Source organism: Megascapheus bottae, chromosome X (assembly GCF_031878675.1).
Source record: "Megascapheus bottae isolate mThoBot1 chromosome X, mThoBot2.hap1, whole genome shotgun sequence".
Lineage (NCBI taxonomy): Eukaryota > Metazoa > Chordata > Mammalia > Rodentia > Geomyidae > Megascapheus > Megascapheus bottae.
Window position 1 is genome coordinate 22240667 of NC_143547.1, and position 72089 is coordinate 22312755.

The window sequence follows — 72089 nt, forward strand, 5'->3', positions numbered from 1 at the left end:
TACCAAGTGATGGATTTTCTCCAGTTGAGAGCCTCATGTAGCAGAAGTTTCTAGCTAGTCATACTTGAAGGTGCTCCCAACATCAGGCAGAAGGCCTGTGCAGATAGTGTTTGTTCAAATCCTAAATGGCAATATTCAAAATGTATACAGATTCAATGTTGAAGCTGAACAGGACAACCAGGAAGTTGATGGTGGTCTTATCCATCAGATGCAGATGAGGGTTACAGTGTACTATTGCTGTGCAACCAGTGTTTACCAAGCACCCACTGTGAATCAAGCATTGTCACCCGATCATGGTCCCTGTGCTTGAAATATTTCAGGAAAATGGGCTGGGTACACTGAATGTGCCTGAGGCCTTAGGTTAAGGGTGGTAGGTACTTATGTGAACTGAGATGTGGAGAAGATCCCCGAGAGACCCAACACCTGTGGTTCCAGGTGTCAGAGAGATATTCATCACCACCTTTGTGCCTTTTGTTACGCTAGTGAGTACAGCTGTGTGACCAACATGTGATCATCATTTTGGAAAGAAATGGTAAAATCTAACGGGGAGAGTAGGTTAGCTAGAATGATGAGGTGGCTCATCAATACCAGTTGATGCCCCTCCCCAAAACCTTCTATGAGGAGGCCAAACCAAATTAAATGAAGTAGGTATAACCAAATTAAACGAAGCAAAAGAAAGATTCAAACTATGAGATGTTCAAGAAAAGGAATGCAAACTTACAGAATAGCACCAAAAACATGCCTGCCATGGGCCAAGAGCATAGGCTCACGGTAGAGTAGGTTCAATTCCTTGGTACTACATACACAGAAAAAGTTGGAAGTGGTACTGTGACTCAAGTGGCAGAGCACTAACCTTGAGCAAAACGTGTCCAAGGACAGTGCCCAGACCCTGAGTTTATGCCCCAGGACTGGCAAAAAAAAATGCCTGACATGGGTGCACATGTAAAGCATGCCAAGAACAGAGTTGCTACTCAATATATGTGCATTTCTTAAGTATTCATTTTATGGGGAAGTAGAATGGTGCTAAAATAAAACACCCAACTCCTCATAAATCCTCATTCTTAATTTGCCAGCTCTGCAATATTCTTTTATTAAAACAGCTAATAACTCCCCCATGTGCCAGACCCCCTTCGGGCCCCAGAGATACACCTGTGGAAAAAAGTATCAAAATCCCTGGTCTTGTGGACTTTTTTGTGTCAGTCCTGGGCCTTGAACTCAGGGGTTGGACACTGTCCTTGGGCTCTTGGGATTTCTCAAGGCTAGAGCTCTACCACTTGAGCCACAACCCCATTTCTGGCTTTTTTTCTATGTATGTGGTATTGAGGAATTGAATCTGAGTCTTCATGCATACTAGTCAAGCACTCTACCTCTAGGCTAAACTCCCAGCCCGGGTCTTGTGGACTTTTATAGTCTAGTAAGTTAAAGATATAACATGTTGGAAGCTGGTAAGTGCCATGAAGAAAAGTAAGGCAAAGGAATAGGGGCTGAGGAAGAACTGCAATTGGACATGTGATTTAACCTTTCTGAACTTCAACTTTCCCACCTATGAAATAGGCTGTGATCTCCACCAAGGAATTCCCTAGGAAAGTACACTTGACAAAGGAGCTGAGATGCCAAATAGCACTTGGGCTCTAAATAGGACCCAGGGCAGACGCTCCCCACTCCTCTCATGACCTACTAATGCCAACAAAAAATACATGACCACGATTCTAAAGAAGCATCTTCTTTTCAGAGTATGCCAGGGCTTTGGGGTCTAAAAAAGTACACAATGTTGAAAGAGTGCAAACATTCGCTATAATCAATGAGTAAGCATCCTAGGTTGTAAGAAATGCAGAAAGTTATAAGTAGAACAAATAGAGATTCATATCTTAGTTCTACCTTCACCAGTTACTACACCTTGGGCCTTATTGATGTTAAACTGGAAATGGCAGTACCTACAGTAGTGGACTGGGAAGATGCAGAACCAAATCACATACTAAATGATGCAGAGTATGCTCTGTAAAGAATAGGTACTGAACCAATTACAATTCTTCTCTTTTCCTACGGGCACCACAAGAACCAACGCTTCTCTTGGAAAGGCAAGCTAGTAACAGCCTCAGCCCATGCAGGCATCAGCATGAAGCACCTAGTTATGGTTTACCTGGTATCTGTTAGGGAGTCTCCAGCCCCAGGAGATTTGCAGCCCCAGGAGATTTGGATAAACAGACTTTATAACAGAAGTATGACAGGTGAAACTAGGAATGCCTGGGAACCACTGTCACTAGTAGAAATAAGAGGAAATAATGGTATAGGAAAACCCAGGAACAGGTAGGAGTAGAACTTTGGAGGTATGCTTGAGAATAAGGGCATTACAGGGAGAAATAGAAGAAAAAACAACCCAGTCTCTCTTTTGTCCTATTTTCTTTCCATTTGTTACTTCCATTTGACAAAGGCCAGCTGAAAATTGATCCTCCCATTGGCTGACACCAAATGAAAGTTGACCCTCCCATAAGCTCAAGCGAACAGAACACTGATTCTCCCAGTGGCTAAGCCAAACTGAAAGCTAACTAGCAAAGGGAACTCAGAGAGGCAGTCCACAAAACTTGGTCTCTGGGACTCGGAATATGATGAAAATGGTTAAACAACCTGGGAAGGCCAAGGACAACCAGCACACACTTATACCATGGTGTTTGTTCTGGAAATACTTCTGCATATCAGCTGGCCCTTCCTTTCAGTCCCTGCTGACTCAGTCCCTTCCCCCATGATAGCTGCGACAATAGGCTCCTTACTGCTTCCAGGAAGCTGTTCCTTTGCAACACTAGATTTCACCTTTGAGGTATCTCAGAGTCCCCTGGAGGGCTTGGTAAATACAGATGGCCAAGCACTAACCCCAGGTCTGAGTGGGACCTGAAAGTGGGTATTTCTACCCAGCTCCCAGGTGATGGCCCTGCTACTGTCTGCGGAACACAGTGAGAAGTATCACTTTATATTACTAACCTTTCTGGAGAGCTACTTTCTCTCTTCCTTACTCAGCATCTGATCAAGTCCACTCCACCCTCAGGGCAGCTCACGGCCAGCAGCCTGTGTGCTCTCCAAGCAGCTACCAGCAGTCTCCAAGCCCTGACAGCCACGGGGGCATGAACCTGCCACACATATTGCCCTCACCCGGTCTCTATCCCCTGCCTTCATCACCCTGTCCTTCCTCCCTCCAGGAAAGCTCCTGGCAGCCTGCCTGGCTGCTTGGCTGCTCCAGTGTAGATACCACATGCAAGCATACACACACACACACACACACACACACACACACACACACACACACGCACCATCCAATTAACTGCACCTGGATGCTTGGCCCATTTACTAGGGGAAGATGAGTCAACCACTCCTGGGAGTGTCACTCCAGTGACATCCTGAGCCCAGACCAGGAGGTCACAATTTCTGGTCACGCGACATTGCCTCTCTGCAGGCAGCCCTGCCACTGGCTGGCTTCCCCTGACATCTTTGTTTTAGGGGAAATGAACACAGAATTCTGCTGGGTCCCTGCCAAATTCAGAACACCAGTGACCCCCTCCCCATACTTAGGCCCCTAATGGGCTGGGAGTTATGAAAAAACAGCTTTTTTCTGTCCCTGCTCATCTTTCCCAGCAACTTGTGGGATGCACCCCTTGCCTGGATGTCCTGCCTGAGAACATTTCCACAGTGGCAGTTTCTCTCTTCCATCTTCCCTGAACAACTGCTAGGGCAATCCAGGAGAAGGCCTGAGTGTTACAGTATGGGGACCTCCATACATTTTCAGACAATTCTATTCTGACTCTTGCTCCCATCACTCTGTGCATCTTCCCCAGCCACAAGGTAACAAGAGGTCAAGGGTTGCCCAATCAGCACAGCCCGCCTGTTGCCCTGGATACAGGATTTGCACCAGGACTGAGTCTGAGTGGCAAGAAAGAGCCTTCAGATTGGTTTCCCCCAATGGCAGTGCAAATGCAACAATGGTAGTCTGTTGGAGGGCCATTTCCACTGGTACCCTCTCCTTTTGTTCAAGAGAATCAAATAGGTGCGGCTCGTGGGCACTTAAAAATTCACCATAGTGAAACTATTCATACCTTCACTTCCAAGAAGCTGGCAAAACTCGGGGAGGGGTGAAGGCAGCAACTTCTTCAGTTAGGTAGAAAGAGTTGAGTTGGTATTTCCTTCAGGAATGGCAGGCGAAGAAGGCAGTACAGAGTGAAACAGAATCCAAAACAGTGATGGAAAGATAAAGAGCAATCAATCTGATGCATGTTCATGGACCCAGCCATACTTGAAGTCCAAACCATCCCAGTAGCCACAACAGGGGCCTGAGGGGTTCAATACCAAGTTGGAACATAGCTTGACCTTTGCATGTCTAGTCTAAAACTGAATACACACACACACACACACACACACACACACACACACACACACACTCCATACAAACATATACCATAGATAGTCCATGCAGGAACCACAAACATTACATATATATCACACATACACACCACAGAGCGATTTGGCATGTACACAGACATATGTAGTCACCTACATATGCACACATTCATAGACACATGCATGCATAAATATATATTTGTAAATACACATGTATATGTAAATAAATATATAAGTATAAATTCACTGACAACCACATATGCACTCACTTTCATACCCAACATGCATACACACATAAACACATATACATATTTACATAATACACACACACACAGACATCTGACTAAAGCTCCTTGCAAACTCCTAGTTCCTACCAGCCATCCCTGAAACACTTCCTGGGGTCAACCCCTTCTCTCGATGCCAACTGATCACCTGATAATTTTCACCTCCCCATTGCCCCCATCCCCAGGTGTTGGGCCACTCTCCCTACCCCTCCTCCCACTACAAGCTTGTTTTCTTTTCCTAAGCAATTTTAGGTTCCCATCTGTCATCTTAGGTCATTAATCCTGAGACAGAAGGCTAAAGAAGCCTACCCCACATAGCCAAGCCATTAACTAATTGCAAAAGGTGCTCACATCGTATCGTATTAATCCACTGAAGCGGCCCCATCGCCTGTGCCTCACTTCCTGAGTTTTGCTGATAAAAATGACAAGCCACCTGCTACTACCCTGGATGGCACTGTCTTGATGGATGATCCATGTCCAGAAAGGATGGGGATCAGCCATGGGGACTCATGTGTCAGGCTGAGGAGAGGGTTGAGAGGGGGACAAAAAAGAGTGGCCAGCTGCCAGGATAATTGTTTCTCTTGCTGAACAGGATCTGAGATCTCTGGTGTCCCCAGATACTGCTGGGAAGGCCCAGCCTCCCTAGACAACTGCCTACCCCAGGATGACAGGGCCTCTAAGGACAAGGACAGGTGGGAAGGCCTGAAAGACCTGCAGGTTCCTCCTTCCAGCAACTGTTCTCTGCAACCTTTCAGCTGCTAGCCACTGAGTCAACAAGTTCAAAGAGACCAGCTTTCCATGGACCACCCACGGTCTGCAGGCAAAAACCTTTCTGACAGGGGATCCTTGAATGCAAGTTGCCTGTAGGAGCTTCCCCTCCCTCCACTCGGGGATCAGAGGCTACACCAGCCCCGTGCAGAGAATGTCTGATGGCCTATTTCTTAGCGGGGATTGCTGGCAAGCCTCTGTGGGAGCGTGCACACACATCCTGTTTCTCCACTTCCAGAATCGGCATAAATTGCCTGATTGAAAAGCCTCCTCTGTAGTTCGTGTGCATGGGGCCTGTGGCTCGGCCAGGGCTACACTTGCACTCAGCTGACCTAATCCATTTATCATATTTATACTGTATTCCATTTTCCACATGTGGATTTGGGGCCTCTTGGATCTGCTATGCAAATTAGACATGATGATTTGCAAATAGGCAGAGGTCTGGCACTTTAAAAAAAATATCATTAAAAATATTGTTACCCTGGTACTGGGTAAGAGGAGAGGTGGACATGAAGAAATGCACATATAGGATATGAAAGGATCTCTTTCCCCTACACAACTGGTGACACACCCCTGTTTTTCCAGGCTTCCTGAACCCCCATGGCCTCCAACCTCCTTATATAAGCACTCTCTTGGGGGAGCAGATGGGCATGAGCATCACTGAGGACGAAAGGGCTGGCAAGAGATTCGCAGAATGCAGAATGAAGCCAGATGTTGGAAGTGCCCATTGCAAAGCTGGCTCTGGAAAGCCACATGCCTAGCCCTGGCCCCTAGACTCCCACAACCTACTGCCTGAACTAGAAAAAAAAATAGTCAGAGTTTCAGCTACAGGATTTTTCCTGATTAGGAGGTGGCCCATGGATGGTGACTTACCAAGTACTTTCTGAAAGGCAAGCACTTGTAGCATACCCTTACAGACCTTCGAAGACTAGCTTTGAACTTGAAATGGGAGCAATTGCATGATAACCAATATGCATGCGACTTTATGGAAACTTCTTTGTCCTTCATTCTCTCTTCAAAACCCTCTTAAGGCAGATGAGTTTCCTCAAAATTACAGCAAGTTGAGCCTAGGTTAGTGTTGAACCATGTACCATAATCTGAAGTTAGTGAATGGATGAGGGCAAGTAAGAGCATGAGAACCCAGATCTCCCCAGAAACTCCCAGTGGGGGGGGTGGGGAGTGCCCATTTACCACATGATACCAGGGATAGTCTCACAAGCATCCAGAAGAGTGAGCCACCTCTAGTGGGCCAGATGGATGCCCTTTGGGGCACCCAAACATAAAAACATGGGTAGGCATCACTATCCCAGCATCCTTTGCCTCATAGTCATGCCCCTTCCCATTTCTCCTGTCTCAAATTCCAGCATCCAACTGTATTGTTTTCTGGTGTGATAGTTTAGAAATAAACCTCATCTTAGTTCAAAGTTCTGTGGATTAATCTGAGGCCATTACCACCTTCTTTTTCCTCTTCTTCCTTTTCCTCTTCCTCTTCCTCTTCTCCTTCTCCTTCTCCTTCTCCTTCTCCTTCTCCTTCTGCTTCTCCTTCTTCTACTATACACTGGAGAAAAGAACATGAAACATGGAATCCCAGGCAGTAGCCCTCAATAACAATGATGCATTTCACTTGGCAATCAGGACTAGCTGCCCCTTTTCCAGCATCCTTGTGTGTTGTTCAGTTTCTAAGAATGTGCAAAAGAGGCATCTCCCGGGCAGCCAGCACTCTTTCAGCAGGAATTTCAAAAATGGCATTCAAAACATTTTGCCAATAGTTAGACAAATGTAGGCCAGTCTTCAACGTGCAAATCACACTGCCTGACATCAGGAATAGCATAGTGACTTATTCCTAACAAACAACACCCTATTTGCGGGGGTTTTTAATAAAATTAAGTACAAGATACTGAAAAAGATAACACCCGATTTAACCCCAGAATGCCTGGTTTGCATTAAGAACCCATACAAGACCATCTCTCCAGCCAGCAATGCAAACTCACACCTCCTTCAAATCTTGTCTTAATGTGATTCATTAAGGACAAGCCACCATTGGTGACCAGGCAATGTTTTCAATGATTGCGTTCCATTCACATATGTATGGTCTCATTGTAATCTTTCCAGGAGATAGTTATAAATATGACTTCTTTGAGGGATTCCCTGTGATCTGTACAAGGACTACAATCGCTAATGAGAGCCAGGCAGGCCCCCAGCCAAAGGGGCCGCTGATTATCAAGCCAGGAAACATCCAGACTCATAAACTAATGAGTTGGCAAGGAGACCAAAACAGACGAAGAATGCAGAGTTCAGCACTGAGGAAAGAAGCCACGAAGACAAACTTAGAAAGAAGACTAGGGAAGAGAAACTTTTGTTCCATCAAAATTGCTGTTGCTAATAGAAGTGTCAGTAGGGAAGTGAAGAGAGCTGTTTATTTGGAGATCTTAGAGATCTGGCTATGGCCCATAAGAAAGGACATGAGAAGCATCAGAGAGTAGATAGGGTCCCTAGAGGGTAATCTTTTGGCTGATATATGTGATCAGCTCTCTTTCCCACCCTTCCAGTCCCAGCTTGAAATGACACCACCCACCAACCCATCCTCCACAATCCTGCAACTCTGCCAATCTACTTCAAGGCCAGAGTGCTTAACCAAGAGAAATGGTTTTATTGACCATTGATTTGCTCCCTTGTGTGGTCCGGACACTGTGGTAGGTGCTAGGGAGATAATTCTGGCCAGAATGAAAAGCTGGAGAAGGAAGGCTACCAACAAGTAAAGGACCACAGTGGCTATTTCATTTCCAGATAAAGTTAGTATTCTTCCTATTCGCCTTCTCCTATATGATCACCTTGATCTTGAGTTGGGAACTGTGTCAGAAAAATGCCTAGAGGTGGAGATGAAAGGATGCTCACTAGCATGGATTCTTTTTTCTGGACCCATAGTTCACCTGAATTTTGAAGTCCTCTTTCATCCTCATTATGGATGACCTTCCATTAGACATGTATGAACCAAATGTGGGAGGGACTGAAGAGTGTGAATGCCTTTTCTATCCACACATTCATTTATCTATTAATCCATTATCTCTTTCTCCACTCCTCTTTCTGGTCTTATATTCTCATACTCTTTCTGGTCTAGTATTTTCTTTTTCTCTGTTCTCTTCTGCATATTACCTGGCTGCTGTACAAGACTATATAGCATATCTTAAAGATGGTCAAGCCCCAAGATGATAGACACCTAAAGTATAAGGCCTGCATCCTTAAAACCAGAGATTGAGATGGAAGACCCACACAAGGGATTTAGTTACAAAAAGCTCCCCGAGGAGGGAAGATACAAAGAGTGACAGAGGTGAAATGAGGCCAGAGGAAAATGTCAGCAAATAGGGAATTTGAGAGGAAGCTTAGCCTCTCATTCCCCAGGGAGATTTGCTTGCCTTTTGAGGCCAAGTGACCAACCATTGTACCCCTGTATTGGCAGGCATTAGATGGGGACTTACCTCAGAACTCCATATCATCTCACATACTCTGGGTGATGTGATTGTCTGTTGACTTAGGCAAATACCTGGATAGTGCTACCTTGAAATTGAAGAAAAAATAACCAGATTTGAATAATCACATCACCAAATAATTTTTTTTAAATCATAGCATCAAAAAGCATACACAAGTGACCAATCATCATCTGAAAAATTTCTCAACATCATTTAGTTATCAGGGAATGAAAATCAAATCCACAAGCTAGCCGTTCATATCCTCTAAGATGGTAGAGCTTAAAAGAGAAGCAAGCGCTTCTCTGAGTTGCTCAGAAGGCAGCAGTACCTGGATCATAAGTTCCAGGCTAGCCTGGGGAAAGGTAGCAAAAAACAAATCCATCCCAAGAATTTGGCCTAGTGGTAGAGTGCTTGCCTAGCATGCACAAAGACCCAGGTTCAATTCCTTGGTACCATATACAAAGAAAAAAGCCCAAAGTGGTGCTGTGGCTCAAGTGATAGAGCTCTAGCCTTGAGAAAGCCCAAGGACAGTGCTCAGGCCCTGAGTATAAGCCCCAGGACTGGCAAAAATCCCTGCCCAAACACAAAATAAAAGCAAAGGGGCTGGGAATGGAGCTCAGTGGCAGAACATTTTCCTAGAATGGACAAGGCCCTGGTTTCCATCCCAGCACTTCCAGACAATAAAAATGTGAGATAAGAAGAGCAAAACCCCATCTAAGTTAGTTGGAATTATAAAATATTGCAACCACTTCTGGAAACAATTCCACAGATTCTTAATGGTTCTTAATAGTTCATACCTGTAATCCCGACCACTCAGTAGGCTGAGATCTGAGGATCATGATTCAAAGCCAGGCCAGACAGAAAAGCCCATAAGACTCTTAACTCCAATAAATTTCAAAAAAGCCAAAACTTGAGCTGTGGCTCAAGGAGTAGAGCACTAGACTTGAGAAACAACACTCAGGGATATCACCAGGCCTTGGTTCAAGCCCCAGGACCAGCACAAGGGGAAAAAAAGCTAAAAGTAATTTTTCATATGACCCAGATATTACACCCTTAAGTATATATCCAAGAGAGGTAAAAATATGTCCACTTGAATTATTATACTTGAACAATTCTAGTAGCTCCATTAACAAAAGTACCAAATATCTACCAACAGATGAATAGAGAAACAAAATGTGTTCTATGCCATAAAAGAACTTTACTTAGAAAAAAGCCTAAAATATAGGTGCACATGCTATTGTGAATCAGATTTTTACACACTAGAATTAGTGAAAGAAGCCAGACAAAGACTATGTCAATTCCATTTGCATAAAACACCTAGAAAAGGTAAATCGGTAGCATATAGCTTAAATGTTCTCAGGGACTGAAGGTAGACAAGAGTAATGGTGGCTAATGGATACCAGTGAACCTCTTCAAGTGATGAGAATGTTCTAGAATTGTAGTATAGTGAGTTGAACTGTAGACTTAGAAACCAGTAGATTTTATAGTATGTAGATCATAGTTTTTTTTAATAATACAGATGTTTTGACAAAAAGCCTTCTGCATACAGTACATACTTCCAGTTCAAAACCCATTTCTGGGGACCCCGATTCAAGAGCACATATATACTGCACTTTTAACCTGTTATTACTTTTCCCCTTTAGTCAAATTGGAAAAAATTACAGATTCAAGAAGAAAAGCCCAAATATGCTAAGCCCAAAGAACTTCCGTATACCATTCAAACTCCCTCCCTTTGGGTCACAGCCATTATCACTGTCACCTTTTGAAGTCACCAGTTCAAAAACCCAACATTGCCAGTTTCTTCCCACAGAAAAAATAACTCAGCCATGGCCCACACCCATAAAGCACCAGTTCTTCCCACCCCCAATACTCTACCATGGCTCATCACAGTTAATTACAAATTCTCCTTTTTAATAGATGCTTCTGTTCTGTGCTATCTGTCATGAGTAGTCTGGATAGGTTGAGTGTAGACAAGGGTGGTATCAGTTGCCTGTGTTCGGTAAGAAGTGAGAGGCAGTGGGTTGGCAGGAGTGAGCCCCTGAGACAGACTAGGAAACAGAGAAGGGAAAGGGAAAAGACGAGTTGATAAACAAGGACTCGGAGTTCATCCCCACAAGGCTGGCTGCTCATTGCTCAATGTTGCGAGACACTGGCTTCTTAGAGGTTTGCAGTAACAGCTCGCTCGAGCTGGAAATTGCTGTGAATGCGTGCTACCGAAGGCTGAGCTTGTAAAAAAAAAAAAAAAAAAAAAAAACCAACGAGAGTTCTCTAGCATTCTCATCTTGCTGACAGGTCTGGGACATTGTGTGTTCGACTGGGGCAGCTGAGTCTGAGCTCCAGCAATCCTGATCTCAAACTCCACACTACTGGATTGCTGGACCACTGCCTATCTTCCCATCTCTTCCTCCAGTAGTCTGGGCTCAAGCTATAAGCCCTGACCCTTCTCTGTTCCTGAAAGTTCATGGCCCAAACATTCACTGAGCATCTATCATGTGCTAACAGAGCTATCTCTGAGCTGAGTTGCTACAAACAAGCCAGAAATAACACAAGAAGCTCACAGATGCCATTATCTTTGGTTATCTTTGGGCTGTGATCTTGTTAAGACAGAGGAGTAGCCATGGACAAGCTCACCCAGAAAAGAGATCTTGGGATGTTCCCAAGAACAGAAGGCACTTACACAATCTCTGGTAAGGACAGTACTTGGAAAGAATATGTTAGATTTTATTTAAGGGAGGTACAAGTAGTTGTATGAAAGAGAAACTTAACCAGACAAGGGGGTGGTGCAAAAAGGCAGAAGATAAGAGAGGAGCTTGTTGGCTTACATGCGCTGACAGAAAAAGCCACCCAATTCACCCATACAATTAAGTAACCAGTCGTAACTCTTATCCTTCTATCATCTTCAGGTTTGTGAGCTGCAAACTCACAGGAAGTTGGCAGGTGAAGAGAAGGGCACATGTGCACATACATCATGTGACCATGCTAGCATTTTGTCCAACTGCTCAACCCTTTTATTGTTGCTTCCAAATGCAGGCCCACAATTGCATGATCTTCCATTGCTTTAAGAGGAATCATTACCTCTGTTTTTTTTGTTTTTGTTGGTCATGGGGCTTGAACTAAGAGCCCAGGCACTGTCCCTGAGTGCTTTTTGCTCAAGGCTAGTACTCTACCACTTTGAACCACAGCTCCTCTTCTGGTTTGTTTGTGTGTGTGTTTGTTTGTTTTTGGCCACTCCTGGGGTTTGAACTCAGGGACTTGGCACTGTCCTTGGGCTTTCTCAAGGCTTGAGCTCTACCACTTGAGCCATAGCACCATTTCTGGCTTTTTTCTATGTATGTGGTACCAAGGAATTGAACCCAGGTGTTCATGCATGCTAGGCAAGCACTCTACCACTAGGCCAAACTCCCAGCCTCCTCTTCTGGTTTTTGAGTGGTTAATTGGAAGAGTCTCACAGGAACCTACCAGCTCAGGCTAGCTTCAAACCATAATCCTCAGATCTCAGCCTCCTGAGTAGCTAGGATTACAAGAGTGAGCCACCAGTGCCTGGCTTCATGACTTCTTTTGTGAGAATTTTTTCAGTATTTTAGTGTTGGAAATATCTGTGGTACTAGTGCTCAAACTCAAGGCCTGAGTCCTCTCCCTTAGGTTTTTTTTTTCTCAAGGCTGGCACTCTTCCTCTTGAGTCACAGCTCTGCTTCAAGTTTATTGGTAGTTGGTTGGAGATAAATATCTTATAAACTTTCTTGCTGGGGCTGGTTTTGTATTGTGATCATCAATCAAAGCCTTCTGAATAGCCTGAGTTAGAGGTGTGAGCCCCCAGTTAATTTTTTAAAGTGATTAGCAGGCCAAAGAAAGTTGGTCTTAGGGTTGTACTTTGGTTCTTGAACTATAAATGTGTTGCCCACACCCTTCTTCCTATTTTGTAGCATTTTTATTTTATAGAGCATGAACCTGTGTTTATAATGTCCCTAAGTAAATGGAAAGACTTTGAAAACATCGTATTAAGTGAAATAAGCCAAACCCAAAGGAACATAGGCTCCATGGTTTCCCTCATTTGTAGTAATTAATACACATCTAGGACTCTCCTAATAGATAATTATAATAGCTCAAAACCTAGGTACATAAGGTCATATAAGATGAGACTAAATGAAATAAACTCTAGGATATGGAAACAAGAGGTTTATCTTGTGTGATTGTTGTTCTTAATGTACTATGTTATTTCTCTTCTGTCTTTTTGCCCTTATGGTTAATTTCATGTTGTTACTGTATCTGACTTTGTTACCTGGTATATCGTATATACATTTATTTGTTTATTTGAAATAGGGAAGGGAAGGGGGGAAAAGATGTTTGGGAGTGGGTGGGAAAGGGAAATGGCAACAAAAACATGAGAAGGGGTATCATTGTGTAAGCAGTAATGCATTTACTTCCTGACGAATGTAACTGTAACCCCTCTTTACACTGTCCTGACAATAAAAAAAATGTCCCTAATTCCCCAGTGAGCTCACCGTGCCTCAAGGACAGGGACCAAAGTCTCACTCATTCATCATTTTGAGGGCTTAGAACAACAGGTTTTTGCTTTTTAAGTGTTTGTTGAATGAATGAATAAATGAATGACCTCGTTCATTTATGCGAGATTTTGCCAGCAAAGCAGTGGCTACAAGAGACAGCAGCAAAGGAGTTAAAAGGCAGGAAATGAACTAAGCTTTGGGATAAAGCTCCATTCATTGCCATCTTCCCAGAAATCCTCTTCCCTGCAAATCTGCAAGCTGTAAATTAAGATCTGAATTGTTGTTTTGAGTACAGCTTTTTCCAAACCACAGATTTGCAAACACTTCTCTTCCCGGTAGTTGGAGGCCTCACAACACAGTCTTGTGCTATTAAATCTTGCTGGAAAGTGGGCTGAGACCACTAGGTCTCTTGTGAAAAATCCTAGACTTGTGGACTGCTGGGGTGGGATTTTGCAAGATGCTTCTGCACTTATAAATGGAGCGAGAGCCCACCATAGAAACGAATGGTAGGGAGACAATCTCTGCCCTTTGGCGAACCCCTTCCCCTTGGGTTACAGGATGGGGGCGAGCAAAGGGGCCTGGAGCCAGCAGGTGGCCTTTGAAAGGGGAGAATCCAAGTCCACCGCCTCCTTGTTTGTTCCGCTCCACATTCTTACTGCAGCTTAGGGGAAGTCATTTAAACTCTCCGCTCCAGTTGCTCCAAGCATTGACTGAGAATAAATGTGCTCCCAGAAACCGGGTGGATCTTTGTGCTGTGATTTCACACCCATGTCAGGAAGAAGGGTTCCAAGAAAAGTCACAGAAGAGCCAGGTGTCAGTGGCTCACATGTGTAATCCTGGCTACTCAGGAGGCTGAGATCTGAGGATCCTGATTCAAAGCCAACACCAGCTGGAAAGTCAGCGATGCTCTTCTTTTCATTTAACCAGATGGAAGTAGAGCTGCTGCTCAAGAGGTAAAGCATCAGCCTGGAGCAACAAGCTAAGGCCCAGTGCCCAGTCCTTCGATTCATGTACTGAAAGACAGAGAGAAAGAGACAGAGAGAGGGCAGGAAGGAGGGAGGGAGGGAGGGAAGGAGAAAGGAAGGCACAAAAGATGGAAAGGAGGAAGGAACAAATGAAGGAACAAAGTAAAGCCCATGGAGGAACTTCTAAAGGATAGACAACAGAGAAGGCAGGTCACCATAAACATAAACACCTGACAGTACACCATGCCACCCATTCCTACAGAAGCCCACAAGTGTGCTCTTTCAAGTTCTGCTTTGGGGAGCCCTTCTGCCTGCTTGAAATCCTTCTTGTAGAGTCTGAAGGGAGAGAGGACTTGGAGTTGACTCTCCCTCTCCACAGCTCACTGCACAGATGAGGAAACCAAGGCTAGTTTTCTTTTTGCATTTCATTCAAGGACATACTAATGCTGTGTTATCGTGCCCCAGTTTGCCCCTTGCTATGCTATCCAGAGATCTGAGCACACCATTGTCCTCTCTGAGTCACCGATGACAAAGGCCATTTTTCACAGTGGATATAATCAGCTAAAATCTCCTCCTCCATTCTAGAGTAAGAATCCCATATTTCCCAACGTAGGCTAATCACAAATATCAGCAGATGAAGCAGGAAGACAGACAGGAAAGGAGAGACATCGTCATAGCCTGTGGAAATTTTACAATAAAACATAACAATAATGCTAAAGGTTTGGAACACTTAACATGACTCTGAAACACCTGGATTCTAAATAATATTCTTTTAAAACTGATGGATGAGTTCCTTAGGAAAGATAATTGATGAGCTATTTATACTAGTCTCCAGTGTCCAGTGCTACCATCATCATTGAGATGGAATGCTGGGGACATAGTGAAATCCCCTTAATTATACTCACACACGTTACATGTTGCAGACAAGGGCTTATATATTTCAACAGTATAATAGCTTGATGAAGATTTCCAAATTTTTCAAAATGTCATTTCTTTCTAAAAGATGGATTGTTTCTGTTGGGGTTTCGTCTACCTAATTATTCCTGCCTTGATTACTTAACTACTCCAGATATTTTCTCCCTCTAAGCTCTTATCAAATTCGGCATGCTAGAAGGCACGAGATAGCTTAGCACAATGTAGACCATCCTGTTTTCTGGCATGAAGGGTGAGAGCCCAGTGCAGGTTCCATGGGGCACTAGAATCTTCTCCTAAGGAACAATTGCTAACTTGGAGGGCCTGGGCTGTCTAAGGCATGTGCCACCAGAATGTAGTACCGGTTCCCATGTTAATTCCTCCTGTTCTCCAGTTCCCTGTAGTGTCTATGAATGACACAGACCCAAACATGGGCCTAGAGGAGAGAGTATCTTAAGTTGCCATTTGGAGGATTTGTTAAAACAGGGTGCCCCAGTTGTTCCCTGGGTCTGACTAAGAGGTCACAACTGGAACCAGAGTCTATGCCTAGCTCATTCCCAAGGATGGTCATATTGCTCATTCCAGGCCACCCACTCCTCTGAGACCATCTCTTTCCTTCCTTCCTTCCTTCCTTCCTCCTTGCATCCTTCCTCCCTCCCTTCCTCCCTCCCTCCTTTCTTTCTTTCTTTCTTTCTTTCTTCTTTCTTTCTTTCTAGCTCTGGCTGTTTGCTACTAGTTAATTAGAGATAAGAATCTCGCAGATTTGTCTGTCTGGGCTGGCTCCAAACCAGAATACTCAGATCTCAGCCTCTTGAGTAGCTAGGATTATGGGCATAAGCCACTGGCACCAGGACTTTTTCTTTCTTTTCAAAATAGTTTAGAAATTCAATGTTGTGCTCAGTGTCTTCATTAAGCTGGAAATTGGAACCCAGCGGCATTTGTTTATTTAACTTTGTAAATGTCTACCCAGGGTCCAGTTTGGGGTTGAGTGAGCAAAATAGCTATTTAGGTAAAAGGACCTCGCAGTGGGGGATGGGGAGAAGAAAAGAAGGGAAGGCAGGAGAGAAAAAAAGAACTGAGGAGGGGCGGGGGGAGCAAAAGGAAAGAAAAAAATGTACGTGGAGTGAAAGGAAAGATTCTAGAACCTCTCTGGGAGATGTGATTCAAAAGCTAGGCTCTGAAGAGTCTGAGAGAAGGCACAGCCCCACTGTACGATTGTGGCTTTTCTCCAAGTCTCCGTGTTGTGATGATGGCTGGGGTCGCTCCACTACCCACGTCAAGTCATTCCTTTCTAACTTGAGGGGCGATGGGCAGAGGGCAGGCCGGGAGCTCAGTGCCTGCCTGGGGCGCACCTGTCACGCGAGGGAGGGAGGCCCCGCGCCCTTTGGCTGATCCCACTTACTGGAAGCAAGCCAGACTCCACTGCCTTTGAAAGCCTGTTCCTTGGAGCAATCCAGGCTCGCTAGGTTTAATTGTTTCGTCTCCCCCCTCCCCCCACCCAGCCTAGTTTATGAAGCAGCCTCGCCTGAAGTCAGCCCTTTTGCGCAGCGGCCCGGAAAGGTGGGAGGGGCGCAGGCTGCGTGCCCGGCTCGGCGAAAGCCGGTTCCTATTTCTCTTTCATAAAGAAGCATTTGTTAGGAGCTGATGAATTGCGGCGGGGCTGAGGCCGACAGGACGCGCACCTGTGATGCTCTGCCGGGTAAAGTCTGTTTCTGCATCCTATGTGGCCTCTTGAGGCGATACGGGGGGGGGGGGGGGGCAGGAAAGGATGGCGTGGGGGCAGGGGAAATACAGGTAAACAGCCCTTCACCCCCTCCATTTTTTTCAAGGCCTCTGAGCCCTTGCTATTTGGAAACGTGCTCCGTGGGCCCGTGGCATCACTTGGGAGGTCGTGAGAAGTTCACATCTTGTCCCCACCGATACCTAAAAACCAGGTATCTGCTTTGGAATAAACCATGTAATCATCTGTGTGGATGAACGTTTGAGATGTATTTTACATGGCAAGTTACTAGGAAAGGAAGAAGAGAAGGAATAAAGTTCTATTCTGGATTTAGGAGTGGACACTTAACCCTTTGCCACCTTGGGATGGAGGACTGAGAAATTAACATATGTAATGAGTTTGGGGAGGTATTTAAATTGGAAGTAATTACCACCGACTGGGACTGAGTCAGTTCGTGGGGAGGAGTGTGGAGAGAGAGGAGGTGAGTGAGTGGGGGCCACTCATGCTCCCAGGGAAAACAAGGATCTTGTACACTGTGACCTTTTACCAGGCCTGCTGCATGCTCTTTGAGACCCAGGGGAGTTGAGAGACCAAGGCTGAGGTTTGAAAGCTGGTGGGGGGAAGGGAAAAACACCTGGGGCTGTGGTTTCTTAAGAAGTAAGGCTGACAGATGGTGAATCAAGTTTTAAGGCCTTCAGAAAAGAAAAGCACATGGTCATAAAAGTATGTTCCAGCTCCCTGCATGGGAACCAAGAAGATATACAATCTTAAAATACCCAGGTAAGCTGTGGGCACTGGCATTACAGAATCCTCTGGAAGGCCAGGAATGGCCTGTATACATGCCCAGTGCACAGCCTGACCTGCATCATCTGGATTTATGGACGGGAGCTCAAGTACCAAGTGAGTTAATAAAAGTAGAGAATTCATGAACAAGAAAAAATTCAGATTGGGTTGAAGTGCCTTTCTAGATTTGGCCTCACTCTCTTCAGTCACATGAGCCAGGTGTCAGAACTGAGGAAAGGAAACCATGGTTAAACCTCATACTTATGAGTGGTGCTGCACTTTCCAGTGCCCCTCCAGGGCTCTTTCTTCATTCAAGTTCAAGGGGATTACACAGACTAGATGGATGCTCAGAACGCAGGCACACCTAGCAAATGTCTTCGCTCCTCAAGCTGGGTGAGGTTATTAAAAGACTGGCCAATCAAATTGGATTCCAATGCTGTCTCCACAGACCGGTATGACAACATGAGTCTGTGGAAATAGTATGCATGTATGTCTCTACACCTTCTTCCATAAAGGCTTGGAGGGAAAAATGCGAATATTGGGACTGAGCACGGTAGTGCACACCTATCATCCCTGCCACTCAGTGGTCTAAGTCCAACCTGGGCAAATGAGCAAGATCCTACCTGAAAAAATTGTTAAAGCAAAAAGAGCTGACAACGTGGTTCAATTGGTAGTGCACCTGCATAGCAAGCATGAGGTCCTGAGTTCTAACTCCAGTATTGTCCAAAAAAAGGGGGCCTTGGAATTGAATTAAGAGTCCTGGCACTGTCCCTGAGCTTCTGTGCTCAAGGCTAGTATGCTCCAGAACTTGAGCAACAACTCTTATTTCCAGCTTTCTTGTTTTGTTTACTTTCGATGGTGAATTGGAGATCCGAGTCTTAGAGGTTTTCATACTCTGGCTGGCTTTGAATCCTAATATCTCAGCTTCCTGAGTGACTAGGATTACAGCTACAGCAAACAGTTCTCTATCCTTTTATATTCAATTCTTCTTGGCAGGATTGTCACGAACTGTCAGATCATCCAACACTGGGCACCAAAACTTAACAAACTCAAACCTTTGTTCTTGGTATTCAAGTTTATCTCATTCATTTAACTTCCTTGCAATTGCTGTCCTTACAGTTGTAATTTTCATCATTAAAACTATACATCTTATGTCCTCTCATTCACCCACAGCACATAGTCTTGATAATGAAGGTGACATCTTAAATGCTTTATGCTTCATTCGTACTCATCCACTGTCTTTTATGGCTTAGCCCTACTAATGTCACGTATGATATGCTCACTTCTATCTACAGTTTGTGATCTTCAGAATTATGTATTCTAAACTAGTGTTTTCAAAACCTGTATCATTAACAATTATATAATTACTATTTGTCAGATTTGGGGGAAGAACCCAAAACCATTTTGCATCCAGCAACTGTCTGAATGCCATATTCTTCCAATGATGTCTGTTCAAGGACCCAACAGTCGTCTGGAAATTAGAGGTTGTTAAAACCATGTCAATCAGGTTAACCAGGACTGACTGAAGTCTATATAACAAACAATTTTTCAAAAAAATTAAGGGGCCGGGAGTTTAGCCTAGTAGTAGTGTGCTTGCCTAGCATGCATGAAGACCCAAGTTCAATTCCTCAGTACCACATGCATGGAAAACAGCTGAAAGTGGTGCCGAGGCTCAAGTGGTAGAGCTCTAGCCTTGAGAAAGTCCAAGGACAGGGCTCAGGCCCTGATCTCAAGCCCAGGACTGGCAAATAAATAAATACATAAATAAAATCACTTCAATTAGAAAAAGGGGGGATCACATCTAATTCTAATATGAATGAAAATTAGTGGTCAAGGTTGGTGGGAAGAGCAGCATATAACATGAAAATGACATCAACTTCTACCCTTAATAGATAAAGCAAAGTGACGGCCTTGTGAGCTTTACGAGCCTATGGATAGTGGATAAGAGGGGGTTGGAAAGTTCAGTCAGCTCTGTGTGTGCGTCCAGAAAAAGAAAATGGAACCATGTCCCAGGCTACATTGATGGAGGATAAATGTCCCACTGTTATGAAAGCCACCCCAGGCATACTAAGTTCAGTCATACTTGGAAAAGGTTGTTGGCAAACAACACACTCAGGAGAGATAATGCTGGAAAGTGAGTTATCACTGACTGAGAAACTTAGAAGTAGATTGGGTGTCACCCCAAGTGACATACGAGAGGGACAAAGTCATAGAAGAAATGGCCCTGTCTTTCTTGATGAGAATTCTAAACTATTTTGCACAGAAAGATGTCCACTATTCAATACACAACCACTGGTATGAATACCTAGCCTCAAAGACGATAGGGAATATAGTACATCTTTAAAACCCTTACTACAAGGGGTCCCACAAATAAGATGGCCACACATCAAGAAGACAGGAGGAAGACAAATATCACTGAGAATGTTGGTGCCTTCTTCTCTATGATTCTCTTGGTCCTTCCCTCATGGTTACAGTACAGTTATGACTGCCCTTGCTTTCATGTATATATTTCAGTGGAAAGAAGAAAAAGGAGTAGCACTTGTATCAGGGAAACTAAAGCCCTCTTGGAAACGCACAGCAACCATCATCTCAGTGTTCATTGACAGAACTGTGGTCCATGGTCTGATAATATGGTTCCTTATCAGGAATGAAGGCTGAGTCACCCAAACAAGGCTTCCATGGATGGATTTTAAGTTAGGGAACCTGAGATGGACTGGGAACCATCTGCAGGGGCAAGAAACACAGAGAAGGATCGAGTTTGCTAAGGGAAAAATTGGCAGTTGCTGAGTTCAGCCATATACATATTGAAAAGCCAAAGCTTTTTCCCCATTTGCAAAATTGCCAGGAATAATGTTGCAATGGGGTTTATCCTTCAACATAATCTTGGCAGGGGCATGCATTCAACTCACACCATTCTGGCACCACAGAATACGGTGCACCCCACCCAAGAGCCATGTTCTTCTTACATATATACTACATTCTTTCTAAGTCATCCACTCTGAAAGACTTAACCTGTCCAGCATCAACTCTCAAGTATCAAGTCTGAAGTTCAAATCAGATCTGAGCATGTCACAAGGCAAAGTTCTACTACCTTGAGCATGTAGCATTAAGCAAGCTTCATGCAGCAAAACACAGGAAAGACACTCACATTTTTTTCTTTTTTAATTTTAATTTTTATTGTTATTATAAAAGTGATATACAGAGGAATTCCAGTTACACAAGTCAGGTAATGAGTACATTTGTTTTTGCACAATGGCCTCCCGTCCCTCACTCGCTCCCAGTTTTTCCCTCCTGTTCCCACTCACAAATCGTATAGTTCATTTTCGACATAGTGTCTAATGATTAACACTGCTGCATTTGTTCACCCTGTGTCCCTTCATTTCATTTTTGTGTCCCCCTTATGTGATCAAATAAGATTAAAAAAATAAAGAAAAAAAACAACCTCCTGTTGTCATTTCCTAGAGTCCATTTAAATAATATTATTTTGTATGATCAGAGTCACATAAGCATTGCTTGCACCTTTGAGACACTCCCAATTTTCATATATTTTTATTGTAATTAATAGAAGGGTAACATTATATTCACCAGATAGAAGGTGCATTACTTCACAAACATTGATACCCTTTCTCATGTCTTGGTCCCCATTTCCCTCCCACCACCCCTGCCCCTCATCTTGTTTTCCCCCCTTCCCTATCCCATTTCAAATACCCAGATAAATATATATACAATATATCAGATAACAAGGTAAAATACTATAACAGCAAAAGAGATGAGAGATAACATAGTACATTAAGGACAACAATCACTCATTATATGGCTTTTGTTTCTATATCTTGGATGTCCTTTCATTTAGTGTCATACTGCATGACCTTATGTATCTAGGTTTTGCTCTATTGTAAATCTCTGCTAGGAGAGCCCAAGGTTTCTACTGATTATGACAAATGAGGGAAACCATTGAGCCTAAGTTCCTTTGAGTCTGGTTTACTTCACTTAATATGATTTTTTTCTACGTCTTTCCATTTCCTTACAAATGGGGCGATGTCGTACTTTCTGACAGCAGCATAGAATTCCATTGTGTATAAATACCACATCTTGTTGATCCACTCATCAACTGAGGGGCATCTGGGTTGGTTCCATATCTTTGCTATGGTAAATAGTGCTGCAATGAACAAAAAAGGGCCTGGAATGTGTGGCTCAAACACCAGCCTAGCAAGAGTGCCAAAGAGAGAAGAGGAGGAGGAGAAGGAGAAGGAGGAGGAGGAGGAGGAGGAGGAGGAGGAGGAGGAGGAGGAGGAGGGGGTGGGGAGGGTAACAGGAAGAGTGGATGGGGAGGTTGAGGAGGGAGAGCGAGAGGGAGGGGGAAGGGAAAGGGAGGAGAAGTGGTAGCTGCAAGGGTTTAGAAATGCTCCAGTTCCCTCATGCTAAACAGAACCATTTTGAAGGGATATTTCCACATTCTCTGAGAAAGTATCCTACATTGAAAAGCTGTTCTTATCCAAAGAGCTCCCTTTGTTTCTTTTCTCCTTCCCACCTTCTCTCCTTTCGTCCTTCTTTCCTCCCTTCCTTCCTTCTTTTCTCCTTTCCTTCCTTTCTTCCTTCCTTCCTTTCTTTCAGTCTCCCAATTTCTTGGGTTCACTTCCCTAATAAACTCTGCACTCAAAGTTTTATTTCAAGGTCTGCCTTTAGGGGATCCCAAACTAAGAGCAAGAACAGGTGGAAGGGAATCACTCAGAGCTTAGCTGAGCTCATATGGGGGTCCTCCTGCCTGAGCAGGCTCAGGAAGTGGTAGAGACTCAACACCAGGTGCCTGGGTACTTCCTGGAGAGAGTCTGCCTTGGAGGACAGAAGATAGCAAGCAGCCATATGGCCTGGTGCCAGAGAGCACTGCTGCTTCTGAGGACAGAACAATCTGTCACTAAAATTGTCCTCCTCCTCGGCCCAGTGGAGTTCTGATTGTCCCCACAGGCAAAGGATTTAGAGAAAGAACAAGGAAAATCAAGACAATAAGCAACTCTCTTTTGCAGAGTTGATGGCTACAGAAAAGGCAAGAATGGGCTCAAGGCTTTCAACCCTGGGCATCATCAGCACATTAAGGACAATGACTAGCCAGTCTGCCATCCTGGAAGCACTTCAGAGATGTGTGTGTGTGTGTGTGTGTGTGTGTGTGTGTGTGTGTGTGTGTGTGGAGAGAGAGAGAGAGAGAGAGAGAGAGAGAGAGAGAGAGAGAGAGAGAGAGAGAGGTGGGGGGAGAGAGAGAGCATAACTAGTGTTGAGAGAATATGGGGAAATTAGAAAACTATGCACCGCTAATAGGAATGTAAAAATGGTGCAGCCATTATGGGTGACAGTATCTCACTTCCTCCAAAAGAAAACATTAAACATTGTTACAATGTCTCAGCAATCTTACTTCTGGCTATATAAGTGTGTTAGCCTCCCAGTTACTATAACAAAATGCCTGAGATTAGTCATTTGCAAAGAGAAAAGGACTGTTTTATCTCATAATTTCATAGGCTCCAGACCAAGATCAAGTAAACCTAACACTGTGGGCCTATGGTAGGTGTGCCTGATGGTAACGGTGAAAAATATATGATATAACAAACTTCTCACTTCATGGCCAGGAAGGAAAAGAGGAAGAGAAAGGTCCAAGATTCTACCATCTCCTCCAAGTCCATGTTCCCAATGACCTAAACACCTTCCTCTAGGCCCCACCTCTTAAATTCTCCATTGCACCATCAAGCCTTGAATGCATGAGCATTTAGGGAACATTCAACCACCAAATTATAACAGTACCCAAAAGAATTAAAAACAGAGGTTTGAACAGGTATTTGTATACCTACATTCATAGCAGTATTATTTATAACGGCTGTAAGATAAAGACAATCCAAGAGTCCATCGTGAATGAATGGCCAGACATAGCATGAAATAGTTCATGGAATATTGATCATCCTTAAAAGACAGTGAAGTGTTGATACATGCAACAACATGAGTGTGCACTGAAGATGTCATGCTAAATGAAAGAAACCAGATACAAACGGACTAAGACTATCGTCCCATTCCTCTAGGACAGTCAAATTAATAGAGATAGCCAGCAGAATGATGGTTGCCAGGGACTGAGGAAGGAATGGAGAGTGGAGAGTCAAAGAATGAAAATGGAGTTAATTATTAACAAGTCCAGAATCTCAATTTTGCAAGATGGAAAGGTTCTGGAAATAGATGATGATGGTAGTTGCACAACAACACGAATGTAGTCAATGCCAATGAACTATGATACTTAAAAGTTGCTTAAAATCATAAATGCTGTTTATACATAGTTTTTCCACAATATGAAAATAAAATCAGTGCTTCCAGGTCTCACTGTGCCCCCTGTCTCTCCTCTTACCTCTTGCCATTGATGATTGCTGCTTGCCTGATTTCCTTAAAGACTCAGTGCTATGGCTCCTGCTTCTTCCCTTACATTCATGATTAATCACTCAGGGTGTTTGACTTGGAATACTCATCTTAGATGTGAGTCCCTTGAAGGAGGAACCTGGACAGGGATCCCACTAAAAGTAGATTAATGAGGACGTACTATGGAGAAGAGGAAGGGAAGTAGGAAAATAGACACTAAGCAGACATAGGTTCAGGCAAAGCTAACCACAGCTTGGTCCCACAAGAAGCTCTGGAATGGGAGAGTTCCACAACCTCACCTACTCTGAACCCAGTAAATAGTTTCATGGCTTTCATGAAAGCTGGGCATTGGCTGTTGGCTACTGCAAGAAGCCAACATCCGAGGCACTTCCTAGTTGCTGGCTCCCGTGCAACTGAGGGAAATTGGCAGGAGAAGGGCACAACTCTGAGTTGTCTGAACCTCACATTCCCAGCAACTAGAGGGAAGAGTTCACTAGTCCAATAAAGGGATCTGTAACTTCTTCCGGAAGATCCTTCCAGAAAACAAGTTCTGGCCCCTGTCTTCATTCTCATACTCTGGAAGCTGGGAAGGCCAACAAGAAGGCAGTTCATGTCTCCCAATTTGAGATGGAAATGAGACAGTGCTAGTTAGTCTTTTTAGTTGACTAGTGCTCTCCAAATATCAAATATAATTCTCTTTTTCTCCTAACAGAAACAAAAAGTTTACATCCATGTGACACAGGCCTGGCCAATCAAAATATCCCATTCAACCACCTCTCAAGAATAGGAGTGTGATCCAGGTAGCCAATCAGAGGCCTTCCCTTGGACTGTTCCAATTTGAACTAGCAGAAGTCTATTGCTTGAGGATAGCACTAGAGAGATGGAAGCAGACATTTTCTGTGGCCATGTTCTCTGCCATACATGGGGAATCTGCCAGAGAAAAAGGGAGGCCCACACCAAGAAAAGAAAACAATGGGTCCTTTTCCGGTTCATAAACATGGTATCTGCATTCTTACCCACTTGTATGATATGTGCCTCCCTCTAAACCTTGTTATGACATGGGTATATTACCAATCTGATGTGAACAAAAGAAAAAGAAAAAGAAAACAATTCTGAAGACCTTAGCCCATACCCTTTGCCACCCTAGACCAATCATGACCATAAACAGCAACCTTGCTCCTCTTCTCAGATATAAGGTCAATGACTTCTCTTCTGATCCGAGTTCATTTCTAACTTTCCCTCATCTGCAAATAGAAGACAGATGTCTAGTCTAAGGAAGACTGATCTTGTGAGGTTATTATGAGGATTAAATGAGGTAATTTGTACCCAAGAAGGTTTCTGAAAAGTGGTCATTGTCATTCTCAGGAGGCCACTACACAACAGGAAACGTTTTCTGTCGTCTACTGACTTTATCCAGTCAACATCAAGCAGTGAAAAAACAGGGTCTCATTCACCCTCCACCCCAGAATTTAACACACGAAAAAGTCCTTTTTGAAGCCCAGACACTTTTTAAGGCCTTTGGCCTTTCTGGCAGTGTTCTTAGAGTACTCTGCAACTGCTTCATGGTGTTGGCTGCTAGACACTAGCTCTTTTGCATATATTTTTTTTTAATTCTGAGAAACAATTACTCTGAGATGGCAATTACTCTTGGCTAGGTTCCACTTTCCTTCTTCCTTGGACTCTTTCTGTAGATCATAGGGATTGAACTTGGCCTGGGCACTGTCTCTGAGCTCTTCTGCTCAAAGCTAATGCTCTACCACTTTGAGCCATAGTGCCACTTCTGGTTTTCTGGCAGTTAGTTGAAGGTAAAAGACTCATGGACTTTCATGCCCAGGCTAGCTTTGAAATGTGATTCTCTTATCTCAGCCTCCTGAGTAGCTAGGATTACAGGTGTGAGCCACCAGCTCTCGGCTTAACTTGAAATTTTGTTTTTGAGTTTCTATGACCTTCTGGATTATCTCCATGATGCCTCAAACTGTGAGTTCCTACCTGTGTTTACTCCAAAGAACTTTTCCTTCTGGAGAGCCCTTTCATTAAGAGCATCTAATTCTATTTCCAATCTATCAAATCAGAGAAGGAGACAGAGCCTCAGAGCAGGACATCTAAATCAGCCTTTGGTGATGTGGATGAACTCACTCCCATCCCTGCCTGAGAACAAATGTTCCAACCCTTTTGAGCTTGGAGAAGCCCACTCCTGTGACCTTCATTGTGAGAAGTCAAATTCACCTGCTCCCAAAGTTGCATCTCAGTTCCTCAAGGTACTACTAAATCCTTCTTGGTGTGAATGAATTCAAGAACAGCAATCCCCCTTGTTAGTCCACCTCACAGGAAGTGAGCTGGGACAAAGCAAGCCAAGACCGTCTCCTTGTACCCTGCTTGCTGCTTGGTGATGCCCCTATGGGAGGCATCTGGGCCTGTTGTATGATCCCATTCAGGAAACCATCATCAGTTTCCATGTGTTCTAGAAGCCTGCAATATGCCTCAACAATGTGACTTTTGTTTCCCTGCCTTTTATCTCTATCTACAAGGTTTCCAACTTAGCCCCACACTCAGAACTGGTTTTCCATGTGAGGGTAAACCCTTATTATGGTCAGGTGTTCCTCTCTCTCTCTCTCTCTCTCTCTCTCTCTCTCTCTCTCTCTCTCTCTCTTCTCTTTCTCTCCCCGCCCCCGCTCTGCTTTTCTGTTACTCAGGGCCTTGTACTCTTGCTCAGCTTTTTCACTCATGGTTGGAGCTCTACCACGTAAGCCACATGTCCATTTCCAGCTTCTCTCTGGTTAATTGGAGATAAGATTTCAGATTTGTCTGCCCAGGTTGACTTCAAGATCTCAATCCTCAGATCTCAGCCTCCTGAGTAGCTAGGATTACAAGAATGAGCCATTTGTGCCCAGCTAGTGGTTTCTTTTTAACAAGGTAAACTTTGCCCTCAGTCATCTCCTTCTGAGGATGCTGAAGCAACTTTGGTCACAGCTAATTGGAATATTTTAGTTTGGGCTCCCCCAGAAGCACAACATGAAGCCAAGGAATCACATTACTTAGCACTGATGCAGAGCTGCGCCAGTAATGGGGTGGTGAATGAGACCAGGCAGAGAGTCAATACAAAATGCATTGCCAAGCCAGTTACCACTATGAAACAGTGAAGCTCAGACTCACTAGAGAAGAAAGAGTATGGAACATAAACCTTGGTGTTATCCCACCAAAGCCACAAAAGAATCAGGGTGTTTGCACATTAACTTCTATCAGTCACTGGGCACAAACACTCTGTGCCTCTAGCAACCTACATCTGCCAAAGCGCAGCCATGACCAGAGAAGCACTCACACCAAGAGATGTCAGAGCTGTCAGTGAGCAATGTGGCTAGCCTGCCCTGAAGTGGAAAAGCTAAGAGCTTAGGGACAAGGCTCTATGCCAGCACCTGCTATGGAGAGTTGGACCTAGCCAGGCATGAGTTTGAAGGGGAAACACACTTCTGACACATACCCCAGATCCCCAGCCTATAGGATGTTACATTTACCCATATTCAGGACAGGTATTCTTCATTAGTTAACTGTCTCTGAAAACGCTATCATAGACTCACCCAGAGACATGCTCTACTAATATTCTAGTTGCTTTCCAATCCAATCAAGATGACAACCAAGATTAGCCCTCACACTCACAGTCTCAGAAAACAAGTCAATTGTATTAGCCCATCTGTGCTACCATGACAAAATACCCGAGGCTGGGTAATTTATAAAGAACATGAGTTTATTTTCCTCTGGTTCTAGAAACTGAGTTCAAGGTCAAAATATGACAAATTCAAGGCCTCTATGAGCTTCTCTGTGCTTCCATACTAGTCCTCTTGCTGTGTCATCACTTGGCCAAAGAGGTAGAATGAAGCCATTACCAGGAGCCCTTTCATCAAAGCTGTAAGTCTGTCCCTAGTGGTAAAGCCTTCACAAGTTAATCAAATCCAAAAGCACCCATCTCTTAGTACTACTGCATTTGCTATTAAGTTTCAACCTATGAATTTGGGGGACACATTCAGAAGGAGACACCAAGATACACAGAAATGTCAGTTGCTTGAGCTGAAGTGTGGAACATCTGTTCCAAGTATTTCGATGCCTGTGGGCAATGGGAAAGAAATTCATCTGTAAAGGCATACAAGTCTTGTGGAGACAAGTTGGAGAAGGCGAATAAGAAAACAAACATATCTCAAGATGGTGAAAAAGGCCTTAGAGCCTATCAGCTGTTTGGTTGGCCTAAATCCACACCAATGGCTTATGTCCATAAACACATCTACTTAGAAAGCTGTAACCTGGGGCCGGGAGTTTGGCCTAGTGGTAGAGTGCTTGCCTAGCATGCACGAAGACCCGGGTTCGATTCCTTGGTACCACATACTTAGAAAAAGCCGGACATGGTGCTGAGGCTCAAGTGGTAGAGCTCTAGCCTTGAGAAAGTCCAAGGACAGTGCTCAGGCCCTGAGCTTAAGTCCAGGACTGGCAAAAAAAAAAAGGAAAGAAAGAAAGCTGTAACCTGGCAGATCTTGATTCAAAGTCAGCCCAGGCAGAAAAGTCCCCAATACTTCACCTTCAAAGTCACTAGCAAAAGGCCAGACTGGACTCATGACTCAATTGGTAGAGCACCAACTAAGCAAGCAAACTGAGCAAGCTAAACAAACCAAGATAGCACCTTGCCCTGAGTTCAAGCCCTGGAATTGGTGAAGAAAGAAGAAAAGAAAAGAAAGATCTCTTTAGTTCAGCCAATGCAAGTAACCTTATGTTCCTTTCAGCCAAGAAAGATTTAAGAAGAACAACCTATGAAATGTGTTAACATCTCACATTTACGTCTTATCTGGTATTCCTGATACCCTTTACAATTTTTTTCTCAAGTTCTATATGGCACTTTTCTCCCACTTTCCCCCCTTCCATGTCCCTTTCAAGTCAGCATGTCTCCACATTCTGACCTCTGTACCCATAGCCCATATGACAATGCCCTACCTGGATAGGGAACATCCAGCCCTCAAAATCATTGGATACATGACAAGACAGACACGTATGCTTCTCATATGCTTCTCATCGTCAGCTGCCTGCAGCCATCTGCCAGTATTGATAATTTTGTATGGCCCAAGAATGATGTTGTGGATTTCCAAATGGTCCTTGGCAGACAAAAGGTTGCCCACCCTGTGCCAAGGTCCTCATCACATTACACAGCCTATGTGAGAAATCCATATCAACTCTGCTCCTATTAGGAGCATCCTGGTTCCTGAGCAGGTCCATGTCCAGCTATGGCTTTGCAGCCCATGTAGCACAGGCAGGCTGATGATGCCATCCTCAGATGCCACATAACCATTTGGTAAACAAGGTCCCAGGAGGAGGACTTCAGAGGATCATCTGAGCTCAGAGTTAGACCAATTTCTATAGGCTCTTTGCTGCATTGAGACACACAAGCACACATCCATATCTCTCAGCTTCGTAAGCTGGGGTAGCCAGGTGAAATTCAAGATCCTCTACTGCCCAGTCCTAGTCTTGACTCAATCTCTATTTGGTGGATCAGAGCCAGGAGCTCCTGACAAAGTCAGGTGTTCTGGTATTTTATTTTTTCCAATTTGCAATACAATACTATGGTAATATAAGTCCTTTTACTTGGCTGGAAATTTTGCCTTAGCAGCACTTAATTAATGCATTACCTTAGGACTTTCAGATATTTCTTGGAAGTAGGTGGGAAATTAATGTAAAACTAAATAAATAAGCATTTTCTTTCTTTAAAGCTGGTATTTTTGACGTGCAACAAATGCTTACCATAGTAAAAGCTCAATTTACTGGCACCTACATGACTGACGAAAAGTAATCGGGATATATTTTGAACACTGTGCTTTTAAGAAAAATATAAGTACAAATGAAACAAACAGCACAGCTCCTTCAAGTGGGCTGCTGCTCTTCAACCATTTGCTGATGGTTTTATTTTTTAGATGTTAGTGTTCTTAAACTATAAAATCAACTGGTAATCATGATGAAGATTTCAAACTTGATATAAACAATAAATAAGAGTTCTTTCCATTCCTCTAGTCGCAGGCTCAGAGATATCCTTTTGAGATAGTTTTTTTTTCAGTATTCTAGAATTTTCTATGCACATACAAATATATTGCTAGAACTTGTACCATATATATATATATATATATATATATATATATATTACAGGTTCGGTCCTCTGAATGGCAACATTGGAAAATCATGGAACCCACAGGAAGTAGAGAACCTTATGAGAGGTCTTTGTGTTACTGGGTATGTGCCCTTGAGCAAGATACTGAAATCTGTCCCCTTCCTCTATCCATTTTCTTTTTGCCATTAAGTGAACAGTTTTGCTCCCCCATACACATTCCTACCATGATAGGCTTCCTCATCCAGAGCAATGGGAAAAGAAGTCATGGACTAAGACTGTGAAGCAAAATAACACTTTTCTCATTAGAAATGATTGTGTGAGATATTTGATTATAGTAACTGAAAGATATACACACCATAGATTTAGTTCATCTAATGACATCTCACTTTGGTGTTCCGAATATAATATCACATTGATAACCTTTTGGGAGGAGAAGTTCTGATACTCAGGACCTCACACTCTTGTTCAGCTTTTTTCACTCACACGTGGTACTCTACCACCTGAGCTCTACCTCCACTTTTGGCTTTATGCTGGTTAATTAGAGATAGAAGTCTTGAGGATTTGTCTGCCTGATACGGCTCTGAACTGAGATTGTTAGATCTCAAACTCCTAAGCAGCCAGGATTACAGGTAGGAGTGCCCAGCTTGATAATTTTTCAAAAGTAATAATAGACTTATCTTCGACTTCATAAGAATGCAACCTTTCTTTTAACTTTGTACTCCTATGTAAAAAAAATTGATGTTCAGTCTATAACTCCAAGATTACAAAACATAAATTCAACAAGCATTCAATTACTTTTATTATCCTAGCGCAGTGAGCTTTTTCTAACTAACAAACTACCACATAATTCTGCAACTTAAAAATTCTCTTAGCTGTAGTTAGTAGAAGGGTGATTTGAGCTGGATCGGATTGGCATTTCCACTAGTGTCAGGCAAGTTCATTCACATAGCTGTGATCAGCAGCCTAGACAGCTAGAGTCATAGGTAACTAGTCCACAGGTGTCCCATCTAGAAAACGATGTAGAGATACTTCCTATGACACTGGCCGAAGAACCCCCAAGAGCACAAAAAGGTAAGCCCCAAGAGCATGCACTTTGAAAGTATCTCTTTCTACCATGTTAACAACAGTTCCACAAACCAAAGCAAATCCCATGGCCAAAGTCAGAACTAAGCAATAAAGAACATCTCTCTCTACACTTTGATGAAAAAGCGAGAACTGATTTCTGCCCCATCAGTTGGGTAGAAATGCAAATGAACCCTGTCCCTATCTACACTCTAAATGTTTTTAGATAGCTCTCATTTTGTTCAAGAGCCAGAAATGAGAAGTTGGTCAGCTTTGCAGAGCTGGTCCCAGAGGGGCAGTAGAGTTTAAACGATAAGCCAGACCATCGACTCACTAGAAACAGGAATCAACTCAGAGCACTGGAATCTTCTAGCAGATTGTACCTGGTGGGTCCCACCAAGAATTAGGTATAGTAAAGACTCTGAGAGTACCCAATAACAATACGTTATAAACAGTTGCTTTTGAGATTTGGTCATTTGTTGGTAATTCAAAAAAGCATCATAATGGTATCTAGAAATAGTAATAGAATCAAATAGTAACTGGATTTCCTTTTCTCCAATTTTTTCTCTTACCTCTACAAGCCTTTGGTGCCTGATGTCAGAGGCACTCATGGTGTATAGGCACGGAGGATTGGGTATACCAACAAAAGCCAAGATGCTACTGCATTTCAGCTGAGCTTTACAAAGTTTAGATCAGAGGCTGAAGTGTGAAAGTCAGGCCTATCTGTGACGAGCCTAGAGCCCTTGAGAGAGCAAAGGTTTCTGCAGGCCCAGAGTAAGAAGCTAGAGAGCCTGGAACAGATACTACAGTTGTAAACAACACAGCATTCAGAAGGCTGAAATCTGAGGATCACATTTCAATGCCATTCCAGGCACGAAAGTCTGTGAGACTCTTCTCTCCAATTAACCATCAGAAAACTGGAGTGGTGCTGTGGCTCAAAGTCCATCAAGGTTAAGCCAACTAGTCACAAAGAGGATTGCACAGGAGGAAATTCAAGCCTAAATGCCAATAAGCCATCTTTAGAAGGGACCCCTGGCCTGGTTGATCCCTCATGGCCAAAGCAAGATGAGGGCCAGAAAAAAAAAAGGGTAGATGGGTATTGTTGAACTCCAAAATAGAAGAGTCTTTCAGAGAAGCAAGAGGTGCACCAAGGGACAGAGTACACATGTTAGTTGGAGGTGTTTTGGATAGAAATGAGAAGGACCTCCAAGAGCCCCTCACAAGTAAACTTGGCCCATAGGCTGAGAGCTGGGCAAGAAGACGCGAAGAGATTCCACAAGCAGAAAAGGAAGCTGCAAAGTGACTGTGTGCACTATCAGCTGGATGCAAAAGAGATCCAGATGTTTTCCATGCACAGGCAACAGATACATACTAGAGATCAAATATCCATGGAGCCTGCACTATTAACAACAGCCTGGGGGTAGGGCAGTAGCCTTGAGCTGAAGAGCTCAGGGACAGGGCCCAGGCCCAGAGTCCAAGCCCCACAACCCCTCACCCCCATAAAAAAAAAACAGCCCAGGAATGCAATACAGAAGCCAACCTCAATCCACAGCCTCACTTCCAGGCCAAGAAAACCGTTGAGGCAGAAACCTAAGTAAGTTTTTTTTCAACTCTCTAAGTGACTCAGCTCCTATCGATAACCAAGTCAAGCTTTCTTTAATTTACTTCTATGAGCTTCAGGCTAATATCAATTCAATTTCATAGAAGTAAAAAATGGTAGATACCCAACTATGTAATCTGTACTAAAATTCCTTTATTCCATAAGCCCACATCTACTGTTAGATTTAAAGAGGAGCCACTTGTTCATTTCTGGGAATAAACAGGTATCTAGTAACTTTAATTGTAATATAAACAATGCAAAGAAAAGTATTCTGATTACTAACTTGTCGCACATGTTTGGTCATGGCTTCATGAAGACTGACTCATCTTGAACATGATCTTCATATTCCAGGCTAATTCTGGTATCTTAGAACTGAGGATAATGATCCAAAAACCAGAAACATTAACTATCTAGAACAAAGAAATGATGCAGAAGAGGGGATTCCTGTCACAAAACTCCACGTGCCCACAAGTAACATGTGTAGCTGGTTTCTGGGAGAGTACAGCCACGGGCCTCTATCACAGCTGCTTTCTCAGCATACTTAGAGACAGGAGCCAGTGGCTCTTACATCATCATTGTAGCATCGTTGAACATGACCAGATATGTCTTTTGCTGTCATTGCTCAACACAAAGGCTATTGTATCCTTCCCTCTCCAAAAACCATTTGAGGAACTACACTGACCAGCACTGTATTCCTTGATTCTTAGCAAAACTCCAGTACGTAAAATAGATAAACAAGAAATCCCTCACTTCACTTCTGGTTCGTTGGTATTCATCAAGATGAGGTTGGCTGTAAGAGAACTGCAACCTAATCTATAGGAAGAATTTAATTTCTTGTTAACACCAAAGAAATCTATAACGGTTATTGCGCAACTAGAATAGCACTTCCTATAGACAGGCACCCAGGTTGCTCCTCGTGTATTGTTCTGCCACTAATGGTTTCTATTGTCATTTCAGTATCAAGGCCCTGCATCCAGACAGTGAGAAAGGATTAAAATAAAAGGAAACCTACAGACTGTGAGAAGATCTTCACAACCATACAACGGACAAAGGCCTCATATCTAAAATATATCAACAGCTCAAAAAATTGAATCACTCCAAAACTAATCTCCAAAGAAACAACCATCACATTAAAAGATGGGCTAAAGACTTAAAGAGAGTCTTCTCTGAAGAAGAAACAAAAATGGCCTATAGACACATGAAGAAATGCTCAACATCTCTGGTCATAAAAGAAATGCAAATCAAAACAACTCTAAGATTCCACCTCACTCCAGTTAGAATGGCCAGGATCAGGAAAACGAATAACAATGGATGCTGGAGGGGATGTGGCCAGGAGGGATCACTACTACACTGTTGGTGGGAGTGCAAACTCGTTCAACCACTATGGAAAGCAGTATGGCAGTGCCTCAAAAGGCTAAACATAGAACTCCCCTATGACCCAGCAATTCCACTACTTGCCATTTACCCAACCATCCAGAAACAAGGACATACTAAATCCACAACAATGTTCATTGCAGCACTATTTACCATAGCAAAGATATGGAACCAACCTAGATGTCCCTCAGTTGATGAATGGATCAACAAGATGTGGTATTTGTACACAATGGAATTCTATGCTGATGTCAGAAAGAACGACATTGCCCTATTTGTTAGGAAATGGAAAGACTTAGAAAAAAATCATATTAAGTGAAGTAAGCCAGACTCAAAGGAACATAATCTCAATGGTTTCTGTCATAATCAGTAGAAACCTTGGGCTCTCCTACCAGAGATTTGCAATAGAGCAAAACCTGGATACATAAGGCCATATAGTATGACGCTAATTGAAAGGACCTCTAGGATATAGAAACAAAAGCCATATAATGAATGATTGTTGTCCTTAAGGTACTATGTTATCTCTCAGCTCCTTTGCTGTCCCTTGGTTATCTCATATTGTTACAGTATCTCACTTTGTTATCTGATATATCAGATACATATTTGTATTTGGTTATTTGAAATTGGATAGGGAAGAGGGGAAAACAAGATGGGGGGGTGGAGGGAGGGTAATGGGTACCAAGACATGTAAAAGGGTATCAATGTATGTGAATTAATGAACCTTCTATCTGGCAAATATCATGTAACCCTTTTATTAATTACAATAAAAAAAGTTTCAACAAGCCAACGTTCACGGGCTGGGAGTGTAGCCTAGTGGTAGAGTGCTTGCTTAGCATTCACAAAGCCCTGGGTTCAATTCCTCGGTACCACATACTCAGAAAAAAGCCAGAAGTGATGCGGTAGCTCAAATGGCAGAGCGCTACCTATTCAAGGACAGTGTCAGACCCTGAGTTCAAGCTCCAGGATTGGCAAAAAAATTCACTGGAAAAGTTCTAAATCTTTAACCTGATATTCAATGGCCAATATAAAATGAACCCAACTTCTTCTATTCAAGATCTGTGAAAATATGAACCCAGATTCTCTCTCTATCCTCACATCTCTTATGGCCCCTCATCTCCCATGACTCTCATAAGCCTATCTCAGTAGTAGATATGCTACTCACCTACACTATACTCACACCATTCTAGAATCTCTCTCATTCTTGGATGACATTTTCCCTTCTACGCTCCACACCTACCTGTTCTTTATCAACCCACTATAGGCATTCCACAAAAATTTCTCCATATCTGTGGGGACAAGATGGAGAAATGGTAGCTAGATTATAATTAAATTTGATAGATTTCTGATTTTAATATGACAAACTAAAAAAAACCAGAATAATGTATCCCTTAGCAATACAGATAACAATTTCTGGCAATGAAACAGAGAGCTATATTTGTCTTCATCAAGTTAATTCAACATCGTTGTCATTCACATCAATAAGATCCTTGTTTCAACTGAAATCCCTTTGTATAACTACTTAAAAATAATTTAAAAAAAAAACAAAATAAAAGCAAAGAAAAAGAAGTTTGATGGCATTTTAATGAAAAGGGAAGATAAAATGAGATCTGAAAGGACAAATGATATGGATCTCATCCTACTTAAATACTTTGAGACCCTAATTTCATTAAGACAAAATTTAATAGGGATACTTGTATATAACCATGTGGCTTGAAGAGGTTAATGGAGCAGATGCAGTTTGATAAGCATATATAAAAGACTTTAACTTTGAAATTCACGGCAAGCTTGCTGAAAGTCATCAGTAGGGCTACCTAAGAGTCATTAAACATAGTGTTCAGAAAAAGACTTGACTTCTCTACATCTGTCAGGCTTATGACAAAAACAAAATTCCCAAGGCTGACTTTTATGGGGTGGCTCCCCAAAAGGCTATGTTGAAGATTTAGTCCCTAGCTGATGAATCCAACCAGTGAGAAATGATTGGACCATAAAGGCGCTGCTTTTGCCAGTTGATTAATCCTCTACAGATTCATATTGAGAGGTAATGGTAACTTATCAAGGTGAAGCCTAGTTGAAGGAAACAGGTGACTAGGGTCCTGCATTGAAAAGTGGTTTATCCCAGTCCTCTCTCCATCTCACACAGCTTCCTGGCTGCTATTAGGTAAGCAATTTGGTTCTTCTATACCCTTCTACCATGATACTCTGCTCTACCATATCCCAGAAATAAAAGATCTATCTGACCTTGGAATGGAACCTCTGAAATTATAAGCCAAAACTCATCCTTTGCATTAGGTTGTTTCCTCGGGTATTTATAACAGATATGAGAAACCTAGCTAACTAACACACTGGTCCTGATAGGAGATAAAAGACAATAGTATAAACTGAATGGCCCCAGCCCAGCCTAGATTAGCCACCACCACAGATGTAAAGGAGTCCACTCAATATCATCATAACTGTCTATCCAAGTCTGGATGAATCCGCTGATCCAGACCTGCAGAGGCGAACATAAGCTTACTGTTAAAATTTTGGTTGTTACATAGCACTAAGTAGCTGAAACAGGAACTATGTTTAATTCTAAATGTCACAATTGACCAGGGACATTAATAAACTGAAACTTATTCAAAGGAGGAGAGTGGAACTATGAAAGCTCACAAGGCCACGGAGTATAAAAAATGGTGGATGACACTGATACTATGTTTTATAAATACCTGTAAAAACTGCCATATGAAAATGGGGTGGTAATTTGCTATGGTCACAAAATTCATAAATATGTTGAAACTTAACAGCCAATGTGGTAATATTGTAGGTTCATCAAACTCTTAAATTTTTATGATAGTGCATATATGTTCTATGCTCCTTCTTTCTGTTTCTTAAACAAATTGTACTGATTTCTGTTTCTTAAGCTAATATACTAACTTTAAAAAATGATTTTTTTTCTTTAAAGTAATGAGGTATAGCTGGGTGTGGTGGCTCACGCCTATAATCCTAGCTACAAGGGAGGCTAAGATCTGAAGATCGTGGTTCAAAGCCAGCCTGGGCACTAAAGATCGTGAGACTCTTATCTCCAGATAACCATTAGAAAACTGGAAGTGGTGCTGTGGATCCAGAGGTAGGGCTGAAGAGCTCAAAGACAGTGCCCAGACCCAGAGTTCAAGCCCCATGACCCACAAAAAAATGAGAGATGAAATCTAGAGCAGGCAACAGTGGTGTGTGCCTATAGTTACTCAGTACACTGAGATCTGAGGAGCACAGTTCGAAGTCAGCCCAAGCAGAAAAATCTGTGAAACTCTTATCCTCAATTAACCACCAAAAGTCAGAAGTGGAGCTATGGCTCAAGTGGTAGAGTACAAGCTTTGAAAAAATTCAGAGATTGTGCCCAGTCTGAGTTCAAACCCCATGACTGGCACACACACACACACACACACACACACACACACACACACACACACACACACATGAGATGAGGCATATAAGAGATGAAACATAAGGGTGAAAACATCATAGGCAGGATTTAGGATTTAGGCCTTATAGAAGGTCCTGAGGAAGAAGATTTGCCCTGTTCACTTCTGCCACAAAAGGACAGAGGGGGATGCCACATGTCACTGTCTTGATCCTTTTCCCAACAACTGAAGTCTTAAGAAAGATCAAATATAACTACAAACTTTATAATTGTCTGAGGCTAAGTCTTCAAAGGTAGCGAGCCCTACACCATTTATCCTTTATGACCCTCTCTCCTCATCACTCCTCAACCTTGATCAGTCAGATCAAGTTGTTCTTCCTTCTCCAAACTACCTTCTTTTCTTTTTCTTTTTTCTTCTCCTGTTCTACCTCTTCCTAGGAGCCCAGAACCTTTAGAAAAATAAACAATTCTGTGAGCTAATAACCTCTTCACTGAGTAACATCTCCAGTCCTGAGACCAGTGACTTCTAACTTAGCACAAACCAAAGTCCAATCCCTCTCCTCTCTCCCTGAAGCACTGATATGTTAAGTGTTTTACTTAGAAGGAAGCATCAGCAACTCTGTACCTGGGGCTAGAAATTTACAATGAGCCCTGATTTCCTTTTTTTCCCAATCTAACTGGGGCTTCTCTGTCCCCACCCTTACTTTCATAAATAAGGATTTCAACTGAATGGGACATTCCATGTGTGACCTACAACCTCTGACACCAAGCCTCAAGAGGCAGCTGAAAACAGAACTTAGCCATCAAATCGAGTATTTCCAAGGAATCTTTACTTAAATGAGGGGCAAAAGAGTTGTTAAGAAATAGTCTTCGGCCTGGGTGGTTTAAAGAGTATTTTTTAAGCCACTAATAGTGGGGGAAAGTCAAGATAGGGTGACATTGTGCCCCAAATTAGCAGCCCAGTTCCTGTCAAGCATATTCCTGTGAGATGCAGAGCCCAGTGCTTACAAATGTGCAACCCGCCTTGTCACTGCTATTGATTGACTGCTCGCAATATTGCAGGTGATTTCAAGACTTCCCGCCACCTTGTTTGTTTAATGTCACCTCCATATGAGAATGTCAGTGTCTGACATGTTTGACTTCTCCACAGGACAAATGCCAAGCCACGTGCGGTTGTCCCACCGACAAAAGATTGTTCCTAACCTTCCCTAACAATGAGGATGACAACAATTTCTAAATGCTTCATTCAAAAGACACACTGACTAATTCTTGCTACTCTCCTGGTCCATGGCCTAATGTGACTTTGGCATGGGGCCAAGAAAGCCTGTCCTGTTCGTTTGTCTTCTCTCCACTTTCTCAAAGCTTCCAATTCCAATTCTGTGTCACACTTTGGAGGGCCGTTGCTTAGTGAGTGAAGCAGCAGAGGGCAAGGTCAGGAGGTGGGGGGCACGGCTTGGGCTCAAAGAGAGCACCCACACTGTCTGGGGCCAGAGGCCAAACTTTAGCCCAGCTCAAGACAAACACAGACTGGAGATAAAAGAGATGAGAAGGAAGCCTATCCAGATGTCTGAAAGAGCAGAGATAAAGAATAAACAGAGGAAGGCTGGGAAATCAAGAGCTAGTGCTAGGGGCCTGATGGGGAGGAGGTGTCTGAGAAGTGAAGAGTGTGAAGAGAAAAGGAGGAGAAACATGGGAGCCAGAAAAACAGCAGGAGGGCAGGGAAGAGTGAAAGTCAGAGAGAGGAGGGAGGGAGGGAGGGAGGGAGGGAGGGAGGGAGGGAGGGAGGGAAGGAAGGAAGGAAGGAAGGAAGGAAGGAAGGAAGGAAGGAAGGAAGGAAGGAAGGAAGGAAGGAAGGAAGGAAGGGCAGGAGGGAAGGACAGGAGGGAGAAAAAGAGAGGCAAAGAGAAGGAAGGGGAAAAAAGTAAGTCGGGGCAAGGGAAGGGGTCTTTGGAGTGTTTCCCCACACAACGATCACCTCATAACTTCACCGTCATTGTAACAATATCAAATGATGGGACTTTTTTTTTCTTTGCCAGTCCAGGGGCTTGAACTCAGGCCCTAGGTGTTATCCCTGAGCCTCTTTGTACTCCAGGCTAACATTCTACCACTTGAGCCACAGCACCATTTTTGGCTTTTTCTGAGTAGTTTATTTTTAGACATAAAAGTATCACCAACTTTCATACCTGGGTTGGCTTTGAACCACCATCCTCAAGACTTCAGCCTCCTGAGTAGTGAGGATTACAGGTGTGAGCCACTGGTGCCCAGGAAATGATTGGACTTTTGAAAATATATTAGGCCCTAGAGCTGCACTACCATGTATGTATTCATACTGTTAACAAAAAAAGTAGGCTTGTTATCTCCAGACTTAGTTTGTTATAAAAGGGATGAATTTAGCCAGGTGCCATTGATTCACACCTGCAAGCCTAGCTATTCAGGAGGCTGAGATCTGGAGGATAATGATTCAAAGCTAACCCATGTTTAAACAAAAACAAAACACAAGATAGACATCTCCAATAAACCTGATAGCAAACTTGTTTCTCTCTTATCACACTTCCACTAGGTCTACACATTGTCCTTCTCTGTCCCCATTTGGAAACCTTTGGCCTAGACATGCACACTGACCTTGTTTTGGGGGTTTTTTTGTTTGTTTTGCTTATAGGAAAGTCTGAACATATTCCTTTAGACAATAAAAATGATCTTGAACTTGAGTTCTCTTTACATCTATTCTAAAAGTGCCAAATATTTATGGTTCCAATGACACACCTGCCAGGTTGAAGTTGTTTTCTTTCTTTTTCTTTTTTTCCTCCCTTGTTGGAAAGAACCAGGTATATAGCTTGTCTATGGCTGGGTATTCCTTTGGCACTGTTTTAGTCTGGGTTATTATAACAAATTCTGCAGATTGGGGAATTTATAAAAGAGAGAAGTTTATTTGACTCATAACTCTGAGGCTGGGAAGTCTCAGAGCATGGCACTGGCAGCGTAGTAAGGTCTTTGAGTTGTATCATTATGTCAGAGACACAGAGAGGAACTTGAGCCAAACTCATCCTTTTATTTTTTTCATAATACTGGCAGTTGCCTGGTTTACTTATCTAGCTGACGCTTTACCACTTGAGAAATACCTACAGCTCTAGATGTTTTTTGATCCATTTTGTGTTGTTATAACAGAATCCCTGAGACTGGGTGGTTTATAAAGAGAAATGGCTTATTTTGATTTATGGTTCCAGAAAATGGGACATCTATAGGCATAGTGGTAGCATATGGTGAATATTCACATCATAGAGGCTGAAAGGGTAAATGATCATATATATAAGAAACAAAACACACAGGGGTGAGGCTCTATCACAACCCCTTCTTATAAGAAAGATATTATCCCTCTCAACAACCCAATGCCCTCTTAAAGGGCCCACCTCCTACCACTGCCACGATAGTAATAAATTTCAATACCAGTTTCTGAAGGAACAAACCATGTTCAACCCATAGCACCCATGGGTTGCTTCTCAGCAGAAGGTTTGTAAACGCACAAACAAAATTACAAAGAAAACCAATTATATGGAAATGTAGTTATTAAAATGAAAAAGCACACTTGTGATAGCATAATATATGTTTCTTTATTAACACAGTAATTAATAAGATAGAGTGTCAGGTCTAATAACTGCTATAATTCCACAGACATGGAAAGTGAAAATGATATTTTGATATCTGCATAACCTGAGTAATATGATATACAACATCTGTGATTTCTATTGGAGACAAGATCTCGGGTTCTGCTAATACCACCATGGTTTGTTGCCTGAGTTCATAATTGCACAAAGTGCTAAATCTCATTAGAAAGTTTGCCGAAATAAAGTGATGATACTTTACCAACCACATTCACAGGCTGAAAGAAGTGAAAGTGTGGCTGAAGTGGTAGAGTACCAACCTTAAGCAAAAAAAGCCAAGTGAGAGCACAAAGTCCCGAGTTGAAGCCCCAGTCACTGGCACGCATGCATGGGCACGTGCACACACGCCCACATATACAAATGTTACCAGGAATGGTAGCTCATACCTATAATCCAGTTACTCCAAAAGCTGATGTCTGAGGATCACAATTTGAAGCAAGGCCAGGAAGAAAAGTCCTTGAGACTCTATCGACAATTATAAACAGCAAAAATGCTGATGTGAGGTGTGGCCCAAATGGTACAGTGGCAGCCTCAATTGGAAAAAAGCAAAAGAATGCCCAAGGCTCTGAGTTTAAGCCTCAGTAAACACACATACACACACACACACACACACACACACACACACACACACACACACACACACACACACGACAAGTTGATGGGGGTTTGGTATGTCTGATGGACTAGCTTTACCATATCCAAGGGCCTCGTGTCTTCCAAGAGACCTGCTTTCTACCACTAGTAGACAGTAAGCAAAGACAGGGTAACATCAGAGTCTCCATGAAAGTTTCAGGAACCTGGCTTCGAAAGAACAATGTCATATCACTTCTGCCCTCATTCCACTAACCAGAATATTCCAGGGGAAAGACATGGGTAAACACAGTTGGCCTCTGTCACACCTAGCTATCTCAGAGATCAAACAGACAGACATGAAAGCGTCCCATCTCTCCGGAAGAAGGAGCTGATTATGAAAGCAGGATTATCATGAGCCCTGGGAACTAGACAGCTGGGAAGAGGAAGTGCCAGCTTGGAGAGAAGAGTTAGGGGGGCATTTCCAAGGTCTGAGATTCCTGCCTGAACACCAAGCCCACTCCTGTACTATTTCCCACCATTCCCCACCAGCCCTCACCTGTGCATTCCTCCCCACCAGCACATACATACCCAGAAAACAAAATAGAAACGTTCTGGGTCTGCAGACCTGGTGTGGCTCATGTCCCTTGGTCATTCACACGGAGGTCTGGCAGACCCCCAGGAGGGAGGTAATGAAATAAAAAATAACATCTCTAAGGAAAAAATAAAAATAAAAATAGATTCCAACCCACATGAAAATTTGGGTGGAAAGAAAGGAAAGGAAAACAAAATGAATCATCTTTATGTGTTTTGCTGAGCGAGAGCCTGTTGCCATGGCTACGGGGCCCTGCATGCAGGCCTGGTCTTTTCTAGCAAGTTCAAGGCCCACCAAAGAGCCAATGGGGGCGATCTCATTTCCAATATGTTACAGCCACCGGATCTACAATCTCCCACCACAATCACTGCCACCAAGGAAGCAGTATTAATTAATGACTGTCACAGTTAATTTACTGTTTCCTTCCATTGTGATCTGTCTATCTCTGTAATTGAACAAACAGGAGAATTGGTGTGGGTCTCCTGGGAGGTCAGAGAAATCTTGCCTGGTTTTGCAATCTAGACAGTCAGCAGAGGTTATGTGAACTTGTAGAAAGGCCAAGTCTTAAATCACAGAGAAGGAAAGCCAGCTTTCCCACAGGTATCAGCCCATCACTGCCTGCCTTCCTGGTGGGCTTGTTGTCTACATGAAAGCCACCAGGAAGACAGAAAGATAAGGAAATCAGCAAGATCCAGGCATGGCCTCCATTCCTGTGGCCTGATCTTTCAGGCAGACGATTTGCTTAGGAGACAGTCCCCTTGATTAAGAAGGGCTAAGTTCATGGAGTTTCTTTCCCCCGAACTGGAATTTGAAGCCTTATCCTGCACTGCAAAAGGCAGCTGAGGGCTTTGGTGAAGATTCTTGTCTCACAAGCACTTCGCTAACCCAGCATGTTTTGCCTTTAGGAAAATCCAATATATTGAAAATTCAAATTTACAAAATAAATACAATGGAAGGGAGGAGGAAAAGACTCAAATTTTAATGAATTCTTCACTTTATTGGCCAAGTAATGTTCCCCCTAGGAAATTGAAGATACAGGTCAACCCAGTGCAATATATGATCTGAGACTAAACCTTCCTCCACTGTAGGAAATGCTATTGGAAAGGGTATTGGGACAATTGACAAAATTAAAGTATGAATGGTAGATCAAAACAAAATAGGAGCTGGGTGTTTGTGGCTCATGCCTGGATTCCTAGCCACTCAGGTGGCTACGATCTGAAGATCACAGAAGTCAGCCTGGGCAAGAAAGCCTGTGAGACTTAATCTCCAATCAGTCACAGAAAAGCCAAACGTGGTGCTGTGACTCAAGTGGTTGAGTGCTAGCCTTGAACAAAAGGAATTCAGGGACAGACCCTAGGCCCAGAGTTCAAGCCACAAGACTGGCCAAAAAAAATCTTCATGATAAATTAACTGACAATGTGTTTATTATGAAGCTGCTATGGTTTGAATGTGTGTGCCCTCCGCCAGAAAACAAAATAGTTACATTGAAATTCTATTGTTCAACGAATTAGCAGAGGGAACATTTGAGAGTTGATAAAGCCATGAGATGAGGAACTCATGGAAGGGATTAGTGTCCCCAATAAAAAGACCTCAAAGCAGTAGCTTGTCCCCTTCAGTCATGTGAGGACACAGCTGGAAGGAGCTGTGAACCAGAAAAATGTTTCTCAGCAGATAGCAGTCTATCAGCTCCTTGGTCTTGTATGTTTCAGCATCCAGAACTGTAAACAATGCATTTCTGTTGCTTATAAGCCCTCTTGTATATGGAATTTTGTTATAGCAGCCCAAATGGACTAAGACAGGAAGTTATTCTCAAATAGTATAAAATAGCCCATCATCCCTCAATATCTAGGGGGTTGGTTCTATAATTCCCCACAGATGCCCAAATCTGAATATTGAATGCTTGAGTCCTATACATAACATGACATAATATTTACAGACAATATATATACTTTAAATCATCTCCAAGTTCCTATTCAATATCTAATACAATGTGAATTTTACATAAATAATTTTTACAATGTTTTTGTTCAGGGAATAATTAAAAGGAAAAAAGTCTCTAGATGATTAAGTCAGTTATACCCATTTAGTTCCATACAGAGACCTTGCCTCAAAAAGAAAAAAAAAAGTGACACTGAGACTTTCAAGACTAAGTCACAACAAAGGGCACGGGTTACCTTGGGTATCACTCTGGGAATCAAGTCACCATTTTGTGAGGAAGCTCAGACTACAAGAGGAGTCCACAACTAGCTAAAGATTCACCTAATAACCAGCATCAACTGTCAGACATCAGGAGAACACAAGCTTTCAGTTGGTTCCAACCCTCAGCTTTTCAATCTTCTGGTTAAGCCTGGAGACATCCCGAATCAAGGACAACCATTTATGCTGCCCTTTGTCCAAATTTCTGGCACACAGAATCTGTGAGCATTATAAATAAATGGCTTCAGGCCACTAAGACTGAAAGTAATGTCTTATAGCCCTAGTACCTGGAATATCCAGAATTCCAGAGTGTAGCCACCAACATTCAAGCTTTGCTACAAGAGCTCAGCAGCTGCAGTGAATGTTGGGGCATGGAACTGAGAATGAGGAGGCAATAGCCACTTGCCACCACCCTCCAGCACAGTGCGGGATCCACACCAGCTGGTTTCCTTCTGAGATCCTAGCATTTAGCAACTGGCAGATAGTTCTCGATTAGGTTTTCTAGAATTATTTGTGACTTGGGCAACTTTTCAGAGCAAAGAGTCAAATAAAATGCAGAGCAGATTTAAAAGCACTAAGTGTGATGTTAAATAGGCAGTGAAACCCGTGTCATTTCGATTGCCTTTCAGCTCTAGAGAGCTTCAATCATGACAATAATTAATATAATGGCCTGATTTATTGCTTCTCTTCCTCAGGATCATATTTATTTCATTATTTTAAAATGTTTGAGACACCTAAGCAGTCTGGCTAAGGTAAAAGATTGCTGGGAATGCCAGAACGAAAAGGAAAAGGAAGAAGGGAGGGAAGGAGGGATAGAGGAAAGGAGAGAGAGTATGGAGAAGGAAGGAGGGAGGGAGGGAGAAAGACAAACAATTATAAAAATTAGTGAGATACCAGAAAAAATCTTTGAACTTGAAAAATAAGCTATCTTTATGTTTTTAAGAAACATAAAAAGAACCAAACACGGAATTACTTAAATGGTCAAACAATGCCTTCTAATGAACCAGTTGCAAGAGTCATCTGGCCCAATTTGCATTTGCTGAAATGCCTCGCAGTGCCCCAAAGAAAAAGCAGTGTTGTTGGCCTTGCCAGTTTGGGACATGTTGGCTGAAGAGTAGTAGGGGCCGATAAGCAATCACCCACCCATGAGCAGCCACTGTGCAGAGGGAGAGCACACCCACTTTGCCTTGCTTCCAGCCATTTCTGTGAGCCACTGGGTTGGAGCAGGGAAGAGTAACAGCAAATGGACTCCTCCCGGAGAACCATGAATCAATCAGGAAAGATAGGACGGAAAAGGACTGAAGTAACTGGGAGAAGACAGACAATGGGAGAAAATTTCCTATGGAAACCTAGGGACTTCGAACACGAGAGAGAGAGAGAGAGAGAGAGAGAGAGAGAGAGAGAGAGAGAGAGAGAGGGAGAGGGAGAGGGAGAGGGAGAGGGAGAGGGAGAGGGAGAGGGAGAGGGAGAGGGAGAGGGAGAGGGAGAGGGAGAGGGAGAGGGGGAGGGGGGGAGGGGGGGAGGGGGGGAGGGGGGGAGGGGGGAGGGGGGGAGGGGGGATGGGGGAGGGGGGAGGGGAGAGGGGGAGAGGGGGAGGGGGAGAGGGGGAGAGGGGGAGAGGGGGAGAGGGAGAGAGGGGGAGAGGGAGAGAGGGAGAGGGGGAGAGGGGGAGAGGGGGAGAGGGGGAGAGGGAGAGAGGGAGAGGGGGAGAGGGAGAGAGGGAGAGGGGGAGAGGGGGAGAGGGAGAGAGGGAGAGAGGGAGAGGGGGAGAGAGGGAGAGGAGAGAGCGCCAATTGGGGCTTGAATTTAGATCTTGGGTTCTGTCCCTTAGCTTTTTCACTTAAGGCTGGATTTCTACCACTTGAACATACCTCCTCTTCCAGCTTCTTTTTGGTACTTAATTGTAGATGTGTGTCTTAGGGACTTTTCTGCCCAGACTGGCTTCAAACTGTGATTCTCAGATCTCAGTATTCTGAGTAGTTAGGCTTATAGGCATGAGCAAACAATACCTTTTTCAAAGGAGATCTTTGTAATTACAGATTACACATGAGAAAATGAAAACTCTAGTTGAATTTCCCAAGACCAAAAAACTTAGAAAACAAGTCAGGTGCTAGTGTCTCTCTCCTGTAATTCTAGCTCTACTCAGGAGGCTAAAATCTGAAAATCTAGGTTTAAGGCCAGCATGGGAAGGAAAATCCGTGAGACTCTTACGTCCAGTTAAACATCAAAACGCTGGAAGTGGAGCTGTGGCTTAAGTGGTAGAGTGCTAACCTTAAGCACAGAAATTCAAGGACAGCACCCAAGCCCTGAGTAAAGCCCCAGGACCAGAACACACACAAAAAAATAGGAAGGTAGGAAGGAAGGAAAGAAGGAAGGAAGGAAGGAAGGAAGGAAGGAAGGAAGGAAGGAAGGAAGGAAGATGTAGAAGAAAATAGAGTCAAATACTGATAACTCCTGTTCTTTAGTCCTTCCTTACTGTGGTCCCAGACAATATTCCTAACAAATGAATGCACTAGCTAGCATTGCACATGCTGCGCAGCTGAAAGGAGCTAGAGCTAAGAGAAATAAGTGACCCAAAGTCATCAAATCCATGTCCTGTGTTCTATCAGACTCTTCCAAGGTTGTGATTCTACACAACGAAATGGGAGAGCAGCTCTAGGGCCGCAAGTGGGTAGGCCAGAGGCCTGGGCTGGGCAAGGTCCCTCAAACCAATGAGTATAGCCCTGAGACACAGGTGGAAAAGAAACAAGCCAAAGCCAATTCAGCGGATGATGGGCCCATGGTTTTGTAGCCTAATGAACTAGATCACGAAAACTTATTTGTGTGTTCAACAGCTCCTGCTATTTGCTCAGGTTCACTTAGGGTGAGAAGAAAAGGAAGCTGAGAAGGGGCTCATTTTTTTCCTGCAGCTTTCAAAACATGGGAAGATGGATGGTGACAGAAATCTCATGGAGGCCCCCTGGGAGGTAAGCATGTCCCAGTGAAGCTGAGGGCCCAGGAGTCAGGACCAACATCTGGATGGACATCCTCCAAGACCCATGAACAGCACAGCTGCCTGAGTAAAGCAAGCCTGCTGACCATTCATAATATAATTTAATGAGAAAGTAACTGTGCATGGCCTCACATGATCTCCCAGCAGGAGGATGCTGTAGGAGGGTGACTGGCCCCAGGATGGCACAGAACAGCAGTTCTGTAATGATTTGTATGATGAAGGACAATTGTTTCTTATTTTTTTGTATATATTTTCTCCACCTCTCATGGACATATCATTATAAAATACAACAAAAGATGGATTACTGTGAGGAAAAAACAACTTTTTAAAAGCTCAGTTGTAACCAACATAAAATTACTTTGACATATTGTTCTAGAATTTTCTAAATGCTAGTTCTCAACTTCTGGACTATCTTGTCACTTACAGGTAAAAACATTGTCGAAAAAGAATTTCTAGTCAGCAGACCACTCAGAGTTGTGGTGACACTATGGATTCTAGAATGGTTGGAAATGGCATCTCATGTTCAGTCAGTTATTCAGCCTATACAAGGGTGAAACATTTTAGAAGAGGAGCCTTCTAGATCACAGGTTTGGTGGTACAGGAGTGCATGACAACCCTTTGCTAAGTGTTACTTTTTACAAATGTTGATGCTTGATATACCTATTTATTTTAAAAAATTGTGTTGTTACTATAAAGGTGATACACAGATGGGTTACAGTTACAGGTAAAGAGGGCATTCCTTTTTAGACAATGTCACCCCTTCCTTTGTTTTCTCCCAGTTTTTCCTTTCTGTCCCCACCTACAAGTTGTATAGTTCACTTCCAACATAGTGTCTAACGAGCACTACATGTGTTTACCCTTTGTCCCTCCACATATTCATGACTATCCCCCAAGGTTTATCCCAAGGGATCTTACTAGGACAGTATGTTATATTAGATTTTCCTTACACATGGAAGATGAGGAAATTTCAAGTTCACAAAATCATGTGAACGTAGGTCTCTTCTATCTCATAGGCCAACTTCCTCATTCTGCGGCAAGGATATTGTTGTTTGCATGGGGGCACAACAAGGAAGGTGTTCCCTTCATGGGCTCCACTTCCCTGCATGTATTAACAAACTTAACAAGTCAGTCTCATTCTAACCTGCCTTCCTTGCTCTCTTTTCCACAAGGAACAGGAATCTCAGCCCCTCCTATGGCACAGAGATGAACAGGATACCCAAGTTGAAGAACCTCTTGCTATTATCAGGAGCTAACAGATCCACTTCCCCAACATTTCCTCCCACCCATTGATGAATTGAACCTTCTGGAATGAGGAGGTCACCTGGAGTCTTCACTCTCACACCCCACTACGTGCACTTGTTTTCCATATCTCAAACCAAAAAGAAGGGACTGTGAAACCTTCCTTTCCCAACTGAGCCATCCACAAGCACATGCTATAGTCTAAGACAAACAGGAAGTCTCCAGTCTGACCCAGCTGCTGCCGGCAACAGAAAAGCCTGCGATGACCACTTCTGACTTTGCCAGCAGATGTCACTGCAGCCTGACCTCAGGTTACCTGAAGGGAGTTCTGCTAATTAGGTTTTGGGAGCTCAAGGAACATCATGAGCAAAAAGGGTCCCAAAAGACACACTCATTTTGCTCTCTGTTTTTCTTCTCCAGTGCCAGACAGACATTCCTTATGCCTTTGTTTCACCATCTGTAAAATGGACATTTTCCTCACCCCCCGCCACTCTTCCCTTCCCCCAAAGGGATGCAGTGGGAATTTCAAATGGCTCTCTTTTTCCAGAACTAACTGGTTCCCCTTCTCAAAGGATGTTATTTCTTCAAACAGAAGATAAAATGGGAGTACCCCAATGATAACTCACTTACCCTGAATTTGCCTTAACACATACCCAGAACCATCTCCACCTATTCCCGTTTCCATAGTAACAAGAAGGGTCCAAAAAAAAAACTTACAAAATAAGACACCTAAGAGGCATAAACAAAATATGCGATGGTGTGGGAGGCTGTAAGGTTTTATTGCCACCTGTTTGGGAAGACCTACATAATTCAATCATGCTCCTGGCATTTGTGAGAGAAGCAATCACCCCAAAGTTGTGGCAATAAAGCCTTTATAGCCCCCCATGCTGGCACACCCGCTTCTTAGGTACAAAGCCCCAGTTTGATAAACTTCCGCTTCTCACATTTGCATAATGGAAATGGACGAGATTTTAAACCCGGGCTGTTGGGAGGCATAACTCTGCAGTTCACCAGGGTAGAGATGACTGGGAAAGGCAGCGGAGCCTGCCTCTGATTAGACCACAGCAGTGATTGGACCACAGTGCTGGGAAGGAGCACTGGGGAATATTCTTCCTATTTTCTCAGGGTAGTGGGGTAGTGGGGGAGCATGAGAGGGGCCTGGCAGCAGATCAGGTCATCTTACTCCAGAGTCCAAGTATCACAGTGTCAAAGCGCCCACTTGATAAATATGCTGTCCAAGAGACATCTAGTGTAACTTTGGGACAAAAAGGATGATTCCAACCTCAGAACACACCTGATATTCCTCCCCACCAGGGTGGCCTCACCCCTCTATACACTCTGCTGCCCCATTTTCTGGTACCTTCTCCCTCAATCTGCATTTCATCATCCATTTCTCCCACTACTTTTACAAAGTTTACAGGCTGGGAACAAATAGGATAGTGATGACTTCTCTCCAGTTTCTGTCTCTCTGTCTATCTATCTCTGTCTCTCTATATATCTCTGTCTCTATGTCTGGCTCCCTCCTTCTCCCTCCTTCTCTCTCTGTCTCTCTTCCCCTCTCCTCCTCTCCTTCTCCCCCTCTGTCTGCCTCTTCCTCTCCCCCTCTTTTCCTCTCCCTCTCCCTCCCCCCACTCTGTAGATTACTGCAACCCTGCCGGCACTCAGTGGTAAAAGTTTGAACGTGTCTGCAGAGCTTAATCAAATGCTAATTCTGTGTGGTGAAAGAATTTGCTGGAATCTGCAAGGGAGCTCCTGGCAGCAAGAAAACGCGTTGATTCACTCCCAAATCTGCTTTGCCCAAGCCGGGTGCGATTTAGACCGTAAAGCTGCATTAAATCACAAAGTGCTGTGTGGATCACACAGCCATCCTTTGTATCGTTAATGAAGGGAAAAACAGGGCTTTATTCTGAAGCTTTGTGTATAATCAGATGCCATGTTGTAAAGCTCTGGAAAACACACCAGAAATCATAATTGGGAGGAAATAAAAGGGTTAGTCCAAAACAGCATATGATTTAAGTAAGAAGGAAAAAGAAACTGCCCCCAAGATTTGTGCATTTCAAGAATCAACTTTTAATGCATTCGCAGAGAGATTACAGAAGGGGAGGAGCAGCCTTTAAAACAGTATGAAAAGCTAGTTTAGATGTAAATGAGAGATAATGGGCTTTCACCAGGAAATAAGCCAGCGAGCCAAGTTTGTGCCCTGGGCTGGGGGGGGGGGGGAGGGCATCTTGGCCTCTGGACTTCACTACTGAACAGAAGTCACGGTTCGAAGCCTGGTTAAGAGAGAGGAAAGGTGTCTAACACTGTCTGGTAAGCAGCAGTCAGAAGGAAGATCCTGGCTACCTATGGCGATCCTCATGGGTTCAAAGGGTTGAGTGAGTAGGTCTGGGGGAGGGGGAGGCTGGTAATGGTTGACATGTCTTTGGTATGAACATTTTGAGGTCGCCTAGGAAAAGGGTTCAGGCTCTGATAGCTGTCATATAGCTACAGTTAAGAAGCGCTATATTGAGCCCTCCCCAGCCCTAAGTCACTAATGATTTGCTTATTAGTTCAGATCAGGGAGCCAGTTTCTGGAGAGATGTGAATTGGCATTGATTTAATCCTCTTCCCAGCACGCGCTCCTGCTCCCCGCCCAAGGTGAGGCTGGGAGGAGATGTGTTAGGGGGCAGGGGAATGCTGCCAGCCCATTCAAGAGCAAGTTGCTGCTGCTTCTGCTTAGTTTTGTCTGCTTTTCTCACCATCTGCTCTCAGGCAGAAAGAAGCCCTAGATAAATGAAGGCCTTGGGCCTGAGATCCCTATGCCAGCGGTCGAGACTTGTGGCCTCCTTAGGAAACACTGTGTATGATCAAGACGTGAGCTGGGCACTGGTGGCTCACGCCTGTAATCCTAGCTACTCAGGAGGCTGAGATCTGAAGATCATGGTTCAGAGCCAACCCAGGCAGAAGAGTCTGTGAGACTCTTAACTACTATTAAACACTAGAAAACCAGAAGTGGCGCTGTGTCTCAAAGTGGTAGCCTTGAGCAAAAAGAGCTCAGAGACAGTGCCCAGGCCCCAAGTTCCAACCCCATGACTGGCCAAATTAAAAAGATGGTGAGAAGATGTCTCCTTGAATATCTCATTAGATGGTCTGGGGGATCTGGGGGACAGAGTGCAAGTTCTGCCCACCACATAGTGTCTGGTGAGCCAGATGAAGCTCCATGTATGATGTCACCAGCCTAACAAGCATATACCTATTTTATGTATAGTTAGCAAGAAAGGAAGTTGCAAAACACTGGAGCCCAACCTGTGTATCTATGGAATCTTTTGCCTTTACCACAATGTTATGTGGCATAATCAAGCTGCTCCAACATGCACATAACTTCTTGTCTGTTTAGCCTTCTGTGATTGGGTAATCCAGGAAGATTTCTGTCAGGCTGAGCGTACAGCTCAGTGTTAAATTGCCGAGCATACAAGCAAGGCTCTGGGTTCCAACTTCAGCACCCTCCCCCTCTCAAAGATCATTTTTTCCATCCTTCTAACTAGATTAATTTTTTGTATATTTATGCTTCTGGGATGGAACCCCAGGGCCTCATACATGCTAAGCACACAGTCTACCACTGAGCTGCACCTGCAGTCCCTAATTATATCATTTAGTGATAGTCAAGAACATTTGATCTACGATATGCTGCCCATAGTTCATCTCACTGGTTGGATGACTTTCTTTCTTTCTTTTCTCTTCTTTTCTTTTTTACTTTCTTTGCGTGTGTGTGTGTGTGTGTGTGTGTGTGTGTGTGTGTGTGTGTGTATGTGTCAGTACCAGAGCTTGAACTCACCTCTTGGGTGCTGTATCCTACCTTTTTTCACTCAGGGCTGACACTACTACTTGAGCCACAGCTCCCCTTACAGCATTTTACTGATTAACTGGTGATAAGAATCTCATAGATGTTCCTGTGCAGCCTAGCTTTGAACTGTAAACCTCAGAACTCAGTCTCCTGAGTAGCTGGGATTACAGGTGTGAGCCACAGATGCCCAACTGGATGCCCTTTCCTGAGCATGACAAGAAGCATCATCGAATGTGAATTTGTACCAACTCAAGTTGCCTCATTAGAAATCTAGATCCACACTGTGCAGACAGTCCCTCACACTATCTATCCTGTCCTTCTCCACCTACCTGAACATCTCCCAACGCTTAATTTAACCTACCTGCAAACTGATAGTCATCTTGACTCCATTCTAAATACCCTTGTAAAGAGTTCTCCTTTTCCATGCCCAGCATCCAGCATCCAGTACTTGCCATCTTTCCATAGGAATCTAAGAATGAGTTTATCTCTTCTTTCTTGTTCTACATTTCTCATTCTACAGGGACTTGAGCATAGTAGGCCCTCAGAAAATAACTTGCCAATTGACAAATGAATACAACATGGGACTTGATTTGTAGTTTCTTTGAAACTCTCTGTAGGTATCTTTTCAATCTCTGTAAGCTCTGTTACGCCTCAAAAGAGCTCCATTAGAGATTTCACTCTGTTCCAGAATACTACTAGAGGTCCAAGTAGAATGAGCATTTCTAGAAAATTTCTATAGTTAGCTGGCTTTTGGTCCGTTCCAGAAAGGTCCAATCAGCATTTATTAAAGTCCTATTGTATGCTCAGGCCCAGCACTAAGCATTGAGGACCTTGAAATAGATATGATACAGTATGTGCCTTTCCATCCAGAGTATTTGAACGTGAGCCAGACAGTTATCATGTGGATGCCCCCACCCAATGGCAAACTATGTAAGAACTGAGACTAAGCCAAGCATTGCTCAACAACTGGAACCATAGAAGGCCTGCTTCAAGAATATATGTAGAGGCTGGACTCTGGTGGCTTGCACCTGTAATTCTAGCTACTCAGGAAGCTGAGATCTGAGAAATGAGTCTCAAAGCCAGCCACAGCAGAAAACTTCTCAAGACCTCATCTCCAACTCACCAACAAAATGCTAGGCTGGAGGCATGGCTCAAGTGGTACAGTGCCAGTCAAGCAAGCAGGCAAGCAAGCTGAGCAAATGAAAGGCCCTGAGTTCAAGCCCTAATACTGGAAAAAGTAAAAGGAAATATATGCTGACTCTGAACATGCAGAGAACGTTATCATATCATGTCATTCGATCTTTACCTTACTTCAATGAATCTAGCATAAACTCGAATGATGAATGGGTAACTTTATGCATTTCTAGACATCAAAATGATCAGCTCCATGGCTCCAAGCTCATCTGGCACATCACTAACTCAGGACTCTCATAATACTCTCCTGATGTGATAGAAGATAGAGCAGAAAGAAAATGAGCCAATCCTGACTAAGTGTAAGTTACCATTGCCATTCAACTGCCAGTTTATAGCCCAGTGGAAAAGGAATTGTTGTGAATGAGTAAATCTAGCCCTTTGTTTTTAAATATCATTTCCCTATTTAAAACAAAAAACAGTCTCCTCAGAGAAACAGAGTAAATGACGCTAAAGAGACATGCTAACTAAATGCACTATTGATCCCAGATTGAATTCTGGATCAGGAAGCAAACACACTACAACATCCAGGATGGGGACTATTGACAAAATGGGAGTATGAAATCTACGTTGCATAAGATTTTTGTATTTGTAAAAATTCCTTGGATGAGAAAATTGTCTGATGATTATGCAAAAAAAAAAAGCCTTGTCCTTATTCCTAGAAAATAAAGGCTGAAATATTTAGATGTAAAAATCCCATACTGCCTAAAATAAATTACTTTCAAATGAGTCAGGGAAAATAAAGAATTACACAGACAGAGAGACAGGGATACAAATATGGTAAAGGAATAATTCATGAATCAAGAGGTAGGGCATATGAGTACTCATTGTGGTATTCTTTCTATTTCTCTTTCTTGAACGGCTGAAATTTTCCAAAATGAAAAATTGAAAGAAGAAAGAAAGACACAGAAATGACCCTGAAATATTTGCCAACCATTCACCAGGAAGACTTGCAATAGATGGGGAGGGCACAGACACAGGCATTTTGGTCCCTGCAAGTGCAGAGTAACTGAAAAAGGAGGTGCAGTTAACAAGAGTTCAGTGCTCTGAGATCTACTTGCTAGATGCTTCTGTGGAAACTGACCACTTTTATTGGTGTTTCCAAATGTGTAACCAAATTAACTACTACATACCCTTAAATACAGAGCCCTATGTGTGAAAGTCCATGAATGGTAACCCACCTAAATGTCAGAAGGTGAGGATGGAACAGGAGAACAAAGCTTGCCTGTGAATACAAATGGGAGCAGGCTTGAAAACTGAAGCCCAAGTTCAGGTTCCAATACTCCAAATGCCAATCAAAAGATTCATTTATTTTTTTTTAAATATGTGGTGAGACAGGAGCAGGACATGTGCATGTGTTCATCCTGGAGATTCAGAACTCGTGTGTATCTGCCTTAGCCTGGAACTTTGTTCTGTAAGATTGACTTTGCCTTGATTTGCTTTATCTTCTACAAATCATATAAGACTGAAGGAAATACTATTTGAAATTTTGTTGTTGTTGTTGTTTGATTTAAGTAAGTATATGTTTGTGGATTTTGTTTTCAAAATTAAAATCATGAAAGAAAGCCAGGAACTGATGGTTCACACCTATAATCCTATCTAGCAGGAGAATGAGACCTGGTTCAAAACCAGCCTAGGGAAGAAAAGTCTTTGACACTCTTATCTCCAATTAACAACCAAAATATCAGAAGTGGAGCTGTGTTTCCAGTCATAGAGTGCTAGCCTTGAGCTAGCTCCAAGACCACTGAGTTTAAGCCCCAGTCCCTGAACATAATTTTTTTAAATATGAAAAGTAAGAAGCCTTCATTATAGTCCTCAAATTATCTGCGAAATGTAGGTATGGAGAAAGGAGATTTTTGTAACTTAACAAAAGGGATATGAGGAGGTTAGATTTTTTAAGTCTGAAATCTTGCCTTAAATGGTACAATAGTCGATGAGTGAAATGAATGTGTGTGTGTGTGTGTGTGTGTGTGTGTGTGTGTGCGTGCCAGTAGGGGAGCTTAAACTTAAGACCACGTGCTTTCACTTGGCTTTTTTACTGAAGGCTGGTACTCTACCATTTGTGCCACAGCTCCACTTCCGGCTTTTTGGTGGCTAGTTGGAGATAAAAGTTTCAAAGACTTTCCAGCCTGGGCTGCCATGAGCCACACACACCTGGCTCTGAGATGCCAACACTTTGACTTAAAGGTGTTAACCAGAAGAGCTTTTTTATGATACCATCCCTGCTAAGAAAAGTAGGAGTGCATTGATTTGAGGGCTTCTAATTTCTGTTGATGCCTTCAGGAATTCTGGTAGCAGAATTTCCTCCTCAGATATTGTAATTGAGGGGTAGTTTCTGACAGGGGCAGCCTATGAAGCAAGTGGTTTTATTTTCAGATAAGAGAGTCCTATTCAGTGTACGGGAAAAGCCCTATGGACACAATAATCACCATCACACCTCCCCACAAGCAGCCATTTTGAGAGCCATGTATGGGTGGAAGTAGTACTCAGAGCTCAAGGGACAAAAGCTGCTCTTTCCAGTCTGGGTGCCATTTTGTTTTATCTAAAGAGAAACTAAGGATGAGAGCAAGAACAGACCTGAAGAAAACCATGTAAATGTGAATGCTCTTTTTCATAGTGCCTGGGGTTTTCATTTTTTGTATGTTTCAGTGCTTTTAAATCATTTTACGTGTGATAATATTATGGTCTCTAATACATTGCTATCTGGAGTACTTGGATATCTAATCCTGCTGTTCTTGCTCATTTTATTTTTCAATTGTGAACTCATAAGCATCACTTTCCATGGAGGAATTTTATGAGGCCTAATTGGTGGGACATCCTTTAAAGATTTTTTTTTTCCTGTTGCTTGTTGTTGTTGTTTCTGACAAGCTCTCCAGGGGCTCCTTATCATTCTTATAACAATGTTTTAGCTTAGGGCTTCCTGGACCCAACAAGTAATGCAAATTCACTTCCAGCTCATCATAGGTCAAAAAAAACCCCTCAGAAGACATGTTATTTTTCTACTTAGAACTTAGAATAAGACAAAGCTCTCCTGAATGAATAGGCTGATTTTTCCCCCACCTACACTCACATGAATGGCTCCCGTTTTAGAAAATATATCTCAGGACTGATTTGGGTCTCAAAAAGAGGTGAGATATTACCTCCTGCCCCCTACATGGCCATAAAATTGTCCCAGCCCTAGCCTACTGAGCCGATGGCTCTCAGTGTTCATTTTTACTCTTAGGCAGTCCTGTCATCATTCACAAGCTCCCTGCCCTACTTTTCATTCACAGCCTCTGTCAATTTCCTGTGTGCTCATCTATTCAAATAAATATTTGTTTATTTCCAGATAACTGTGGAAAATAGGTTTTCAGGTTATCTTGATCACAGTATTGCCAGAACCAGAAGCCAAAATTTATTTATGTAAGCAAATATGAAATCCACCAGTTGCTGAGATTCCTGGTTGTGATACTGATATTCTTTCCTTAAGTCTTTCTGACAGATGAATACACTAGTTGATTTTTTTTGCGCATCTTTTAAAATAGTGGAATCATAAGAGCTAACCATTGGCCTAAGTTGCATTATATGGCAGGTTAAACCTCCTGCCTACATGTTGGGCCTGCTCCTTCACAGTCAGGACTCTGCCTTAGTGCCTCTTCTGCTAGTCTTTCCCTAACAGTATTCTTCACTTTATACCTTAGTAGTACCAACAAGTCATTAACCAGATAGTGCAGAGCCTGAGTTTAAAAGTATAGGTTATGATAGCTGGGTGTGGTGGCTCACACATGTAATCCTAGCTACTCAGGAGGCTCTCTGAAGATCGCGGTTCAAAGCCAGCCTGGGCACTAATGAACCTGAGACTCGGGCTGGGAGTTTGGCCTAGTGGGAGAGTGCTTGCCTAGCATTCATGAAGATCTGGGTTTGATTCCTCGGTACCACATACACATAAAAAAGAAAAGCCGCAAGTGTTGCTATGGCTCAAGTGGTAGAGTGCTAGCCTTGAGGGAAAAGCCCAAGGACAGGGTCCAGGCCCTGAGTTCTTGCCCCAGGACTAGCAAAAAAAAAAGTAGAACCTGAGACTTATCTCCAATTAATCACTAGAAAATGGGAAGTGGTGCTGTGGCTCAAGGGGTAGGGGGTACCCTTGAGCTGAAGAGCTCAGGGACAGCACCCAGGCCCAAAGTTCAAGCCACATGACCCATAGAAAAAAACAAAAAGTATAGGCTATGGAATCGGTAGGTATCCTTGGACAAGTGGCTCTAGCTAAGCCTGCAGTTTCAGCTGTAAAGTGGCCTGATGCTACCTGTTTATCTGTTAGGGTTATCTAGAGACAGGACCAAAAGGAGAGAAAGAGGGAGACAGAGTCAGAGAATAAGTGATAGCTAGATAGATGATCGAGATAGATAGATAGATAGATAGATAGATAGATAGATAGATAGATAGATATTGATTTATTACAGGAATTGGCTCACCTAATTATAGAGGCTGAGAAGTCCTGCCATGGACTATCTGAATGCTGGAGACCTAGGAAGGCTGGTAATAGCCAAGTGTGAAGGTGGTGGTGTGACTCTGAGTTCGAGGCTGAAGGCCTAAGTATAGGACCACTGGTATAAGCCCTCCAAGTCCAGAGATGGGAAAACCTGTAGTCTGTTGTCCAAGAGTAGTTCTAGAAGAGAAAGATAATGGCCTTCTGACTTTTTTCCTAGCCAGACCTCCTGCTGCTGGTGCCCATCAAGACAGAGGGCAGAAATCCCTCTTCCCTCCTCAATGCAGTATATTGAGTCCTCAAGAAACACCCTCCTTCACAGACCCAAGAGCAATGTTTTTCCAGCTATCTAAACCTCCCTGACAACTATCACAAAAGATTGGAGGTTATAATTAGAATATTTAGAAGGCAATCTGGCACCAAAAACCAAAACAAAACAAAAAAACAGGTTTACTGATTACCGTTCAACTATCTTCGAGGCCTTTCCCATATAAGTATGTCACCCCCTGATATCATCATCAGTGGACAATTATGAGTTCCTCTGTTTCTCTTTCTTTTTCTTTTCTTTTTTTAGTTCCTCTGTTTCATTGGTCACTAGTTGTTTGGTTTCCTTAACATAACAAAATTCCCTTTTGTGTATGCTTCTGGTCAGTTAGGGAGCTGTTACACTGACTTGAATTGCCATAACTAAACCTCCTCATGCAATAAATGTGCCTTATTTCAGTCATCAAGTGAATCATGGTCTTATCTCCATGTGTTGTGGCTGGGATGATCTAAATAGGAAAAGTTAAGCCGTTTGTAAATTTGTGGTTAGAATGTATCTAGCTCAGAGGATGGCAGAGCTGAAGGGGACCTTATAAGGATAAGGATAGGGGTAAGTATAAAGAGTCTAAGGAGCCAGCAAAGAGTTTTGACCTGCCCAAGTTCAAACCATCACTGAGCAGCAAAGCTGAAACCATTCACTGGGCTTTCTTATGCCAGGAGCAGGGCTCTAACCAAAGTTATTTTCCCTGACCACAGGATAAAAATTGCAACTCACCTTCTGATATAATCAGTTTGTAATCTGGAAGCAAGCCAGGACATCATGGTTGATCATTCCCTTTCCACTTCATTTCTGTAGCCTGTAAACCTATCAACTGTACCTTCCCCGGGATCTTTCTGCCTCTTCATAGACTAGAAAACCTGTGTGCTCTGTGAAATCATGAGTAACAGTGATGAAGGACTGTCCTGTCATTACTGACCTTATGTGCTGGGAACTTAAGCCTGAATAATACTAATTTACATTCAGGTTTCCTATTAGAAGTGGTACTTATTGGACTAGAATTATAGCTCTGTGCAAGAGCACTTGCCTAACATGCCCTAGCATGGCAAAGAAAACAAATAAGTGACTTTTATATTGTTCTGACATTACTGTATTGATTCGGGGCTATGTGTCTACATACTATTTTAAGATACATATATATTCATAACTATATTTATGTGTATATATGTATGTATAGTCCCACATAGCCAGTAAAGACATGCTGTACCCACATAGAGAGTAAGAGACTCTGAGTTCAAACTCGTTACTCCCTCCAATAATAGAATTACAAAAGATCACTGAGTTCCCATAGCACAAATCCAAGAAACCAAATTCTGCTAACTCCCAGGAACTTGAAAGGGAGTCCCAAGTACCAAATGAGAACCTTGGCCCCCATCAACTGCTTCATGTCAGTCTAATACACCATTTAGCAGGAATCCAGGCACACTGGGCCAGGACCACACATTGACAGAACCATGAATGTAGTCTTAAGTCACCACTTCACAATAAGGACACAATCTGAGAAATGGGTCCTTAGGTGATTTATAGTCTATACCTACACAAATTGAGATGGCATTTGAGACAAATTCTCACTGTGTAGCTCAGGCTGAACTCAAACCTGAAGTCCTTCTGTCTCAGTCAGGACAGACATCATCACACCTAGCTCATTAGATGATATTATATTATGGAATCACTGTCAGATATATTATCATTGACCAAAATGTACATGTCATAAACTTAAGGCATTTGAACCTCCAGAGTTGGTATCAATTTGTGATATAGCAATAGAAACCTAAAACTGGAGAATGCCATGAGTTGCTGGTGTGGCAAGCATTGTCCATGCTTGGTGCTTGGCACAGGCCCCCTCAGCTCCCTTTGATGGCTTATATGTGTCCTTCCCCATCTGCTATGTAGTTTTAGTTCAAACAGCCTGCACCTGCAATCCTCTTTAGCCAGCTGGCCTGGGCCTTCCAGAGCTGCTTTACCCAGCTCGTGCAAAACTGAAGTTGCCTGGGAGTTTATGCTACCCCAAGGAGACACTTATTCAAAGACCAACTGGTATGAGAGTGTAAAACCTAGCTTCCCTGCCTTGTTTGGAATACATACAGAGCTATAACTCACACACCATAGTACCCTTTCAGCATCAGGTGGAGGTGGACAGATGTGGTCCTAGAAAGCATGATTGCCCAGTTCCCTCTTCTTCCCTGCCCTGATTCCTGCTACTCTCCTTAGAGCCTAGTCTTAATAAATCTTTTATACTTGAAACCTCATTTTAGGTTCTTCTGTATAGGGCCATGTTTCCATACATTTTGGGTTGCTATAACAAAATACTAGAAGGTAGATAATTATAAAGAAAAGAAGTTCTGGGGCCAGGAATTTGGCCTAGCGGTAGAGTGCTTGCCTAGCATGCACAAAGACCTGGATTTGATTACTTGGTACCACATACATAGAAAAAGCCAGAAGTGGTGCTGTGGTCCAAGTAGTAGAGCTCTAGCCTTGAGAAAACCCAAGGACAGTGCTCAGGCCCTGAGTTCAAGCCCTGGGACTGGCAAAAAGAAGAAAAAAAAAGTTCACATATGTGAACTCTGTTTGGCCTCTAGGGAGAACCCTTTGTATCACAACCTAGCAGAAGAGCAGAAAGAGAAACTTCCACATGAAGAAGAGGTTACACACATGAAGTAGCCTTATTGTGTGAGTGTGCATGCGTGTGTGTGTGTGTGTGTGTGTGTGTGTGTGTGTGTGCGCGCGCGCGCGCGCATGCGTGCCAGTCCTGGGGCTTGAACTCAAGAGCTGGGCACTGTCCCTGAGTTGTTTTTATTTCCCTCAAAGCTGGTGCTCTACCATTTGAGCCACAGCTTCACTTCTGGGTTTTTGGTAGTTAATTGGAGATAAGTATTTCATAGACTTTCCTGACCTGACTGATTTTGAACCACAATCCTCAGCTCTCAGCCTCCTGAGTAGCTAGGATTACAGGCATGAGTCACCTGTACTTCAGCAAGGTAGCCTCATTTCTATAATGTCTCATTTTCATGGAAATTAACCAGGACCCCACAAGAATTACATTAATGTCTTCTAGGAATAATATTCCCCAATGACCTAATTATCTTCCCTTAAGCTCCACCTCTTTAAGAACCCATTGTCTCCTAACATGGCCACACTAGGGACCAAGCTTGCAACACATGAACCCTTATAAGGAAAAATAATACACCCACACCCAAATCATAGCACCTCCTCAAAGGCACCTTCTAACACTGACACCTTGAGGATTAGATTTCTATATATGAATTTGAGGTGAAGGCGCATATAGACAAGACATTTGAATAACCACAAAATATTCTAGTTTCATACCATACCTAGCCTTTCCTTGTCCTCTGAACTTTAGACTACAGTGGATAGGACTCAAACTTGAAGTCCTTCTCTCTCAGCCTGGACATACACCATGATCCTACTACTTCAATTAAGAATGCCAAATTCCAAATCAGATGCAGTCTTATATTTGAAAGTTCCTTGACCCTAAAAGATCTCTCATATATAACATGCATTCAACACACAAAATGCAATAGTATTTTGTATGAATAGCTCATAAAATATGAATAGTTCATATAACACACCTAAAGAATGAGAAGAGACAGCACACATACAATATCCAATTCATACTGTGCAAATATGGAATGTATACAATGCATAAATCATGCAGACACAAACAGGACACAATACAATACAGAAAACATACTTGCCACACAATGCACATAAAAGTGGCACACATAACACACAAATGATACATCACATACAGAGAACTTATACAACCCACAAAGTGCGCGCACACACACACACACACACACACACACACACACACACACACACACACACCATTTTCCTCCAGCCCCTTGGCCACCTGAACAGGAGGTGATATCTGAAGCAGACATGGCCCCAGCTGTGGCCTCCCTGGGGTGTCAGGACTGTGGTGAGCATCTTGCTGGAGACAGGGTTATTCCAGTTCATTTCCACTAGGCCTTTTAACTGACTCTTCCCTTCCTTCTTTATGCTCTGTATTAATTAGCCCTGGGATTTAAATCTGACGCATTAGGCAAAAACAATCCTAACTGCCTTTGGAGAAACAAATTCCAAATTAGCTGTAGCTGAACGTACATCTATTTAAAAGACAGATAGCATGAAGCTAACACTATAAAAAATAAAAATGAGCCCCATCCTTGCTTACCCCCAGAGGGAAGGCCAAGATCAGCAGAGTTTCGTCATGGCTGGGTCCACAGCATAGACATGGAGAAGGTAAGGGTGGATGGGCCCCAGAGGACAGGAAGGAAAAGAGAAGATTGACACACCAGTCATGGGTGAGAGGGAGTAGCAGCAGCTTTCTTTCCTTCCCCTTTATACTCCTGTCTCCTGTCCTTGGATCAGCCCTGCCTGGAAGCCCAGTAAGATATATTCCACCAATGCTGATCAATGCTCAGCCCATTTAAAATCTCTTCCTTCTCCATGCAGTCACCATCTTCCCATCATCTTCTGGTAATCCAGGGATTATCAGATCCAGCACCTCACCCCAGTCTCTTATCATCTTGAGAAATGTCTTTCCCCCTTAGTAAGGAACTTGGGGTTCCTTAACTGTAGGGATGTTGCTCCTTTGTGGTGACTTGCAAACTATTTTATGCATGTACTTATCTAACTGGTTGTGTCAGCTAGTTTGGTCCAGAGAAACAGAACTGTTCTGTTTGATCCAGAGGACAAAAGTGGACATCAAGAAGGTCATCTAGTTGGAGGGACAGCCAACTATACAGATGCTTAGGGATAGCCAACATTCCTTGCAAGGCAGCATGGCTAGCAATCAGGAAGCAAAGGTAGACTTCAAGGGAGAGGGACCAGGACACAGTGGTACCCACATCTCTCCTTCATCACCTCCAACCTTAAATACATGGGTAGCCTTCTGTCTAGAGGGGGTTCCCCTCCCCATGATGTGATTACAAACATGTCAACTTTACAGCTCCCAGAAGCACAGGGAGGTGGCACTGGAGGATCCTGTGGGCCTGGGTGCCACCTGTAGTAAAATAAGCCTCTAATTAATAACACAATTGAGCTGGGGCCAGGACTCACCAGAATCATTCCCAACTTTCAGAGAGACATTGTTGCACCTTCAAATCACAGCTCAATTTCACTTCCAGCTACCTCAACCCAGAAGCATAGAAATGAGAATTCTGGGTAGCTTAGTTTATTCCCATTAAAGGAATCCAACACATAGCTGCCAACTGGATAATCACTTTCTCATCCACTCAATACCCTCAACACACACATTTGCTCCAGATAGTAAATAAGATGGATTATCTATGTATCAGTCTACTATTACTGTGTAGCAATCTCAAAATCATAGCACTGCCCACCAGTGAGTATGTATTGTTCACAAGATTATGGCTCCACTGAGGGTGCTGAATTCCATAAGTGTGTTTTCCTCCTCTGACTCCTTTTCCTCCTTAAAGCAGTGGGCACTGGGTATCTCCTTTGCATAGTGAGATCAGTACCATCAGAAAGTCACAATGACTCCCAAGATCTAAGCTCAGAAGCAGACACTTCCCCTTCCACCCCATTCTGTCAGCCAAGCAATTCGCATGGCCAGGTCCAAAGTCAAAGGAATACTTATGCCCACTCTACTTATGATGAACAGGGAGCAAGGAGACAAAAGCTGGGAGGAATGAAGAATTAGAACCAGTTACCCAATCCACCTCACTAGGAAAACTGATTTCTTTCTCCCCTACCAAACCATCATCAAGCTGCAGAGAGCTCATGCTTCTCCACCCTTCCATTCTTTAATTTCACTCTGTCTTGCACTATACCTGTTTTTTTTACCTTTCTTCTAAATCATATCTGGTGATCATAAGGTGAAGAATCTTGCGCACACGTGCGTGTGTGTGTGTGTGTGTGTGTGTGTGTGTGTGTGTGTAATCTTAGGGATTGAACTCAGAGCCTGGCAGCTGTTTCTGAGCTTCTGCTCAAGGCTAGCACTCTACCACTTGAGCCACAGCTCTACTTCCAGCTTTTTAGAGGGATGGGGAGAGAAGTTTGTTGGAGATAAGTCTCATGGACTTTTTTACCCTGGCTGGCTTCAAACCGCTCCCCTCATACCTCAGCCTCCTGAGTAACTAGGATTAAAACTGTGAGCCATTGGTGCTTGTCACCAATGGTATTATGAGGCAAAAATTCTGTGATGCCACCCAAAATTCTACAAAAGATACCACCAAACAAGAAAGGCAAGCTAAGTACAGGTAATTAATGCCTATAAGTGTCTAGAGGCTGAGATCTGAGGATTGCAATTTGAAGCCAGCCCACACTGGAAAGTCTGTGAGACGCTGTCTCCCATAAACTACTCAGAAATGGCTGGGGGTAGCGCTGTGGCTCAAATGATAGAGCACAAGCCTTGAGCACATAGAGGCCTAGGCCCTGAGTTCAAGCCCCAGGACCAGAAAAGAGAGCTATTATTTTTGAAGTGAAGTTAGATAGAGTCAAGGTCATCAGTATCTAAAAACCTTTAAACCAGTCTAAAAGTATGATCCATAAGCACTGTGTTGTCTCCATGTGTCTCCTCATATTAATTAATGTCTTCCTTCCAGTCTAGTATTTCACTCTAAGAAACTTTTTCCATTGAAAGTTGGTTTGTACCATTTGTTTCTGAGCACTAGAATTGGTGAGTAATGGTTTTTCTCTTTGGGTGCTTTTGAGGAAGGACTGAGTTAGACTACAGAAGGCACTTGGCACAGAATTAGGCACACAAGATCTCACCACTGTTGGTCACTGTCAGCCATGGTCACTATTTATATTACAAAGACAGGATGCCAACTATGGTCATAGTGCTCAGTACAAATGCACGGGGCTGGACACAGATACTTCTGTGTAACGGAAGTGACAAATAAACATCGTTATGTTTACCTCCTAGATTTTATGGGTAAGAAATTTAGGCAACACCCAACAGGGGTGGTTTGTCTCTGCTCCATAGTGTCACTCCTAAAGTGAAGAGTGACTTGAATGATTGTGAACTCACAAGACATCCGCGCGTGTGTGTGTGTGTGTGTGTGTGTGTGTGTGTGTGTGTGTGTGTGTGTGTGTATTTTCTCAGGAAGAAGCCTGATAGCCTTTTGGGGCTAATCTCTGAAGTCACATTATTTCCCCTCTGCCATCTCCTGTGGACTGAAGCAGCCACAGTCCACTGAATTCAAAGGGAATAGACATACAGCCGATCTCTCAATGGGAGAGACATTAAAGAATTTTCTGCCATGTTTGTAAGCTACCACTCAGCTATTTCTGGTACATTTGATGGTTGAATGGGTTTTATGGGTTAAGTGGGAACCTCAAGACTTTTCTTAGCAGTGTTTCTATGGGAACTACATGTTTGGGTCTAGATAACAGACTTACCGGTTATCTCTGTAACATATTTTTTTTTCATAAGGTGTGACTTTCTGGTTTTCATTGTACCTCCAAAGCATCAAACCCTGTGGCATGGCTACCAGCATTATTAATTAGTAAGGTGCATAGAGTACTTCCTGTGTACAGGGTTCTCTGGTACTTCATCAACAGGGCTTCTGTCATATTATCCTGCCAATCCCATAGATGCTATTTCCATTTTATAAGCAGGAAGGGAAGTAAGACTAGGAGAAGGGAAATGACTAGCCAGTAGTCTCACTGCCAGTACTGTGACACAGATTTTTGACAACAGATCTGCATGAGTCCCAAGCCCACACTTAACTAACCACACAATGCACTGGCTCCACAGATGCTATCTGAGGACATGAAAGCCTGTGCAAACCAGAAAAAGCCAGAGGACTCTCTTCTGGGGAAGGGCCTAAAAGGGAACCACTATAGACAGAAGCCATCAGCCCCCACCGTGGTGACCTGTTCTTGAACCAGCAGATCAAGAGACATCAAACAGATTGCTCATTCTTTTGGCTAGATCTAGGTCACACAGTCCTGTCACATGGCCACAGCTAATCTGTGTCCTCTAGTCATCCTTGTCTTGCCTCCTGACTTCCCAACCTTTCCTGTCCCTACGCACCCTCATCCTTCTTAGGCCAGAGCAAATCCAGCTACACTCAGCTTTTTTGTCCCCAGGCATGGATGGGAAATGAACGGACCTTTTTGTCCCTTGCTGTACAATACCATTTGTGTGGGGGCAGCTCTGGGACAATGCAGGGGTGAAGGGGAGAAGGAGCCAAACACAACCCTCATTCTCTAGTAGCTGACTAACAAGACACCATGGCACATACAGTGGGGAAGCCATGCTCAAACAGAGACAGCCATGGTCTCTAGACTACTCAAGAGAAAAAGAGGTCATTGCTCTGGTGGGTCATCCCCAGAAGTTTCATAGTCAAGTGACTGTGTCACTAAGCCCCTCCCTCTACTCTGTTTCCTCCATATCCTTCCTTCATCTCCATCTCCCAGTTTGGAATGAGTAAAACCCCTTGTTTGGAGCCTTTGCAATGATGATGAAAGAGTGTTTTTTGTTTGGGTTTCCCCCCCTTTGCCTTTTTAAGAATTCATCTCTGCATTCCAGGGGGGACATTTATCACCCTGTGCCCAAGCTGCAGACATCTCCCTCCTTCAGATCCTCCTGCTGAGAAAGGCAGCCTTGTCAGACACATGAAACCAACCCCTCTGGACATCTGGACAAGGCGCAACCCTTTGGCTGAGCACGAGGCCATCCTGAATGCCACAGACAGTCAAAGAACAGCCCTTGTTCCCAGCCCAAAGGGCCTAACTAAATGGATGCAGCTGGGCACAGCAGGGGCAGAGGGGAGGCGGGGTGTGAGAGGGGAGCCAAACCCTCTTGGCTGACCGCCCCAGGCACCTCTGCAGGGCTGTCTGAAAGACAAGTTTGCTTATAGAAGAAGCTTCTGGAGCTGCTTTGGTAACACCCTTTGGTAAGAGTTAAGAAGGCTCAATTGGTAAATGGTAGAGGGTAACTCTTGCTTTTGATTTATTTTTTCCTGGGAATCATCCCTGTTTTCCAATGAAAGAACCTCTATTTCTATGGACAACCAATTCTATTAAAGGATCTGAGCCTTCTACTACCATCACGCACATCCACAAGGTTCTCTGGCCCAGCCCTGGCTAACCAATTAAAGTCCTTCAATACCGACGCACAGCCATTGGGTATTTGACACTAGCTTGGCCAATCAGAGTCCTCCTTGGGACTTTTCTCCTAGAGATAAGGGTTCTGTCTCTATTAAGGTAAGATGAGGCCTGCAGCTGCCAGTAGCCAGCTTGCTCTCTCTGTGGCTTGGGGCTAAGAATGCAATCACTACAAGCCACCTACACCTGAAGCCATTTGCTGGCCATTTGAGGTTTCTACTGTAATTCCAGTTTGCATTACAGCTCATTTGAGTAGACTTTCTGCCATTTGCATGCCTAAGACACTGACTTGTTAGTCTTCAGCCTGGCTTTCAATTTTTCAGTGAAATAGCCACAGTATAGACACCTCAAATACCTGTGGACAGCTAAGACAGCTTTGTCCCTGCTCCAGAAGGCAAACCTCAGCCCATCCCTCCTGAGAGGACTTGTAGCTCCAAGACTGTCAACCAACTGTGGCCCAAAGACGTCCTGTGAGTAACCCACTACCTTCATACTCTGTCCTGTGGCCTGGGGCAAGACATTGCACTTACGGTGGGAGGTCAGATGCTCTTACGAAATTGCTTCAAGCCTGTTCAAAGCCACATGCTCCTGTGTCTGTGATGAAGGTGACAATACTCCAGGATGTCCTGGGATTGCCAGGGGCCTTCAGCAGCACCTAAGGGACAGGAGACTTCAGCAGCACCTAAGGGACAGCCCCTGCAGGGACTGATTCTTGGTACTCTTACAATGTGAGCTGGTGCTTACTTATGGATGGTGGCACAACTTCTCTAGTGTTTATCCCTGGATCTTCCTTGACAACTAACTGGTTCAGTGTGCACACACTTGAGAGAGAAATGGAGGCAAAAAAGAGATAACATTTCACTCACTATCTTCCCTGAATCCCACCATTTACACCCACCATCTCTTCATGCTCCTCTGAAACAACCCCCAACAAGAACTGCATCTTACTTGCTGCCAGAATCTGCCTTGACCTGGTATTTCTCAGCAAATATTGTCATCCCCATTTTACAGAAGAGAAAACTGAGACTCTGGAAGGTTAATTACATGTGAGATTTAAAACCAGATCTGAGAAGACACCATCCAGTAAAAGCCAGAAGTGGTGCTGTGTCTCAAGTGCTGTGACCTTGAAAAAGCTCAAAGACAGTGCTCAGGTCCTGAGTTCAAGCCCAGGACTGGCAAAAACAATAGAAGAAGAAAAAGGGGGAGTCCAGAAGTGTGGCCTAGTGGTAGAATGCTTGCCTAGCATGCCTGAAGCCCTGGGTTTGATTCCTTGGTACCACATACACAGAAAAAGCTGGAAGTGGTAGAAAAAGCTCAAGTGGTAGAGTGCTGGCCTTGACAAAGCTCAAGGGCAGTGCCCAGGCCCTGAGTTCAAGCCCCAGTACTGGCAAAAACAAAAGACACCAGTACCTCTCACCTATCTACTGTATGCTGCTGCCTCCAATAATACATTCTTTTGTTTTGTTTTGTTTTGTTTTTGAAATAGGCTTTTCCTATCTTGCTCCAGACTGGCCTGAAAATCATAATGCTCCTGCCTCAGCTTCAAATACTGGAATTACAAATATTCCCTATAACACCAGTTTATTTTGAACCATTCTGAAAGCAGTTTTCATTTCTTGCCTGGATTATATGCTCTCAAGTGCAGAGACTTAATTCTTTCTCTGTCCTTTACCCCCAGCTTTGTCTGGTGCTGGCCTTACTTGGAGACTTAGTAAATACTGACTAAATTGAATATTCTAAGACACAGAACTAAGCCATGCCAGCCAGGATGGCAGGAAATTTTTTGTCTACAGCTAGCTTTGTGATGAGGAATGTATCATCCTTCCATCTCTAAAGAGAATAATAATAATAATAATAATAATAATAATAGTAGTAGTATACTATGATTATAATAATAGTACTTCATAACTTTGTTGTCAGATTCACTTTCAAAGACAATGTAGACTGCACAACACAGGGCTGGTACATAGTAAATGCTCAATAAATATAAAATTGCATAATTGTTATTCTTATTCCCATCCAATGGTCCATGTTTGAAGCAAGTTTTTTTTTAATTCCCTTTACTCAGCATGGGAAAAAACCAAGAAGACAGTTCTCCATAACCCAGTGACTTTCCCAGGCTGTCATTGCAGGATTGGAGTGGCTTTTTACGTCGGTCATGAGCACATACTCTTCTAAGACTCTCAGAGGACAGAGGGAGGGCTGCCGAGTGAGCCATTTTGTGTCTTATTTAGGAGCAATCTTGCACATCGGTGTAAGGGTCACTGTAATGCCAGCCACGTGACTGAACCACTGCCCAAAGAAAGTCTGTACCCAGCATCTGCTATTGAACCAGTCCTTGCTTCCTGCAGGTCACCAAGCACACAGACTCCACGTGCCTGAATGCCAAAATCATTTCATGATTTAAAAAGATCGAGATCAATGGCTTCAGCAATTTCTGGGAAGCGGTAACTCAGTGAGCTGTGGAAGGTTCTCAATTTGCTGTCTCCAGCCTAGCCCAGTGGCAGGATTTATGCTGAATGAGCTCCACGAAGCAAATATATCCTGGGATGGGTCCCATCCAATCCCCCCCGCCCAGAAAGTTCTGGCACACTGACATTCACCCTCCCAGCTGCCAAGTCCCCCTTGCTCTAAGGGGCACTCTCTCATTTCACATTAATTAGAAGGCCATTTTCGAAGCATTTCCATCCCATAATGAAGGGCTTTCTGCAGTGGCTCAGTGAAATATTAAAACATCAGACTTGGAATCTTTTTTTTTTAAATCATCTTGTCTGCTCAGTCCATATATTGCAGAACCCTTCACTGCCCCTGGGGGAAAATCAGGTCAAAAAGAAAGGCAGCTTGTCCCAGTTTGGATAGAGGAAGTAGTCACATCTTCCCCATGATCACTGACCTGTCCCCCTCCATATCCGCAAAGAAACCAAAGTGGAAGAATCTATAAAAGACAGTCCTGTGGTGGCTATGTGTATGATGGCTGTATAGTGAATCACACGGGCCAGTATACATTAGCTTAGATAACAGTCTCCAACGATGATGCCAAGCCTGGTGATGTGACTTGTTCTAGCCAGTAGAATCTTAGCAAGTCATGTAGTCAGTGGCTTAGATAAGCACGTGCACATGGGTCTCTTGTGATCTCACACTCTCTGGATCCAGTCTCCATAAAAAGTAGCTCAAAATAGCCATATAGAGAGCCCATGTGGAAAGCCAAAAGCTTCCAGCCATCCTCAGCAAAGAATCAGAGACATTTTTTTGCCAGTCCTGGGCCTTAAATTCAGGGCTTGGGCACTGTCCTTGGGCTTTCTCCAGGCTAGAGCTCTACCACTTGAGCCACAGCACCACTTCCAGCCTTTTCTGTTTATGTGCTTCTGAGGAATCAAACCCAGGTCTTCATGCATGCTAGGCACTAAATCATACACCTGGTCCCAAGAGTCTGAAACTTGAATAAAGCTAGATCCAACCTTCAGTCCTATCCCCTGCTGATTTCAGCTACCTAAAACATCCTGAACAAGAGCCAGGTGCCAGTGTCTAATACTTGTAACCCTAGCTACTCACGAGGCTAAGATCTCAGGATCACAGTTCAATGCCAGCCCAGGAAGAAAAGTCCCTGTGAGACTCTTAGCTCCAATTAACTACTCCGTAAACTATAGTGGTGTTGTGGCTCAGAGTAGTAGAGTGCAAATCTTGAGCAAAAGAGATTAGGAATACTGTGCAGGCCCAGAGTTCAAGTTCCATGACCGACAAGAAAATGAAAGAAGGAGGAAGAGGAGGAAGAAGAGGAGGAGGAGGAGGAGGAGGAGGAGGAGGAGGAGAAAGGAGAGGGAGGAGGAGAAGGAAGAAGGATGATGATGAGGGAAGATGAACAGAGGGGGGAGGGGAGGATAAGGGGAAGAAGAAGAAGCTACATCCTAAGCAAGCCCAGCACACCCACCCAGTGGAGCCAGAATCAATCCATAGATTCATTCTTGCTTGAAGCCAGGAAGTTCTGCCATAATGAAGACTCAAAGCGCCCCTAACGTCAAGACCACTTTCCTGATGCCTCTTATGCAGGTTGCCCAGATTCACTGACTGCAACCCTTCTACCTCCATTCAGCTAAAATTGGGCATACATCAAGTACAGTATCTCCATGCCTCAGGCATCATGTGCCTCTCTTAATGACGGGATTAGAAGGATTTCAAGTAATAGCTGCATCGC

General features: G+C 43.4%; 1 non-coding gene across 1 annotated transcript; it reads left to right on the plus strand.

Annotated features, from left to right (window-relative positions):
* Positions 1 to 25150: 25150 nt before the first annotated feature.
* On the plus strand, positions 25151 to 25255 carry LOC150040584 (small nucleolar RNA U13). The gene has a single exon (XR_016533970.1). It is a non-coding gene; the product is annotated as a small nucleolar RNA U13 (small nucleolar RNA).
* Positions 25256 to 72089: the final 46834 nt, after the last annotated feature.